The sequence below is a fragment of the Polyergus mexicanus genome, unplaced genomic scaffold, assembly GCF_030449975.1.
Source record: "Polyergus mexicanus isolate NDT 795.1 unplaced genomic scaffold, iyPolMexi1.0 SCAF_5, whole genome shotgun sequence".
NCBI lineage: Eukaryota > Metazoa > Arthropoda > Insecta > Hymenoptera > Formicidae > Polyergus > Polyergus mexicanus.
This window is the reverse complement of record NW_027223325.1, coordinates 6,480,847-6,539,781: the sequence shown is the minus strand read 5'-3', so window position 1 is coordinate 6,539,781 and position 58,935 is coordinate 6,480,847. Positions and strand designations below refer to the sequence as shown.

General features: G+C 39.2%; 3 protein-coding genes across 3 annotated transcripts; 1 reads left to right on the top strand and 2 right to left on the bottom strand.

The window, feature by feature from the left end:
• Positions 1-35,127: 35,127 nt before the first annotated feature.
• Positions 35,128-35,829, bottom strand: LOC138933577 (stromelysin-1-like). The gene has a single exon (XM_070296397.1). The coding sequence runs from the start codon at positions 35,827-35,829 to the stop codon at positions 35,128-35,130; it is 702 nt and encodes a 233-aa protein (XP_070152498.1).
• A 5,108-nt stretch (positions 35,830-40,937) lies between these two features.
• Positions 40,938-45,145, bottom strand: LOC138933576 (uncharacterized). Its single transcript, XM_070296396.1, has 3 exons — positions 45,084-45,145; positions 44,725-44,856; positions 40,938-42,048 (listed from the first exon to the last, which is right to left on the bottom strand). Exons 1-3 carry the CDS (start codon positions 45,143-45,145, stop codon positions 40,938-40,940), a joined length of 1,305 nt encoding a protein of 434 aa, XP_070152497.1.
• A 250-nt stretch (positions 45,146-45,395) lies between these two features.
• Positions 45,396-47,794, top strand: LOC138933575 (uncharacterized). Its single transcript, XM_070296395.1, has 2 exons — positions 45,396-46,354; positions 47,113-47,794. The coding sequence occupies exons 1-2, from the start codon at positions 45,396-45,398 to the stop codon at positions 47,792-47,794; spliced, it is 1,641 nt and encodes a 546-aa protein (XP_070152496.1).
• The last annotated feature ends 11,141 nt before the right edge of the window (positions 47,795-58,935 follow it).

Below are 58,935 nucleotides of genomic sequence, written 5' to 3'. Positions count from 1 at the left end.
GTGTAACTGATTCCATATTTTAAATTATTTGCTTTAACAAAATTACAATGTGATTTAATGATTTGACATGTGGAACATTTCCTCTCCATTTATTATATAAAATTTTTTATTAATTCATCACTCTATTTTGTATACACTAAAAAAAAGAAAAGGAAATAAAGTTTATGTTAAATGGTTAGGCTTTGATAATACACATAACCAATGGATAAATAAGAAGGATCTAATCACTTCGTAAGCATCCTTCGGACTAAACATCCTACGTACTAAGTCTTTCAGACGCTAGTCTTTTAGACACCTTTCAGGCACCTTTTGATGCTTTTCAAGTGCTTGAGCTGAATTAATAAAATGATGAATTATGTTCAGAACTTTCACAGATTTAAGAATGTTAAGAATGTTAACTCTAAAAATTATGTTGATAAAAATTTTCACTAATAAATGGAGCCATCAATTAGTAACGAATTTCCTTTTCATGAAAATATTTTTTCTCAACCAAGAAAAAGGAAAGATGGGATTATAAATAAATCAAAAGACTTTAAAGAATTACCAAATAATTATTGCAATGAAGAAGAAGAAGAAGTAAAAATTGTTAGAGCTAAAGGCGTGTGGAATAACATGCTTGTTGATTATTCATTCTACTCGGATATAAATAGTTGTGATTTAAGTATATTTCTTAGAAGAACCAAACCATACGTAGAAGATAAAATACGAACTGGATTTAGAAAACATACAGCTGTAACAGTAAAATTAGTTGCAAAGGTGCAATATCATGTATTAGATTTATGTGGTAATGTAATTGACAAACACACACATTATTTTCATAGTAACGTTGAGCATATTTTATCTGAGGATATCATATATATCAGATATAATCAATTTTATGCATAATATCATTTTAAATAAATTTGCTAGCTTTAATGCAAAAAACACCAAGTTTACATTCGATAGAGTTATTCAACTTGATTTACAATCCGATAAATACACCCCTCTTCGAGGTGGAACTTATGTTAAATTACCCAATTATATTATAGCAAAAAAATGCTGCATTAATGTTAACAATACTAAAACTAATAAATTTAAATGCGAGAAGCAAGAAAATCTTAGATGTTTTGAGTATGCATTAGAGAGTATACTTAATCCTGCTGATGATCATGTAGACAGACCTTACGAATATGATATATCGAGGTATGAAGTGTTAAATATGAATTATCCTGTACAAATTATAAAAGAAAATACGAAAAAATACGAAGATTTTTTAAATATAGCTATAAATGTTTTTAGAGTAGATGAGAATAATGATTCGTCGAATGCAAAGAATTCAAGAACCGAAGGTTTGTCGTTTACTATTGGTCAAGCTATTGTAAGTGATAATTATAAAGATAGAAAATGTACAAATCTTTTAATATACAAAGAGAGCATGTAGTTGGAATTAAAAATATGAGTGCTTTATTAAGAGGACAAATAACAAAACAACACAGGAAGCGATACTTGTGCGAAAAATGCAACGATTCGTTTGAGAAAGAAGAAAAGTATAATGATCATGTTGCTTTGTGTATATATGAAAAACAAAAAATAAAAATGCCCACTAAATTAAATAGACAATATTTTTCCATAGATGCGGAGCAATATCACCCATATACAGTTAGTTCAGATTTTGAAGCAACATTACAAAAGTCAATTATGAAGAATGTTATTCACGAGCATAAGCCGAATAGTTTCTGCTTTGATACAATAGACGAAACACAATTAATAAATAATAGAAGTGTTGAACAGTTAATGAATGAATTTAACAACCTTATCGTTAAATATGCAAGAAGATATTATGAACTTAGAAAAGTAAATAAACCAATAGCAATGACAAAAGAAGATATTGACAATTTCAGAAAAGCTAAAAAATGTCATATTTGTAATGGTGAATTTTCTGACGAGGAAAGGCACCCGAAGGGCTTAGTCCAAAGGACGCTAAGTAAAGTAAAAGATCACGATCACTATACAGGACGTTATCGCGGGGCAGCCCATACCAACTGCAATTTAAAACTAAAATTACCAAATTTTGTACCAATATTATTTCATAATTTGAAATACGATTCTAAATTATTTCTAAGATGGATTTTGAAACTAGGAGCTAAATACACACGGAAAAATAAAAAAGCCCTAAATATAATGCCAAACACAAAAGAAAATTATGTTACAATTTCCATAAATAACGTAGTTGTTGATCAATATGAACAACAGTATGACGTATCAAAATGTAAAGAATGCAATAAAAAATATAAGAATGAAATTATTGAAACCTGTAAAGAATGCAATTCGAAAACCATCATTAAAAAGAAAGGAGATATTAATAATATACATATGGAGGTGAGATTCATTGATACATTTAAATTTATGGACAAAAGTTTAGATTCATTAATTAAAAACTTACTCGATGTAAACGACTGTTTTTGTTCACATGGCAAATCTGTCCAAGAAATAACAAATATGAAGTTACTTCCTATAAACGAACATGATGTACTTAAAATGATTGGGAGATGTAAAAAGTGTAATGGAAATGTATTTAAACCAGTTGATTATTCCAAATTTAAAACTATGTTAAAGAGATTTAAAAAAGAAGACTTACATTTAGTTCTACAAAAGGGAATTTATATGTATGAATGGATGGACTCTTATGCTAAAATGTATGAGTTATATTTGCCTAGCAAAAGTAAAGAATGGTATTCAACTTTAAATGATGAAAATGTGAGTCCTTCTAAACTTAAATTTGCACATAAAGTATACAGACATTTTAAATGTAAAACTGTAAAAGAATATCATAATTTATACTTGAAATTAGATACTGTTTTATTACATGACGTTTTTGACAATTTCAGAGAAAAATGCTATAAAGAATATGGTCTTGACCCTGTATATTATATATCTGCTCCACATTTTGCTAATGATGCTTCATTAAAATACACTGAACAAACATTAGAATTTTTATCAGATAGAGAAATGTATGAAACATATGAAACTGGAATAAGGGGTGGAATATCTATGATTCCACATAGATATGCACTAGCTAATAATTGTTACTTTTATGATAATAAAATTGGAAAGACTGTTAAACTATCCAAAGAAAAAGCGATAGAAAAAGGTATATATAACAGTAAAAAGCATGTTAGCTATATTTTATACTTGGATGCTAATAATCTATATGGATATGCGCTTAGTCAACCTCTTCCTATAGGAGAATTTAAATATGAAGATGTAAATAATTTCACTCTTGAAACAATTAAGAGCTTACCCTATGACGGAGAATATGGTTATTCGTTTCTCGTTGATTTAGATATCCCATTGGAATTACATGATAAATTTAAAAATTATCCAATGTTACCCGAACATTATGTACCTAGTTATGATGAATTATCCGAATATCAAAAAGAAATGATATCTAAGGGAATTGGTAAAATACCAACTGGCACTAAACTTATGTGCACGTTAAAATCAAAGAATAATTATTTAATTGATTATAGAATGTTACAAGAATGTCTTAATCAAGGAATAATCTTAAAAGACATAAAAAAAGTAATATCATTTAGGCAAAAAGCTTGGTTGAAACCTTACATTGACTTAAACACAAAACTTAGACACCTTAGAAAAAAGAAAGAAATAACATTAAATAAACCCATATATGGTGGGTTTGTTGTTTTAGAGTTATCAAAGTTATTAATGTATAAGTTTTATTATAATTTTTTGAAGAAAAAGTATAATGATAAAGCTAAATTGTTAGGAACTGATACTGATTCATTTATTATTTATGTGGAAACAGATGATCTTTACTTGGATATAAAAAACAACATACATTATTTCGATACGAGTGATTATAAAATTGATTGGATGCCACAAGTAAATAAAAAAGTAATCGGTTTATTCAAAGATGAATATCTTGGGATAACATTAAGAGAATGGGTTGGATTAAGATCAAAAATGTATGCTTTTAGATATGACGAAACTGAAACAAAGTTTTGCAAAAATACTAAAAAGTTTATAACAAAAATAAAAGAGAAAAAAGTATGTAAAGGAATAAAAAGATCAAATATAAAAAAAATTAAATTTGATATGTACAAAAACTGTTTGTTTGAGGGTAAAAACACAACTGAAACTGTATACAATATTACATCAAAAGAGTTGAAACTTTACACTGTTAAAACAAATAAAATAGCATTATCAGCATACGACGATAAAGTATATTTAAATAATAATATAGAAACGTCTCCTTTTGGTTATGAGAATACCAGATAAAACCTGAAAGAACGTCTGAAAGAACGTCTGAAAGAACGTCTGAAAGAACGTCTGAAAGACTAAGTCCAAGGGACGCTAAGTCCAAGGGACGCTTAGTCCGTAGGATGCACTTCATGTAAGTCAATCATTACGCTCACATTTTTTAAGGACTTGAAGGACTTGACCTGAATTAAGTTCAGACCCTCTCCTTCGAAAGTAAGTTTTAATTTATCAAATAGACCTATGTTATCTCCAAAACGAAAATACATTACATTAGCAGGTTTAATATAAGCAGGTAATTTATTTACAACAAATCTAAATATTGGTCTTTCCACAAAATTTGAATATACACACATATCAATGGTGTCCTTTGGACTTAGTCTTTCAGACGCCTTTTCGGCGCCTTTCAGGTGTCTTTCAGATGCTTGACCTGAACTAAGAATGACTCCCTTCTGGTTTTCACCTTTGAATACAATTTCTTTACCCGACTCTATAACAGCATATTGTGGAATATCAAGGGCTTGACCTGAAATAAATATTTTACCAGAATGGGCTATTATTAATTTTACAGGACTATATACCCTTGTTTCATTATTATTCTTCTCAAATTTAAATTTGTTTATATCAAAAGCTAACGGTACTTCTTCTATGAGATTTATTCTGTCTTCTTCTATAAGATTTTTTAAGTTTTGAATAGTAAATACACCCTGGATTAGTAAACCTAGATTAATTTTACCAGGTTTTTTTTTAATAAGAGAAAGTCCTTCATTTTCAGAGTTTAACACCCTTAATTCTATTGCGTCAAATATTTTGTTCACTAATTTATCATTTTTATCAAATTCAATGCTAATAGAACTCACTTCTAAATCAATTTTATATTTTGGTGCCCAGTTCTTTTTTTCTGTTTCTAGAATATTTTTAACTTTATATATGACATTCTTTTGAATATCTTCAGCTGAATTAAGACCTTGACCTAAATTAATAATTATTGTATACTTTGTTAGTATCCTTCGGGCATAGCCTTCCTGGCACCTTTCATACGCATCTTTTAAATTTAATTCTTCCGGCACAAATAAAAATGTAATTTCAGATGATAAAGCGTCCTTCGGACTTAGCGTCCTTGGACTTAGTCTTTCAGACGTTCTTTCAAACGCATCCTTCGGACTAAGCGTCCCCTGTACTAAGCATTCTTCGGACTTAGCGTCCTTCGGACTTAGTCTTTCAGACGCATCCTTCAGATTTAGTCTTTCAAATACCTTTTCGGCGTCTTTAAGGTGCCCTTCAGACACCCCTTTAACGCTTAGACTTTCTGACGTGTTATCATATCCAGGAATATATATATCTACCAACCCTATTTCACCAAACTTTATGTGTTTAAGTTTATCAAAACTAAAAGATACACCATCTTTTAAATTTCCTTTCAGTTTGTACAGCATTTATTAGCAATTATAAATTATAAATTTATGTATATCTAAAGATTTTAATTTAATTAATTAAAAATATTGAACTATCATTCTACTCATAACCATATCATAAGCTATAGTCTTTTGGTTTACAAATACTACATAACAATTTAATCCCTTGAAAGATTTGGAAGAATCAGCAATTAAAATTTTTGGTAATTTCTCCACAGTGCAAATACTCTTTGGTTTATTCCTCAAATCAATATTAAAAAAGCAATTATATTTTATAAAATTGTCAACCGTGTGAAACTGAGAAATCATTCTATCAAGACCATATAATGCTTCATCGTATTCTGAACTTGAACGATATAACTCATAATAATCTCCTTTTTCAATTTCATAATTTTGAGCTTTGGAAGGATGTCTTTCTTCTCCATACAATATTTGAATATTTTTAATATTAGCATGGTCCCAATTTGTTGGATTCTCATTTTGGTCGTACAGAAATTTATCTTTTATAAAGAAAACAAATGCCCAGTTTGGTTCCTGAGTAAAAACAAAATCATTTAAGGGCATACGTAAAGTATTTAAATCTGGTAATCCTCGATATTCTACACACTGAAAGCATTTATATGTAAACCTATATTTACCAGCTAAACTAAAATGTTTCAATTCGTTGTAACGGTTCACCTTTCCCGTACGCCGCGGATCAAGGCTCGCCGGTGCCAGGGTTCGGGAGAAGGGGGAAACTCCAACTTACTTTACCTCCGGGTAATCGGTTTAAACGAGTCTGTTTATTCATGCGGTTATTACATAAGATATTTAACACTTAAAGCTAAGCGCGAAGCAACATGCGGGGACGGTGCGTGTATACAGTTGTGCACGTGGAGCTCGGGAAGTGAGCGTGGCTCAAACGGCCGTGTTCCGCAGTCGCGGGGTTCGCATGCAGTTAAACTACGATTATTATTATTGATACAGTACAGATCTTAAACACTACGGGGTGTCGCGGGGCCCTCAATGTAATTCCAACTGCCTGACTGCCTTATCCTTAAAAGGACGGGGCGTCGGCGTTCTCGGCGTTCTATCCTTAAAAGGACTGAAGCTCCCGTAGTAGTTTGAGGGCCGGGGGTGAAGATAGATACGGCGCGACACTGGCGGGAATCCTAAGGTCTATTTAATTCTCTAGTTAAAAGTCGCGGTATGTACAATGCGGTCTTATAATACGAACAGGTCGCGGTATATTTACAAAGCGATACTAGACGCTACTAGAACGCGGAGACCAAAGCGGTCTTACGATACAAACGGGTCACGGTATATATGCAAACGGTCTTACGGTATAACGCGGTGCGAACTTATCGACTAGTAGGGTGCGCCGTCCCAGCAACCGGGAAGCCCGGCATAACCACGGGTAGCCCGTGACCTGGTGTAACGCTAGGTATCGGGGTGCGCCGTCCCAGCAACCGGGTAACCCGGCGTAACTACGGGTAGCCCGTAGCCTGGTGTAACGCGGTATAGGTTTCGGATCTGGAGTTGTACGAGGTAGGACTCGGGATCGGGAACTGGTAACGCTACGCTCGCCGGAGCGCCTTATATACCGGCGGCCGGCCTCCCACTCACGCGAGTTGGCGCGTGGTGGGAGCGCGTGATGGGGCGGCCCCACGGTGGGGCCGCAACACGGGTGTGGGAGTTTAGGGGCGCCATAGGCGCCGAGCCTCAAAATTGCGGGCGGCTGGTCGGCCCGCGAGGCTGGTAACGGTATCGTTACACCGTCTATCAAGTTTGTCGTTGTAATTTCATCATATTCAATATACCAAACTTTTAAACGATAACTTTCTAAATTAATTTTTCCGCGTGGGGCTATTTCGGCGTCACTAAATGTAAACAATGAGTCACTCAAATCATCTTTTAAAGTCATTACAATGTGTATGTCTACACCAAATATAGGCCCACTTATATCATCAAAGAAACCAGGAAGTAAATCTCCCATATCAATTGTAGGATAAAACAAACCATCACCCTTAATCAAACCATATTTTTTCTCAGCGATAAAACCACTTGCTTGACCACTTCCTTCACCTTCGTTTGAAATATTAGCGCGCTTTTTCAATGTACTAACATGACCAACGTTATAATTATTATCCAACTCAGTATTGAACATTGAAACTTTAATCAAACTCCACATGTACGCAAAATAATTGTTAACTAAAAAGCTAGTTGTACCTTCAGGATAAGCACTTCCATCTTCCTTTGTAACTCGTATTTTTGGTAAATTTCTTGTTTTGTTTGGCATAAAACCATGTTTATCATTAAATTTTATATGAAAATCATATTCCTTGCCATGCCTTTTAATTTCAGGATAAATATACTTGTATTGTAATTTCACAATTTTATCTTGATATTTTTCAAACAAAAGGTCTTGAAGTGAACTATGTTTTGATGCCATTTATAAGATTTATTTTTTGAGAGCTTTTATATACTATGATTTCTTTGAATCACATTTGTAACAATTTGCTATTAAAATATATGTTATATTTTTTTTTTATGTATGTAATCTTCATTTTTATTTTCTTTATGCTCACGCATTGATTTTGTTTTTGTCTTACACTTTAGGTAATATATCAATGTCATTTACTTTTAAAAAGGCTTAGTCCAAGGGATGCTTAGTCCAAGGGGTGCTTAGTCCAAGGGACGCTTATAGTATAAAACATCCTTAATATCACCTATTCCAATTGTTTTTATTATATCTTTCCATTTTATTTTTTTAACTCCCAACAAATAAAGAACTATTATACATAAATAACCACAAATAGCTGGATCACTTTTCTTTTGTACTTTCTTTGTATTTATAATGAGTCTATTTCCTCTGAAATAATTTTTCAATTCTATAGGTGCATCTCCCCCTACAGAATCAAAATAATATATATGATTTTTATTTTTGAAATAGCAAACCCAATGAAAAAAAAGATTAACAATACCACACTCATTTTTTCTAATTTTCTTAGGTAATTCATTTAAATTTAAATAGACGTTTCTAAAATTAGGTATTTTAAGTTTTTTTACATATTGTTTTTTATCATCATCTGATAAAGCTTTTAATATTAAATTTTTAACTTCTTTTTTAGATAGGTTGAGTTCTGCACCTTTAGTATTTTCCATTTGTCTAAATACTTTATTTGCATTTCTAATAGATAATGATGGAAATAGTCCATAATAATCAGTATTTGTTTTTTTAACATGTTTGGAATTCAATTTAATTTTTTCACCTGTATCATAAAACCAAGCTTTCTTCAATTTTTGTTTTTGATAAAATGATAGGTTTAATTCCATTTAATAACGATATTTAAAGAGTGATGGTTGATATTTTGGTGTGTTGAAAGTTTCTTCACGTGGGATATCGAAATTATAATGTACAAAGGGCTTGACCTGAATTAATGGCATCATTTTATCTGCCTGAGTTTTATCTACATGGGTTAATCCTTCTTCGCGTCCTTCGGATACCTTATTATTTCTAATCTGTTCTTTTAATGTTTCATCCAGAAATTTGTTCTCTTTAACTGTTCTATATATATCCATACCCGAACTCATAAGATAATATAAACCAGCGAAAATCATTGGGAGAGCTGCTAACCAAGGAAAACCCCCTAAGTTCTTAATAGTTTTGCCGAATGCGTCCTTTTCACATTCAAGAACCGAAGGTTTGCTTGACATCAATCCAGTTGTTTTATATGGATGATTTTGATCTTCATAATATTTTAAAATGTTCTTAGCTAATTGTGGATTCTTTTTATATATTTCCAATGCCCTCTTTAATAATGATAACAAATCTTTTTCACTCATGTATCCCATTCCTAATTTTGTTTTTAATTTCATGGCATTTGTAACAACCCACGCCCAAAATCTTTCCGACTTACTAGCATCTGGTGACAATACTCTCATCCACGCTGCTTCTTGTAAAGTTTTATCTGCTTTCTTTATTTCACTATAATCTATATTTGGGTTTGTATAATAAAAAAGATCATGTTATTTGCAATGTCCATCTAAAGGATTTATTCCTTTCCACCCCTTTTTTAATCTCTCCTCAACATTCGTAAAAGGCCCACAAGCATTATATCCCAGTAAATGCATTTCTGGAACCTTTCCGGTTAGTTTATTTGAAAGTTTATTAATAAAACCACCTCCTTTTTTACTTCCATCCCTTGGACATAGCGTCCCTTGGACTAAGCCTTTCGGGCACCTTTCAGGTGCTTTTCTAATTTTTGACTCACTCATTTCTTCCCATAAATATCTCAAAATATATTCCCATTTTGTATATTTATTTGAAGCTGGTCCTTTACTAGGATCATTATCTTTATAAATTGCATTAGTTTTATAAACTATATTCTTATATTTTTTTATAGCATCTTCACCATAAATATCTTTGAATTTATATGGTACTTTTTTTTTGTTAATAATTTTATTAAAGGATTAGTAAGTTGAGTTACTATTTTTATATTATTATCATCATAAAAAACAAGATTATCATTTTGTGTTACTCTTACAGTTTTATTCCCTATCATTAACCTATCATCATTGTCTCTGTCACGCCAGAATCCAAACGTTTCATCATAAAGATGGTTTTTATATTTATTCCATAAGGGGCCCCCTTCTTCTTTAATTCTTGGTGACATTGAAAAAGCTGATTTTTTATGTGAATGGCTCGAGCTAACAGATTGTACCTCGTCCAAAGGGTGCGTCTGAAAGACTAAGTCCGAAAGACGCTCGAAGGTCTCTTCAAATACTTCATCACTATCGTCAGTCTCTGTATAACCTTTAAGGAGTTTTATTATTTCTTCAAGTTTAGTATCTTGATAAGGTTGTACATCTGTGGCGTCCTTCGGACTTAGCGTCTCTTGGACACCTTTCAGGTGCCTTTCAGGTGCAGATTTTAAACTTGAGTCCAGTTTATCAATCAATATGTTAATTTCTTTATTCGTTTCACCCAGTCTAGAAGTTATTGGTTTATTTTTTTCCTCTAAATCTATACTTTTTTTAGTATTTAAATTTCTTGCATTTTGAAATGTTTTTCTTAATTCATTTTGCTTCTTTTCTATTTCAGCCAGTTCTTGTGAAGTTGTACCCATCATTTCATATGTACTTTTAAATGATTTATTTCCAAAATTAAACCCCCCTTTTCATGTTAAAAACTGGAGATTTGCATTCAAGAACCGGAGGTTTGTTAAGTGGCTTTAACATCTTATGTGTACATTCTGTATTTAACGGTTTTGTATTTAACGGTTTTGTATTTGTGACGAGAGAGACGATGGTGAAGCACCTGAAAGGTTTAGTCCGTAGGACGCATCTGAAAGACTTAGTCCGAAGGACGCATTCGACAATTCTGAATCAGTATTTAACAGTTGTCTTTTGTCTGACACATTACGTAAATTTCTTCCCATTTATAATAATAATATTAATTCATTATTTTTTTGAAAGAAATATTTATCATTTTTTGTTTTATCAATTCCCAAAAATCCATGTGGTTCTGACCAAGCTTTTTTACGGAACTTACAAAACTCTTCATATGTTAATTCAGAAGCCAATTCTTCATGTATTTTTTTGAGATTATCTCCAAACTCATTAAAAATAAACCACAGATTTGAATTTTTTCTAATTATATGGTTTATTTTAGTGTATTTATGATATAATCCGAGAATACTAATATTTTTATGCCTTCCTTCACAATAATATCTTATTATTTTACTTTGATTTTTTAACATTCCATCATCAAAAATTACTAAACTATTTGATGCACATTCTCCTACTGGTAAAATTTTTTCCCAATTACCCTCAAATAAATAATCAATATCATATTTATCTCTTTTTCCAACTCTTTCTCTAATCCTACATAAGTAGGTTGGTCTATAGATGGACTATAAACATATTGTTGAGAATAAATAGTTCTCGCGCGTCGTGCGCATGCGCCAGCATGAGCTAATGTTAAGGCGAGAGGCGCTCTACGTTTTTTTTTTTTTTTTGGGGCGATCTCGCCAGTTGAAGATAATACCTCATCAAATAAAGACGTATTATCGTGTACGAATACTTTTCTTTGTCACCGTTCCGATCTCCCTTTCAACAAAAATAAAACCTAACAGGTTATGGGCCCAGGCAAGCAGCCTGCGGAAAATCAGTTTGTTGAAGCGAGAGAACGGTTGGAAGAAAGTGTGTATCTCGATCAATTCTTTTCGCGTTGGTCAAAACGTGGTCGCCAGTGTAGTGTCGTGGCGCACGTACTGGTATCCGCGCAGCGAAAAGTGGTCGAACGAAAATGACGGAACCAACTCTGTTTAAGAACATCAAAAAGTTTGATGGCTCGAATTTTCAAGCGTGGAAATTTCGAATGAACTCGATGCTTATCGCGAACACGATTCAAGATGTCGTAACGGGCGCGCGAGCGATGCCGGCAGAGGCTGACTCGGCGGACGGCAGAAAGTGGGCGAAAGACAACGCGACGGCCATGTGCATAATCTCATCCTCGATCGAAGATTCCCAACTCGACTGTTTGCTCGAGTGCGTCACAGCGAAGGAAATGTGGGACAAATTGGTGAGAATTCACGAACAGAAGTCTGCGTCGAATAAGATGCTCTTGCTGCAAAAATTCCACGGACATCGCATGGATACAAATGAGTCGGTTGTGCATCACGTATCCCGAGTACAAAACATGGCGTCTCAGCTGAAGGATCTGGGAGAAGCAGTTTCGGACACAGCCATTATGGCAAAGATCCTTGGAAGTCTACCGTCGAAATACAATGCTTTCCAGACAGCGTGGGACAGTGTACCGGAAGCTAGACAATCGCTAGAAAATCTTTTAGAACGGTTACTAAAAGAAGAGAAACGACTCGAAGGTGACGATGACGTCACTCGAGCGTTAGCCGCTGTGACTCTTGGCGGGAACAAGAAGAAAAAGTTCGTCACAAGCGAAAATAAAGACAGCGGAAAAAACTCTGAAAGTAAAAGGACAAGTGTCGAGTGCTTTTACTGTAAAAGAAAAGGCCATTATGCTCGTGAGTGCCGGAAAAAGAAAAGTGAGAAAAAGGACAAGGACAATACCGATGATAGTTCTCATGAGTGCGCTTTTATCGTGACGTCAGATGCGCGGGAAAAGCAACAAGCGAAATCAGAGATAGTCATCCAGTGAGGTCGTTGAACAAATTATGGCAGTCGACACAAGTGATGTATGGATTACCGACAGTGGTGCCTCGAGACGAGTGGCCTTCACTTGGACACAGTACAATTGGACACGGTGCAAATGGACACGTTACAAATGGACACGAGATTTTGCACACGGTTCAATTGGACACAGTGCATTTGGACACAGTAATTTTGGATACAGTAGCTTTTGGACACATAAGAAAATACGCATCGTTTACTTGGACACCGCTCAATTGGACACTGTTCATTTGGACACCGTTCGTTTGGACACAGAAAGATGCGCACCGTTCATTTGGACACCGTTCGTTTGGACACCGTTATTTGCCCACCGTTCGTTTGGACACCGTTCATTTGCCCACCGTTCGTTTGGACACCGTTCATTTGCCCACTGTTCGTTTGGACACCGTTCATTTGCCCACCGTTCGTTTGGACACCGTTCATTTGCCCACCGTTCGTTTGGACACCGTTCATTTGTACACAGAAACATGCGCACTGTTTGTTTGAATATGTAACAGATGGAGAGAAATAAAAATCATTTTGGGAAAATATAATCAGTATTCTTATAACACTTTATACTGGTAAATCTATGTAAAATATGAAATCGTGAAAAGGAGATACATTTGAAGGTTATAATATCTGTCAAAATAAAATATATTCATACTTATATATCTCTGATACTGATGTCATTAATTTTACATTGCTTTTAGCACTTTGTTTAGCCTTTCGCATATTTGGATGTCATGCATGGATACAGTGGGTTTCGCCCCCCCCCCTGCGGGGGGGCTCCACTTCCGGAAGATATAACCTAACCCAAACCTATTTCTTATTTAAAACAAAAATTTGGTGTGGATTACGTCGTATAATTTAAATCAAATTTTGGTGTCCAAACGAACGGTGTCCAAACGAACGGTGGGCAAATGAACGGTGTCCAAACGAACGGTGGGCAAATGAACGGTGTCCAAACGAACAGTGGGCAAATGAATGGTGTCCAAACGAACGGTGGGCAAATGAACGGTGTCCAAACGAACGGTGGGCAAATAACGGTGTCCAAACGAACGGTGTCCAAATGAACGGTGCGCATCTTTCTGTGTCCAAACGAACGGTGTCCAAATGAACAGTGTCCAATTGAGCGGTGTCCAAGTAAACGATGCGTATTTTCTTATGTGTCCAAAAGCTACTGTATCCAAAATTACTGTGTCCAAATGCACTGTGTCCAATTGAACCGTGTGCAAAATCTCGTGTCCATTTGTAACGTGTCCATTTGCACCGTGTCCAATTATACTGTGTCCAAGTGCACCACTCCCCCTCGAGACACATCACTTACCGACGGGACTGGTACAGCGAGTTTTACCCCAGGAGTGGCGAGACGATATCGCTCGGGGATAACGGCGTGTGTGAAGTTACAAGACTGGCACTGTGCTCATAGACAGATTTGTGAACGGCAAATGGTGTGAAGCGCGAATAGGAAACGTGCTTTACGTACCCAAACTTCGAAAAAACTTGTTTTCAGTCGGCGTATGTACGTCGAAGGGGTTCGAGGTTGTGTTCAAAAGAAAACAAGTGCCAGTAAATCGCGACGGAGAAACTTTCGGTGTCGGTGTACAACAAGACAATAAAATTTACCGAATGCTGTTCAGAGCAAGAAACTCGAGTGCCACAAGCGAAGCAAACGTGTCAACAGTGAACTTGCGTGTCTGGCACGAGCGCATGGGACATGTGAACAATAAAGTGCTAAGAGAGATGACGCAAAAGGGACTAATTCGCGGTGTGAAATTAGTTAACGTTGACAATTTCTTCTGCGAATCGTGTGCTCTCGGAAAAGCTCATAGGCTTCCGTTCAAGAAGAACGAGACAAAAGGAAACACAAAGCCCGGAGAATACATACACTCAGATGTATGCGGACCATTCTCTGTGGAGTCAATAGGCGGTGCGAAATACTGCGTAACCTTCAAGGACGACGCGTCAGGATTTCGGTATGTCTACTTTATGAAACATAAATCTGATGTTTTTGATATTTTCAAGAAATACGAGAGGTTAATCGACAACAAGTTCGGGAAACCGATGAAGGTGTTACGCACGGACAACGGACGAGAGTATCGCAATCGAGAGATGAAGCAATATCTGGAGGCTCGAGGGATCCAGCTGGTAAATACGGCACCTCACACTCCCCAGCAGAACGGGAGAGCTGAGCGCGACAACAGGACGATTGTCGAGAGCGCACGCACGATGATAACAGCGAAGAAACTTCCTCTGTCGCTGTGGGCTGAAGCAATTGGTACGGCAGTTACCATACTCAATCGAGTACTAGCTACCGGCAATAAGAAAACGCCATACGAGATCTGGTTTGGAAAAACACCAGATGTGTCTCATTTCCGAGTGTTCGGATCAGATGCGTTCATGCATATCGACAAACAGTTTCGCAAGAAACTAGATCCGAAAGCTGCAAAGTTGATCTTGGTCGGGTACCAGAACGATTCAATGAATTATCGTTTGTATAATCCTCAGACCAAACGAATAGCAGTGTCAAGAGATGTCACGTTCAATGAAGGATCGCAGCTTGGGGTAACAAAAAAGGAAGAGCTCGAATACATCTTTCCGGTTGCTCAAAATGAAGATGCGGTGGAAGTTCTCGAGGAAGACGGCGAGGAAGAGTTCGAGGAAGCTCAAGGAGAATCTGACAGAAACGTGCAACGAGAAGATCTCGGACATCCAAATCAGGCCAGACAATTGCGAGACCGACGGAATATCCGGTTGCCAGCAAGGTATGTGGTCGATTTCGCAGAATATAATCCATCTAACTCGTTCAAGGAGGCGATGGACAGTGCTGAGGCAGAAAATTGGACCGAAGCTATACAGGAGGAATTCGACGCACATAAACAGAACGAGACTTGGTCAATTGTACCGAGGAAAAAGGATCGGAAACCCATAGATTCCAAGTGGGTGTTCAAGGTCATACGAGACACGTCAGGTGATGTGTACCGGTACAAAGCGCGACTCTGTGCTCGTGGATTTCAACAAAAAGTGGGGCTCGATTATACTGAGACTTTTTCGCCAGTCGTGAGATACGACTCGTTAAGAGTCCTATTGGCCCTGGTGGCTGAACGGGACTTGGAACTCACACAATTCGATGTGAGAACGGCCTTCCTTCATGGAGAATTGAAGGAAGAAATCTACATGGAAATACCGGAGGGACTCAACGTGAAGAAAGAAGAGAAACGCGACTTCGTGTGCAAACTGAATAAGTCGCTGTACGGTCTGAAGCAGGCACCCAGGTGCTGGAACGAAAAGTTTCGGAAGCTCTTGGAAAAGTACAGTTTTCACGAAACGGAAGCTGATAAGTGTATCTTTCGGGGTCGCGTCGACGGTATAGATGTGTTTTTAGCGCTTTTTGTAGATGACGGACTCATCGCAGCAAACACGAGTAAAGCCCTCGAGACGGTAGTAAAATCGTTGAAAAATGCGTTTGAAATCACACTCGGGGATGGGAAAATATTTGTCGGGGTACAAATAGATAGAAATCGAAAAGAGAAAACGATTTTCTTGCATCAGGAGGCCTACGTAAAGAAAATCCTCAATAAGTTTAAGATGGTCGATGCAAAAGCGGCAAGTATTCCTGCCGATCCGCACGCCAGGTTAGTTCCGAATGATCGCGATGATGCAGAGACAAATACAGTACCGTTCCGGGAAGCGGTAGGATCGTTGATGTTCCTTGCAGTTGTGTCGAGGCCGGATATTGCATATTCCGTGAACTCAGTTAGCAAATATTTGAGTAACCACAACGAGAGTCACTGGCAAGCGGTTAAAAGAATTTACCGGTACTTGATCGGAACAACTAAAGTTGGTATTATGTACACAAGCGGCGGGAGTAATTCGGAGTTACAGGGTTTTTCAGATTCGGATTTTGCAAGCGACGTGGAGACACGAAGGTTTACCACGGGATACGCGTTTTGCTTATCGAACGGGATCGTGACATGGTCGTCCCAAAGACAAAAGCTAGTCACACTTAGCACAACGGAGGCTGAGTATGTTGCGGCAGCAGCGGCTGCAAAAGAAGCCGTTTGGCTCAGAAAATTGTTAAACGATCTCGGGTGTCCACTGAACGCCGCGACAGTGTTGCGAGTAGACAATCAAAGTGCAATTCGACTAATCAAAAATCTGGAATTCCACAAGCGAACGAAGCATATAGATATTAAGTATCACTATGTCCGGGAAACTGTAGAAAGTGGGGAAATCTCGGTGGTATATGTTCCTACGGATCAACAGTTGGCTGATGTATTCACTAAAGCGCTTCCAAAGAGTCAGTTTCAGTTCCTCTGTAACGGTTTAGGCATAAGATTCGCGACGCACTCAAACGGCGGGAGTGTTGAGAATAAATAGTTCTCGCGCGTCGTGCGCATGCGCCAGCATGAGCTAATGTTAAGGCGAGAGGCGCTCTACGTTTTTTTTTTTTTTTTGGGCGATCTCGCCAGTTGAAGATAATACCTCATCAAATAAAGACGTATTATCGTGTACGAATACTTTTCTTTGTCACCGTTCCGATCTCCCTTTCAACAAAAATAAAACCTAACACATATAATTGCCTATATGGTAGCCATTTGTTTGCGACAAAGTTAGTAGATAAAAATGTTTTTCCACTACCCGATTCACCTAGAATTATACCGCGTACTACATCTGGAAAGAATCCACCACCTCTTTTATATTTATCTATAAAATTAAAATGTTTCATTTTTAGGTGATGTTTAGACATTTATTAATAATAATAAATGGAAGAGTATTTTAAAAAACGAATGTATGTTTATCGAAAAAGTTATAAGTATTTTTTAAAATGTAAAATCGGTATATCACTTAGTAAAGCAATATTTGCGGCATCAAGTTTATCAGGTATTGCTGTTACACCATTATTTGCAATAAGTGCCATATCTGTTATAATTGAAATATTAGATAATGAATTCAAAACATCATTAAAATTAATGGATAGGCTTGATGAATATAAATTATCATTTAATTTTTATTGTGAGTTATTACATTTATTTGAGGCTCAACAAATATCTGAAGAAGAAATTCATTTACGTGAAAAAGATTTTATTAAAAATTTGAAATACTTTCCACGTGAAAAGTACTTAAAACAAATGAAGATAAATGGTTATTCTTCAATGAAATAAATGACCGTTAGTAAAAACGATATTATTGATGAATTACACAAACCAGCAAGGAGAAATTATCCAAGAAGATCTACTATTACATTAGGAATTGATGATCTTTGGCAGGCTGATCTTGTTGAAATGGATTCGGGTAACTTAAAGGGAATATCCAAAATTAATAAGGGATATAAATATTTATTAACAATTATTGATACTTTTTCCAAATTTGCTTGGGCAATTCCTGTTAAAAATAAAACTGGAGAAAGCGTATCAAAGGCAATGAGTATTTGTTTTAAAAACCTATTGAAAAACCTTTCAGGTGCTTCACATTCAAGAACCTAAGGTTTGTCTCAAGGGGTTGACCCGAACTCACAGCATAAACCACCCAAAAATCTACAAACTGATAATGGAAAAAAATTTTATAATAAAGATTTAAAAAAACTCATGGAACAAAATAAAATTAATCATTATTCGACATATAGTGATAAAAAAGCTGCAATCGTTGAAAGATTTAATAGATCACTCAAAGAATTAATGTGGAAACAATTCAGTATACAGGGTAATTACAAGTGGGTTGATATATTACCAAATTTGTTGAATATTTATAACAATAGAAAGCATAGAACTATAGGAATGACACCATGTGAAGCGTCCTATGGACTAAAACCGAAGGATGCGTCAAGCCGTCTTGACAATAGTCCAAAGGATGCGTCTGAAAGACACCTGAAGATGACGTCTGAAAGACTAAGTCCAAGGGACGCTAAGTCCGAAGGACGCTTATTTCAAGGGACGCGATTCAAAGTTGGTGATTATGTAAGGATTAATAAATTAAAGCATATGTTTGAAAAAGGATATACACCTAATTGGTCAACTGAAATATTTGTTATAGATAAAGTTTTTAAAAACATACCTCCATATTATCATATTAAAGATATGAAAGGTGAAGAGATTAAAGGAACCTTTTATGAACAAGAACTACAAAAAACTAAAATTCCAACTAACATCTATTTAGTTGAAAAAATATTAAAAAGAAAAGGAAATAAAGTTTATGTTAAATGGCTAGGCTTTGATAATACACATAACCAATGGATAAATAAAAAGGATCTAATCACTTCGTAAGCGTCCTTCGTTGTTTTTTTTTTAATTTTATTGCTTTTATGAATGATTTTATATATGATTTTGATGTTTTTAGTTGATTTTGGTGGTGGAAAAAAATCCCGTCCAGAATGTATGCTTTTGTATACTACTTTGTTTTATCTGTTTCTCAGTATAGTCTCCTTTCAGCTCGATATATTTAGTCCAGCTATATTCCAACTTTTTTAAGCCATCCAAAAAATATGATTTGTCGAACTCTGCAAAATAGCTTTCTGTTTAGGCGACAATGGTTCCGGCAATATTTGATGGTAGTCATCGAAGGTGCATGGTCCTTATAAGCGATATCAACTTCACTTTATTTCCTCACACGCCTTCCCATCCAAAAAAAGGAATTAAATCATGGATTGATATTGCTCTTTTTCCATGGTTGTGGTACGCTATTTCGATGCATGGGTTTGCACCCTCACCTCTGCCATCTATTGTTTATATTTATATGGTAGTCTTTTCCATAGCGCGTAATATGAAATAGTTACCGTAAATTATTTGCACATAAATTACATTTCTTGACATTTGGTATTGATGGAATTTCGTTCTATAGAATAATGCTTAATCAATAGAAATTTCAATGAAGCATATGAAGTTATCGCTTTTATTACCCATTTGATTTTGTTGCAACGCATATACAAGAGATCACATAAGAGTGGTCTGTCAGGCGAGCACACAATCTCAAGTCAGCATTTATTTTCCATAGAAATGCGTAATCGCCCTTTCTAATTTATTACTTTTTAGATTCTGTGGCAGTTTCATTGGGAAATTTATTAAATTTTTGTTTAATTTTGAAATTCGCCCATCCGCGATAGATCTTAAGATCTGAGTGTCTATTGATCTATCTATTTGTCTTAAATTACGCAACATCTTTATTTCTAATAATCACTAGTTCCATGACTGCTATTTATGAATTCCTTCCTTTAGTTACACTTTTTATCTTGAAGAGTTCATCGGTCGATATTACTTATTGTTAATTTATTTGTGAAAATTTATAGAAGTTTTGAAATATTGAGATTGTAGAAATACAATCGTATAATAGAAACGATTGTTAAATGAAGAGTCATTCTGACGGATTGTATGCGCAATCCATATAATTATAATTCTCTTTTGTTTTGGTAACTTTCTTTTTACTGAGTGTAAACACTTACTTGCAGTCTAACTTTTTCTATTATTATCGTTTCTTTTGTTCTAATTATTATTGCTACTGTTGTGCTTCTCTGATATTTTTATTACTCTATATAAAGAAAGACTTAATAAAGTATATAGTTCTACAGGTTATAGGCCTAGGTGAAAAATATTCGTGAAGCAAACACTAGTAAAACGTATACAGGGTGTCCCAGACCACAAATACACTCCTCTTAAAATGAAAATAAATGGCTTTTATCAAAAATCGTGAATAGTTTTTAAGTAAATCAGGTATGCTCTATCGAATAGTGACCTTGAACTTGATTTTGAATTTGACCTTGAGGGTCAATTGAAGGTCAACTTTGATTTTTTTAATGGAAATTATTCTGTACATAAAAGTATTACGGTAAGATTATCGAAAACTAAATATTTTACGAGATATTTTATTTTTTACATCAAAATATGTCAGATTAAGATATAAAATAACTCAAAAAGCACTTAATGAAAAAATACTTTATTATAGTGTTTTGAAAAGTTCTCGAGATAAGCTACAAGAATATGCAATAAAAAAGGGGATTTCTATTTAAAAATCAAAATTGACCTTTAATTGACCCTCGAGGTCAAGTTCAAGGTCACCATTCAATAAAGCAATCAGCTGATTGTAGCATCCGACGACCGGCGATCCAGAACAACTTTCGATAAAGTGACGTTATTTGATGTATTTCTAAGACATTTTCTTCTTTATCAAAACTTTATTTAAAGCATAATTTTATATTATAAAATAAAATAGTTATCGACTCATGCGGTGGTAATCACACGTTGGACGACCAGCTGCGGCGCGCCGCACCGCTCCTGCCTGCCTTCTGTACTCGACGCGTAATTTGTTAACTATTTTTGCTTATAATTCAAAAATTACGCTTCAATTCAAATTTTGGTAAAGGAAAAATCGTCTTAGAATTGTATGAGAGATACGTCATTTTACGGACGGCAGGTTGTTCTGAAACACCCTGTATAATAACTTTTATTGACGATTTTTCAAAGTACACAATTATTTACCTGTTGAATCAAAAATCCGAAGTTGAGAACAAACTGAAAGAGTACATCGCACTAATGACAAATAAATTCGGTCGCAAACCACGATTTATTTGTTCAGACAGAGGAGGCGAGTATGGTACAAGCAAAAGTATCAAAAACTGCTTGGTATCAGAAGGAATTTGTTTTCAATATACGGCACCGTTCACGCCGGAACAGAACGGCACAGCGGAAAGGAAAAATCGTACGATAATAGAAATGGCACAATCTTTACTTACTGATGCAGAATTAACATATGAATTTTGGGGAAAAGCTGTAAGTACGACCAACTATATACAAAATCCACTCTAACACAATGAACGCAACGCCATTCGAATTGTGGAACGGATACAAACCGAGCATTGATCATTCTCAGATCTTTGGCAGCAGATGCTATGTGCATATACCACAGGAAAAATGTCTTAAACTACAAAACATAGGTATACAGACGATTTTTGTTGGATATGATGAAAATTCAAAATCATATCGATGTTACAATCCGGTAAACAGTAAATTAATTATCAGTCGAAATGTGCGTTTTATAATGAAGGAATTGTATTTTGGGGAAGTTGAATTAGATCATTCAAAAAAAATAGCGAGGAACAAATAATTGAAGAAAAGAATAAAGAAACTCCCGATACAAATACATGGAATCGTAACGAAGATCAAGCTGAACATGAAAATAGCATGCTAAATTACAAGAAACGTTAGAGAATGATGTCAGTCTGAACTCATCACGAAAAAAATGATACAATGGTTATTCAAAATACTACGGGACGACAATCTCAGCGGACAAATAAAGGTGTACCACCAAATCGATTTGGCGAATGGGCAAATGTCATTATCGAACCAAAATCATTATTGGAAGCATTGGTAGATAAAAATAAAGAAGAGTAGATCAACGCGATGAAAGATGAAATGGCTTCACTTGAAAGGTATCAAACGTGGGAACTATCCAAGTTACCAAAAGGACGTGAAGCTATCAGTTGCAAATGGAGATATATAAATTAAAGACAGATGAGAAGGGAAACATCACAAGATATAAGACAAAATTGGTGGCTCATGGCTTCTGTCAGAAATATGGTGTGGACTATGATGAGGTCTTCGCGCCGATGGCGAAGCAAACTACATTTCGAATTTTGTTATCAATTACATCAAAAGAAAAAATGATTGTGCAACACTTGGATGCTAAAACAATGTTTTTTAACGGCAAATTAGAGTAATCAATCTACATAATACAACTACTTGGATTTGACTCTAATAATTAGAAAAATTTGGTATGCAAATTGAAAAAAGAATTTACGGCCTCAAACAGGCGGCAAAGTTGTGGAACAATGAAATTCGCAAAGCACTTATCAATATCGGATTTCAGCGGAGCAAAAGTGACAGCTGCTTGTACAACCAGAGGGAAATGGCTGATGTTATCTATTAGTTTACGTTGATGATATAATAGTAGCAGCAAAATCAAGTCAAATTATTATGGAGATTAAGAATCGAACGGTGTTTACTATCTCTGTTAATCAAACTACATTAAAAGAGTAATTGACGAATTTGGTATGACAGATGCAAAAATATTAAATATTCCAATGGAAACAGTTTACATTCGAATAAGACGAAATACAGATTATGAGCTCTTACTGACCAATAACAGTACAGAAAATTAATTGGATGTTTGCTTTATATTTCAATAAGTATACGACCTGATATTACAATCAGCGTATCGATATTATCCTAAAGAGTAAGTAAACCAAGTCAAGCTGATTGGAACGAAGAGAGTTCCAGAGAAGTTGAAGAGAGTGCTACGTTACTTGAAAGGAACAATGATGAAGAAACTAGCACTCAGTAAAGCAAATAACAATGACAATTTTCTGCATGGTTATGCAGATACTAATAATTCCGAATGTAAAACATATCGCAAATCTAATAGCGGATACGTTTTCTTTGTCAATGGTGATGAGTTGGTCTTGTAAAAAGCAACCGGTAGTAGCACAATCATCAACTGAACCAGAACTCATCGCACTTAACGAAGCGTGCAATGAAGTCTTGTGGCTACGAAAGATCTTAGTTGACATGCATCAGTCTGTAGAAAAGGCAACAATTATTCAGGAGGACAATATAGGCTGTATAAGGCTGACAGAAAGAGGATATTGTTTGAATGAAACTAAGCACTTAGATATTATCTATTTTGTTGTGAGCGATCATATAAAAAAAGAATGAATTTAGTGCAAACAATGTCCAACTGAGAAGACTGCTGGCTGATCTATTAACAAAACCGTTAGGTACTATAAGATTCCAGAAATTACAAGATGCATTGGGATCACACGATTGAGGAAGGGTGTAGAAATACAATCGTATAAAGAAACGAGCCTTAAGTGAAGAGTCACTCTGATGGACTGCATCCGCAATCTGTTTAGTTATAATTGTCTTTTGTTTTGGTAATTTTTTTCTTTATTGAACACTTACTTGCAGTCTAACTTTTTCTATTATTATCGTTTCTTTTGTTCTAGTTATTATTGCTACTGTTGTGCTTCTCTGATATTTTTATTACTCTGTATAAAGAAAGACTTAATAAAGTATATTTTACAGAGATTTAGTTTTTTTTCACAAAAGAAAAGGAGCATAGAATCTACCGGACGTTTCTAACAACGGAATCTGTTTTTCTCAATTCTATTCTCTATTTACAATATGCAGAATATGAAACTGTTTGCTTGGAACTGCAGATAAATAAAAAATTGTCTTTATTGTCTACTTTAAATGCAAAATAGAAATTTAATATAAATACAAATATATAAATTAAGTTCTTGAATTTTATATATTTAAGGTGCCGATTATTTGTACTACATGAGATTTCACAATTATATTTACGTTATATTATATATTATATTTATGAGAATGAGAAATTATAATTAATAGATAACTTATAAGTAACACTTATATAATTTTATTTATTATATATCTTTATAATATTAATGTAATAACTATGTTTATTGGTCAACAATTATTAAATTATTAAAGTTTCCTCCGAGTGTAATTTTTAAAAAATATATAATTTAATTAAATTCAGAACATAAATTTTAATTTCACAGGCTATATATGTATAGTAAGAGTCAGGAGCGGATGATAAGTTTCAAGAAGAATTACTTTCTCTTTGAAACTAAATAGTTATGCATAGAACACAAATTTTTCTTGGTGCAATATCGAGTAATTAAATAAAAATCTCAATTCTAGATCTTATTTTAATAAACCCCTTTGATCTTCATAAAGAAAACATAGGCTAGAAAAATATTAACGCAAAATTGCTGAATCGGGAATCAAACTCGGGTCTTTGGCTTGCCGGGCAATTCTTACCAATGAGCTATTTAGACCTCATACTTTGACATTTCTTATTTTGTTATATATATATATATATATATATGTTATGTATATATATATATATATATATTTTAGTAATAACGCCATTTAACTGGTATGAATTAACAACTACGAAATTAATAAGGCTCTCATGTGAAACACGAATTTAAATTTCCCGGACTAGTAAGAGCCAGACGCGAATGATAGTACGTAAATTTCAAGAAAAATTAATTTTTGATGGTGTTATTACTACATACATGTATGTAGGCAAAATGAAAAGTATTAAGGTATTGGGTTTGAACAGCTCAGTGATAAAAACAGCCCGGTAAGCGAGAGACTCAGGTTCAGTTCTTAAATCAGTGTCTTCGCCTCTATATTTTTCTAGCTTATGTTTTTTTTAAATATGGAATATTTATTAAAATAAATTCTTGAATTAAGTTTTTAATATTATTGTTAGTATTGCATCAAGAAAAGTTTGTGCCAAGAAAAATCTGTGCACAATTATACAGTTTCAAAAAAAAATTGATGTTTCTTTAAATATGCATTATTATCCACGTCTAGCTGTTACTAGCGCAAGGAATTAAAATTTGTGTTTTACACCAGAACCTATAATTTGTTAAAATGTTATGATAAAATGTAAATGTGTTTATAATACCATTTATCATTCATTGATAAAATTATTTGCGGGGAATTAATGCATATGACATATAATATTTTTGTTATGCAGGAACGTATACTACTACATCAACTACTACAACGAAGCTACATCGTAAAATGGAGATCCAGGCCTTAGACAAATCAGGATCTGATAATAATAATGGTAAGAGAAAAATGTTTCTTTATATTATATATTTTTTAATATATTGTAACAAGTGAAAGATAGCAAATATGTCTGAACATTCATGGATTTGGGAATATTATATGCAACCAGAAGATAGTAATGCGGAGTCTATTAAATATCAGAAAAAATGAACTATAATAAATGCATTACAAATCTTATTAAACATAAAAAAGTGCGTATTATTTCCTAAAAAAACTGAAAATGATAATATTATTGTACATTCAACAACAGGAATGCTTTAAGTAGGAAAGTAAGGCCGGTTTCAGCCCACTTTTTTAATGAGTGCGAGAGACAAGTACCATTGGAGAGAAAAAGACAGAGATATGTGTCAGAACACCTTGTAGGTAGCTGTGGGGAGAAGTTTGGGCAGGGGGAGGAACAGGGGGGTATGTAGGGCGAGAGGGGAAGCGTGGCCGGGGGGAAAGCGGGTACGAGTCACCGAGAGTGCTCGAGAGATGGCGCTCGGTTTGATCGGGGGCCACGCTTACTTCCTCGCCCTACATACCCCCTCTGTTCTTTCCCTCTGCCTGAACTTCCCCCCGCGGCTACCTACAATGTGTTCTGACACATATCTCTGTCTCTTTCTCTCCAATGGTACTTCTCTCTCGTACTCATTGGAAAGTGGGCTGAAACCAACCTTACTAGGTATTCAACTAGACTCTAGTTTCCACCGAAGTCGTCAATCCGATTCTGTTTCGGTGCGCATCGAATTTAATGTACTGTTTCCACTGAAAGTAGAATAGAAGCGAGAAAAATTGATATTTCAATAGAGCCAACTTAACTTTTGCTTGTGAATGTAAATAAACTAATCCTTGACAATCTTTTTGTTAATTTTTCGTTTTGATGATTAATACGAACAAACGATAACTGTTATGAACATCGATATATAAATTATATATCGATTATATATTGATGGTTATAAAATAATGAAAAATAAAAGTTGGCACCATTTACCACCGATTAAATTTCGTGTCAATTCGCTGCCACTCCGACAAAGCTTGTAGATCGAAATGGAAGTGAAATGAACGCAGTCAGTCGTGTTTCCATCGACTTAAATTTGGTTCTACGCCGCACTAGATGCGAATTAATATTTCGGTGGAAACTAGACCACTGTTCCCCGGTGCGACTCGACCTTGGCGCGACTCGTTCTTTAGGAAGGGGTGACGGCAACCTCGCTTCTATCGCGCGATCCGCTATCGCGATTCTTTAAGCGGATCCTAAAATGACGGCCAAACTCCGACGGGATAAAGCCCTCATCTAAGCGTAACTAAAATTATCGATAATACCGACCGAAATTATCGATAATATCAATAATTTTAGTTCCGCTGTTACCGATAATATTTCTGCAATATTTGAAAGAGAATTGTGTTCAATATGATGAAATCGGACAACATCGTGTATTTCTACTGCTCTATTGCCTCGCACGCATATCTAAGCGTATCTAAGCGTATAGATAACAGTATAACATAGACACATGTCTGCCTTTATTGCATATTTGAACACAATTGCACACATTACTTATATGGACTTATATATATATATATATATATATATATATATATATATGTGGGTACGAGTATGGGATAGGAGATCTATCGCTTTAGGATTCTCGGTAGGATATTACCCAACTTATCCTACTGGTAGGTAGACGAATGGATGAGTCGGCTTTCAAACATAAGATGTATTTATTTCTCCTTATACATCAGTAGCGCAAGTTACGATTGTACGCATAATAGTTATTGTTATTGCACATGGGCTTCTGTCTGCCCCCGCGTCTCTTCGTTTGGGTCGACGCGTCGGCCGTCCTCTTAAGGCCTGGACACGGAATTGGGCTAGTCTGTATCCCACACGTTCTCTGCTTTGAATACTTCTTCAGAGGCGAGACTTTGATAGGCGAAATCAGCGGCGGTATTTTCCACGTCTTTGCTGGGGACGCCAAGATTCGCTCTAGTCGCGGCAAAGAGATCGGACGGTCCCTCTTGGTTTCCGGGCCGGAATGCCCGGCAATCAGCTTTGGCGGGCTAGCGCCGAATAGAGCCTGAAGCCGGTCCTTCCTTCGCTGTTTCCTCTCTGCGTGGGTGTCGCTGGTTGACTGGGCGCCGGAGCGTATGTTCTCCTTGGCGTGGCCACTGAATGGTGGCCAGCGGCCGGAGACCACCGGTGAATCAGCCCCAATAGGCGACAGTGATCCGTCACTGATTGTGACTGGGGAGCAGCCACCGGCAATCGTCGGGGAGCAGGTCCCAGTGGGAGACGGCGACCGTGCGCCTGATGTCGTACGGGCGCTGGGTGACACTGGCGGCTGGGCGCCGACTGATGGTGGACGAGCGCTGGGTGATGCTGGCGACTTGGCGCCGATTGATGGCGGACGAGCGCCGGAGGCGGATGGCGATCGATCGCCTAATGCCGATGGCGGCCGGGCGCCGGAGGTGGTTGGCGATCTGACGCCTGGTAGTCGGGAGCTGCTTGTATTTAGCGAGCTTTCTTTTCCACTTTCCTCCTCTTGACCACCTTGTGGAGTGGCGTTGAGCGCCTCCTTCGCCGGATAGCGAAATCGGCTACCGTGGGTAGCGGAATGGTATTCCTTCCCCGTGGCGTCGTGGATGGTGGTGCGGTGACTGGCGCCGTGTTATTTGCCAACGTTTAAAGCGCCTTGCGCTGCAAGGTAGGCGACTAGCGCCAAGAATCTTCTTCGTCCGTTGAGAGTTAGCGACTTGCGCTTGAAAGTAGGCGACTGGCGCCTATAACTTTCTTCGTCCGTTGAGAGTTAGCGACTTGCGCTTGAAAGTAGGCGACTGGCGCCTATAACTTTCTTCGTGACTTCTCCGCAGGGGGTCTGACCTATATTTCGGCCGGACGGCTTTTCACTTGCAGGTTGGCCCGGGCGCCTTGTGCCGCCTAGCGGTGCTGCCCGCAACTACGCGCGGACGCGCTATATGCCCGCCGGACTGCTTTTCACTCTCTTGTTGGCCCGAGCGTTTTGCGCCGTCTAGCAGTGTCTCCCGCACTACGCGCGGACGGGCGAGCGCTTGCGAGAAACGATAATTATTTCGCAAATATCGCGCTACCGTTATTTTGTGGTTGCTGTAGGCCGCCACATATATATATATATATATATATATATATATATGTGCGTGTGTGTGTGTGTGCCTTTCCATATATCTTTCCAAGAGGAATAATATTTGGCCATGTGTGTGTGTGTGCATGTATTGTTATATATATATATATATGTGTGCCTTTTATGTATATACATACATACATACATACATACATACATACATACATACATACATACATACATACATACATACAATGGCACAATACACATATATATGTATTATAATATATATATATATATATATATAATAACGGTTATATTGCTAATCTTACATAACTATTAAATCGCATCCGGTTCAAAATATTGTAAAGCAACCAGCACACGTAAATCGCCTCTGGAATACTTTCTACAATAACCAGCACACGTAAATTGCCTCTGGAATACTTTTTACAATAACCAGCAAACGTAAATTGCCTCTGGAATACTTTCTACAATAACCAGCACACGTAAATTGCCTTTGGGATATTTTTTACAATAACCAGTACACGTAAATCGCCTCTGGAATATTTTTTACAATAACCAGCACACGCAAATCGCCTTTGGGATATTTTTTACAATAATAAGCACACGTAAATCACTTCTGGAATATTTTTTACAATAACCAGCACACGTAAATCGCCTCTGGGATATTTTTTACAGTAACCAGCACACGTAAATCGCCTCTGGGATACTTTTTACAATAACCATCACACGTAAATCGCCTCTGAAATATTTTTTACAGTAACCAGCACACGTAAATCGCCTCTGGGATACTTTTTACAATAACCATCACACGTAAATCGCCTCTGAAATATTTTTTACAATAACCAGCACACGTAAATCGCCTCTGTAATATTTTTTGCAATAACCAGCACACGTAAATCGCCTCTGGGATATTTTTTACAATAACCAGCACACGTAAATCGCCTCTGGGATATTTTTTACAATAACCAGCACACGTAAATCGCCTCTGGGATATTTTTTACAATAACCAGCACATGTAAATTGCCTCTGGAATACTTTTTACAATAACCAGCACATGTAAATCGCCTCTTGAATATTTTTATACTAACCAGCACACGTAAATCGCCTGTGGGATATTTTTTACAATAACCAGCACACGTAAATCGCCTCTGGGATATTTTTTACAATAACCAGCACACGTAAATTGCCTCTGGAATACTTTTTACAATAACCAGCACATGTAAATCGCCTCTGGAATATTTTTATACTAACCAGCACACGTAAATCGCCTGTGGGATATTTTTTACAATAACCAGCACACGTAAATCGCCTCTAGGATATTTTTTACAATAACCAGCACACGTAAATCGCCTCTGGGATACTTTTTACAATAACCAGCACACGTAAATCGCCTCTGGGATACTTTTTACAATAACCAGCACACGTAAATCGCCTCTGGAATACTTTTTACAATAACCAGCACACGTAAATCGCCTCTGGAATACTTTTTACAATAACCAGCACACGTAAATCGCCTCTGGGATATTTTTTACAATAACCAGCACACGTAAATCGCTTCTGGGATATATTTTTAACCAGAACGCACATGCAAACCGCATCTGGTATGAAATATTTACAACCAGTTCACAAAAAAATCGCTTCTGGGATCAAATATTTCGGCAATATTTAGAGCGTACATGCAAACCGCATCTAGTATGAAATATTTACAACCAGTTCACGAAAAGATCGCTTCTGGGATCAAATATTTCGGAAATATTTAGAGCGCACATGCAAACCGCATCTGGTATAAAATATGTATTGTAGTAATTCTAAATTCTATTTAAAGATTAATTTTGTTACAATTTTTTTATACAAATGTCTTTATGTTTTCTATTTAGGAATTGCTTTAAAGATATAATCAAAAAATAAAAAAAGAAACTTGAAATATTACATTTTTATATAATATTACATTTTCATACTTATATTTTTGTGTAAACTGCACGGAAAAAAAATTCAATTATATCTAGCGACATATTAGTATATAGTATACATTAAAACAATTCCTTCTAGAATTATGGTATATAAAAATACTAACCTTTTGACCCTTATTCTTTTTAAAGAAAGTCTGCGGGCAAAGCGAGGCAAGCGTTTCTCATTACATTTTCGCCCCATTATATAAACACACTATAATTACACAAACACAATACTCGTTTTTTAAATTCGACGCGTTATAACGCGTTATAACGGTTGAGCACACTTTTGCGGTTATCTCTCGTTTCGCGTATGTACACAACACGCGCGACTGAGACTGAGACTGAGTACTGCCGCGCACTGATATTATCGCATGTGCCTGGCTGTGTGCGTGTGAATAGTACAGTCGCCTTATTCCCCAATACGTACATACATACTTAGATACATGCATGCTACAAATATCGCGTAATAATAAAAACAAATGCGCATCTTTATAAACGAATATTTTGTAACCGAATAAAAAGTTATTTTCATATTGATTAAAATTAATTCGATACATAAAAACATTATTTATTAATATTTTAAGTGTCATTTTAATCACAATAATGTAATTAATGCATTTAAATTATTTTCGGATATATAAAATGCGAAATACAGACATTTGATTTTCTATAGTAATATGACATATATATACAGGGTGTCCGGCGTCAACCGCATCACCGGTGCATGTAGAGCAGATGAAATCGAGAAGAAAAGTCCTTTACCTTTTTTTTCTATAACACTTAATAAAAGAGTTATTATTGAGTAAAGTCTGGCCAATCAGCGTCGACCTTTAGCCGGGCGCACGTCAGTGAGCCGCGCGTTGTGAAGTGTTCAGCGGCGCACGCTATCAGGCGCGCGGTTCACCGACGTGCGCCCGGCTAAAGATCGGCGCTGATTGGCCAGACTTTACTCAATAATAACTCTTTTATTAAGTGTTATAGAAAAAAAGGTAAAAGACTTTTCTTCTCAATTTTATCTGCTCTACCTGCACACGACCGGTGATGCGATTTACGCCGGACACCCTGTATATATATACAAATTTTATAATAATTTATATGTATTAATCTAACGTGAAAGATTATAGATAAAGGGAGCCTTACGAGCGAGACTTCGGAACTCTTCGATATTTGTCGTCTCGCTTGTTCCTTCATTCTTTCTCGCTTTCGCTTTTGTCGACTCTCCAGCATCGCGTGGGGATCTTTCCTTATCTACTATATATAAACATCTTATAAAATAAAAACTAAAATTTTTTCGTATTGTATTTTATTAGTATAAAAATAATTATAATGGATTAATGAGATTCTTGCAATTAAAATAACACCAAATATGACATAAATCGAATAATTTTAAATGAAATAAGTAATCATTATTTTAATAACATAATTGTTTAAAAATTATCCGATTTATGTCATGTTTAGTATTATTTTAATCGCAAGAATCTCATTAATCTATTAGAATTATTTTGATATCCATAAAATACGAAAAACAGAAATTTTACGAATGATATGTAACCCGAGATATTATAGATAAAAAGAGCCTTACGAGCGAGACTTCGGAACTCTTTGATGTTTGTCATCTCGCTTGCTCCTTCATTCTTTTTCGTTTTCGCTTTTGTCGACTCTCCAGCATCGCGCGGGGATCTTTCCTTATCTACTATATATAAACATCTTATAAAATAAAAACTGAAACTTTAATATTGTATTTTATTAGTATAAAAATAATTATAATGGATTAATGAGATTCTTGCGATTAAAATAACACCAAATATGACATAAATCGGATAATTTTAAATGAAATAAGTAATCATTATTTTAATAACATAATTGATTAAAAATTATTCGATTTATGTCATGTTTAGTATTATTTTAATCGCTAGAATCTCTTTAATCTATTAGAATTATTTTGATATCCATAAAATACGAAAAACAGAAATTTTACGAACGATATGTAACCCGAGATATTATAGATAAAGAGAGCCTCGCGAGCGAGATTTCGGAACTCTTTGATGTTTGTCATTTCGCTTGCTCCTCGTTCTTTATTATATTCGTTCATCCCCATTATTATATTCTTTTATTTCTTCGACTTTTATTCTTTCTATTCTCGTCTTCCTACATAATAATATATTAACTTATTCGTCTTTATTTTATACAACATAAATGAGATATTGTGTATGTCATAAATAGAAAAAGTATTTAATTATGTGTATTTTTGTATGTACATGTGTTGTATTTAACTATAGTTAAATAGAAAAAAAAATAACTTGTGTATCTCATTTATGATGTATCAAATAAACATAAATAAATAAATTTATTTATTTTCATGTAGGGAGACGAGAATAGAAAGAATAAAAGGTGAGCAAATAAAAGAATATAATAATGGGAATAAAAGAATACAATAATGAACGAGCAGAAAGAAAGAAAAAGAGAGAGAGAGAGAGAGAAGCGCGAGTGAACGCGTAAGTGAATATGCGAGGAGCATGAAGCTAAGCGATACGTAGTACATAGCGAGCGAGCGATTAGAAAGAGACAGAGCGTATGATCGAGAAAAAAAAGATACTGCAATAATGTTAGTGCGTACATGTATATTACTCTCACACGCATGAAAGAGACAAAGATAGTACGATTATGTCTGTCCTTGTCATGTAAGATTGCAGCTCCGTCTATCGCGACATCACGCAACTAATCTACTGCTCTGTTTTACTCTTTTGCCTCAATCTCGCACGCACACATGTGCATGAAAGCATTTCGAGTGAAAATCTTTTTTACTAGACTAATAAACTTATTTCTAAGAGTTCACTAATATTCCTTCATGTTATTCCGAGGCGGGGAGCTATATCTTGTGCACGAACAAACTGCAGAACTTTTACATTAAATAAATATTGTTACGACTTGACGCAAGAAGTCGATAACAAAACTGTAATTGTTTAACTTTTCTTTGATTTGTTATATGAAATCTAGCTCCCCGCCTTTGTTATTATCAATACTTTAACTGTGGAAAAGGATTTATCAATCTGTGTAGCCAAAAAAAAGATTTTCACTTGAAACGACTTTCGCGTTTTTTCAGTAAATTTTGATCCCCTTAAGGACGCGCGCCGTTTCTAGCACGCGATCCGCGAGCGGATGCCGGGTATCCGGCGTCGAGGGAGACGGAGGATCGTCGGAGGGCGATCGAACGGAGAGAGGAACGGTTTAGCGGCGATACGAGCGCGCTTATCGCTCGAACTAGATAGCGAATTATTAAAAGGTTGTGGAATAAAGAGAGATCGCTATTTTCACGCGAAAGGAGAAGTGTTTTTATTGATTTCTTTTACAACATTTGTATTATATATAATATTCGTATAATATATTAATAATACAATATGTGATATATAATAATACAATATGTGATATATAATAATACAAATACGTCGATAAGCGTATCACGATTTTCCGAAGAGCAGAGCCTGCAGTTCGCAATCTATCAGATCGTTGCGGTCGAAGTTCTCGCTGTCGTGTATCATTGTGGGAATAAGCGTCGAATCGTGAGCATTTACCGCGATATCGAGGAAACGAGTTAGCTTATTATCCACATGTGCGGTTAAACCGTTTAAAGATGCAACGATGCGGTTAACGCAAAGCTCCAGATTTAATATATTTATGACGGTACTCTTCGATACAGCCAGACGAACTTTGGGCGTTTCGAGACGGAGTATTTGAAGATTGTTGAGTTTGCCGAATCGCAACGTTAACTGATCGATGTATATCGGTGCCGGAGGGCGCGTCTCGTCGGAGCGAAAGTATGACATAATGGTGGATTGTAGATTGAGCAGGTCCTTCCACATATCCGGCGTTAGCGAAATCTCTTTGCCGTGGCAATTTCCAATGACGATTTCCACAAAAGAAGGTCAACTAACATTAACGCTGATCTCGAGATGCTTATACGCGGTTTTGGTCAATGGATAGCGTCTTCCTAAGATTCTAAGCGGTTGCACAATTGAGACGTCTGCGTCGCATCTCGGCGTTCGGTCGCGATTTTGTCTGAAAATAAATGCGAGTTATGAGAGATACTAGTAGATTATGAATTATTAGTTCGAATAAACGTTTAATAGTCTTACCTATCATCTTGTTTAGCTTTTTTAGCGTATCCCGCGCTATCTTCGCGGTCTCGTTCGGTTAGCCTCGATCGATCGTCGAACGAGTGCTGCTGCGATAGCCTCCCCATTGTCGCGTACATTATCGCTCGTTTTTTTTCTTGTTTGTAAGCTTCGACGTTCTCCGTCAACAATGAAGCGCTTAATAAATGGATGGTCTTTATATACTCGCGTAGAAATCGCTTCTTTTTTTTTCGCGCGTGTTCTCTCTTATATTCTATTTTTTTTTTTAATGATGGCGGGGTCGCTCCTCCTCGTCGATCCTCTCTTTCTCGGTCGCGTCGCTGAGACGATAGAGGCGACTAAGGACATCGCGCAATTGTCTTAGCAACCCGTCCGTAGGACACTCGATACCGAGCGCGTGTAAATTGAAAGGACCCGCCGAGGTCACGATATTCGTGAATTCGTTAAAGGCGTAGAACTGATGTTTGGCGAAAAAAATATAGATTGCCATCGATGTATCGAAAGGCCGACGTTATCGCGGATGGTATTCTAGGAAATATATCCTTTAACGGAGCGTGTCTAATGACTATCATACGACACTCGTCGATTTCTGCTACTTTGTCGTCGTCGTAGATCGCATAGGTTCGTCCCGTGTGCGTGTTTATTGCGGCGTTAATCTTAACGTTTCGAGGAAATCTGATATCAGAGAGATATCTCGGCCAACCCGATTTTAGCTTAAGGCTGGGATATTCCGCGAGATAAATCGAATTGTCCACGAATAGCGCGAGATCGCCCGAAGATCTTCGATACGCGGCGGATAGGCGCGTGAAATTCGCTGGGAGAAACGTCGCGTAATCCGTGAGCGTCAGAGGTCTACCGTAGCGTCTCTCGATTACGTCGACCGACCACACATTGCGACAATTAGCTATATACAATCGGTGATACATTATCAACGTGGCATCCACGCGCCTCAAAGCGCAAAGATCCGCGCACGCAGAGTCTGTCGGCGCGACGCTCGTCGTCATGGGCGCCGCGGTAATCTCGGGATTCACCGTCGGATAATTTCCATCATTATGAGACCCGTACAGATTCTGTATAGCGAGAATGTCTTCTATGCTCAGTTTAACCGAAAATTGATTCTCAATGTCGGGTATATATGGAAACATTATTGAGCCGTTGCGTATGCTGTGTTGTAGACCCAATGCGTGGCCGATCTCATGCGTTAGTTTGCAGTAGATGAAGTGTATCGGGAGGATTCTTGTTTAGATACACATGCCACGGTTCTGAATTGTCGATGTGCACCTCCGACGCGAAATCGGCTATTCCTGAGGGAAAGAACGCGTGAGCTAGAGTTCCCCCGGGACCGTCGAAGGTCGACGGACAAATGCCAACGTTTCGACGATTCGCGTAAGTGTGAGCGCCCGTTCCATATGATATCAATATATCAATATATCAATATATCAATATATCAATATATCGGGTCGCGCGCAAAGGTTAGTGATGAATTCGTAGCCCATAACGCGAACGCCGCTTCAGCCGTTTGCGAGAGTTCCTCGCTAGCCACCTGAAAATTCCACGTGAGATGTGTTTTCGGCCATTTTCGCGCGATCGGACTATACGCGCGATTGGGAATGTCCGCGAGACCGCATCGCGATTTGCGCATAAAGCTAAGCGTAATAGCGTCTAACGTGCTGTTTCCTGATAATTGATAATATTCCTGAAATAGCGACAACGTGCGACGCAGAGATGTCGCGTTATCGGACGATAACGATTCTCCATCGTCCTTTAGAAAAGCGTACACGCGCAGGAAGCGGAGCGCCTCGGCCTTCTCCGAGTCGACGGACGTGGCGGCCGTCGCGGCGACGAGCGTCGTCGCTAGAACGAGAAGAGCCGTCCTCGCATTAGTCATCGCGCGGAACGGGGAAAGACGTGGGAAATTATTGAGAGACGCCGAGCGCGATTGATTCGCGCGTTCGGCGAGACGCCTATTTTTATCGTCGGCGAGTGCGATATGAATGAGAGGAGAGGGGAAAATGCGTCGACGATTCGTTCGAGGGAGAGTCGCGGTTCGCCTCGATTAAAGGAATGCGCCCTTTTCGACGACGAGCGAACATCGGTCGAGCATCCGGGATGCGCGTTATCTAGCGGACGTTTGAGTTCCTTTTATGGTTTTACTTTTTTATTATTTCTATTTTTATTATTTGTTTGTCCCCTAGAAAGGACACTCGATGAGCGATTAAGGAAGCGTACTCCTTTCGACGACAATAAACGTTCGCCGAGTATCCGGAATACGCGGATCTAGCGGGCGCTCGAGTCCTTTTATCGCATTATTTTTTATTATTTTCCTCTATAATTTATTTAATCTATTTTTATCATTTATTCGTCTTCGCTCGAATCGAATGATTAGAGGAACAGTCGCGGAAGGAAAACGCGGTAACACTGATAAATCGCGACATCCGCGGTATTCACGACATCCGCGCTTCGATTTTTATAAGCGCGAGATCGTTTCGAGAAGCGCTAAAGTATTCTCGCTCGCGAGATAGCGAAGTGACGAGATGACGAAGCGCGAAACGGTGAGACGCAAAGTGGCGAAGCGTGAAGTATCGAGAGTTAAAATCGGTCGCGAACTGTTCGATATGGAACGAATCGAGCAGATAATTAACGCGGCCGATTACATTAATGTAAACGGAGATTTAATCGCGGTAAAAGCCTATGTTTTGGAAAATCTCGCCTCGGATTTACGCGAGGAAGGGCGAGGCGTTATCGAGAACAGTCCGGATTCGTTTAAACTCACCTTCCAGTTAAACGGAGACGTCGATATCACGCGTGTAATGTAAGTATTCGATCGGGATTTTTTATATTTTTTATAATATTTTTTATAATAAATTATAAATTTTTTATAATTCTTTTATTTTTTTATTTTAGACAACAGATAGAAGATTGTATAAGAACGGCGCGAGAATCGCTTTACGATCTAGTAACGAAGACGAGGACTATGCCCGCGCAGTCGCGAAGCGTTCACGGCGCGTTGCGCGACGCTCGTCAACGCGACGTCGCGCAAGCCCCCGAGCAATTCGAGTTTCGGGAGCGCGACTACGCTGTTCCTGAGTCGATCGATCGATTTCGCGAGCGCGACGCTGAAGCGAGGCGAGTCGTCGCGTCGCCGATCAATGAGGAGCCAGAATCGCAGTCGATCAACGAGGAGCCAGAATCGCAGCCGATGGAGGACAAGGCCGAACCGTTGACGGTCGACGTGGGTGAAACGCCAGCGAGTGTACGATTGGAGGGTTACGAGCCCGAATCGCAGCCGTTCTTCGAGAAATAATTTTACGCGCTAATAAAATATGATTTTTATTCATACTTATATATCTCATGTATCACACGCGCGTATTTGTAAAATAAATGCTATATGTTAAACGAAGCGCCGATTCTTTTCGCTTCTCTTTCCCTCTTTGACATTCTCTCGCTCTCGCGCTATCCTTCTTTTGCATCTCTCGTAATAAGCGTCGGCGCTCTCTTATCGCGGCAGGATACACATTTGCGATAAAAATAGTATTCGTTTAATGTATAAAGAAAAATTTATTTAAAAAAATACATGTTTGATATAAAATAAATATAAAATAAATGTAAAATACGTTCGATCTGAAACAAAAATACAAATTTTATTGATATAATAATTTAATTTTTAATATTTATTTTTTAATATATTACGAATCTTAAAAAGATACTCACAATCAACCCTTCGACCTCTTGCTCGGAGGCTTGTCCCAAATTTCCTCGACGATCTCCTCGTAGGGTTCTAGCCCAAAAAGACGTCTCAACTCTAAATGGAGGCCGTCGGGGCCGTTGTCCTCCCAGACGTCCTCGTGGAACTCGCGCTCGTGTCGCCGCAGCGCTTGTAAAAATCGCCGGTGTTCGATATTTACGAACCCGGAAATCTGGATATCGCTCGTATAGTCGTACTATAAATTAAATCGAATTATAATATATATTATAAGTAGGAAAGTTAATACAACGTTGTAACGATACCGTTACCAGCCTCGCAGGCCGACCAGCCGCCCGCAATTCCGAGGCTCGGCGCCTATGGCGCCCCTAAACTTCCACACCCGTGTATCGGCCCCACCGTGGGGTCGTCCCACCACGCGCCGATTCGCGTGAGTGGGAGGCCGGCCGCCGGTATATAAGGCGCTCCGGCAAGCGTAGCGTTACCAGTTCCCGATCCCGAGTCCTACCTCGTACAACTCCAGATCCGAAACCTATACCGCGTTACACCAGGCTACGGGCTACCCGTAGTTACGCCGGGTTACCTGGTTGCTGGGACGGCGCACCCTGATACCTAGCGTTACACCAGGTCACGGGCTACCCGTGGTTATGCCGGGCTTCCCGGTTGCTGGGACGGCGCACTCTTGGTTCATAAAACCGTACCGCGCACCGTTCAATCTCGACGGCCGTTTGCCTACCGCGTAACCGTTTCTACCGGAAGACCGCGTTGGTCTCCGCGCTTTATTAGATTCTAGTACCGCCTTGTATATACCACGATCTGTTTATACCGTACTCCCGCACTGTATATACCGCGCATTATAATCGCAGCACCGACGCGACCTGTACGCACGGCCTTCAACATACACAAGCACGCCAGCCCTTCTAAGGGTAAGCCGCAGAAAGTGCCGACGCCCCGTCCTTCTAAGGATAAGGTAGTCAGGCCGTTGGAATTCCGAACGAAGGCTACGCGACACCCGTAACATTTAAGATTTGTTCTGTTCCACGTAGAATAACCGTAGTCGCTTGCATGCGAGCCTCGCGATCACAGGCCATGCCCGTATGAGCCGCGCTCGCTTCCCGAACCCCACGTGCATCAATCACGCGCGAAACTCTGTACGCACCGCCCCTGCATGTCGCATCGTGAGCAGCGCCCGCGCACGCGCGTTAACTCTGTACGCATCGCTCCCGCCTGCTGCATTATACATAGCTTTCAGTGTTAAGTATCTTTAATAATAACCGCTTGAATAAACCTAACTGTTTAAACCACTTATACCGAGGTAAAGTAAGTTGGAGTTTCCCCCCTTCTCCCGAATCCTGGCACCGGCGAGCCTTGATCCGCGGCACACGGGAAAGGAGAACCGTTACAACGTAAAATATGTGGAAATATTACTTACTCTTTGAAAAACTACCAAATTTAAGAGAACTCTCAATAGTCCTATCGCCAAATCATGCGCCTACCACGACACGTTATAAGGTCCTCGATTTAAAACTAATTCAATTAACGATGGCATTTTTTATACGCTTTTATTAACAATGCTTCGTGAATAGTCTAACACTTTCTGACGAACATCAGTATAAACGTTATAAAATAGGAAATGCGCGAGCGATTATCGCGAGGAAGGATACACGACCGCGATAAAGGAAAAACACGGTTCGTTCGTATAGCGTGTATTTTGCGATAGTGTGACAAATACATTTATTAAATTTATATAATTGACTCGATACATTATATAAAGTTTAAAATATATAAATAAGATTTAAAATATATAATTATATATAAATTTATAATTATATAATTAAATTTATAGATTATATAATTAAATCAATACATTATATAAAGTGTAAAATATAATTAAATTTATAGATTATAATTAAATTTATAGATTATATAATATAGAATAAATCGTACATATCGCGCAAATGGTCGCGTCGCTCAAACCACCAATCGTGCAGTTTCCAAGTGTTCTCCAACGCGCAATTTTTCGCGTGATATCCGCAGCGAAAAGCTCGCGAAGCGTTTAGAGTCCCTAGACATTCGATGTCCTCGTAATCGGTGTTGATGGTCTCGACGGAGACGGTTATGTCGCGATCGTCGGCGACGCTTCCTGAAATTTCGAGCAGCCATTTCTTCTTCTCGTGATCTTTAACGTAGATCCGCACTGTTGAGTCGGGACTAGAATTTCGACACACGGCGTCTCGAACGAGTCTTTTCATCGACCCGTAATTCACGTGTCCATCGTTCCACTTTAATTGATGATGATTAGACATCAATCAACATGCTCGTGATTTTTCAGCTTTCGTTAGCAGATCCCAAGACATCGGTGGGCAAAAAATGTGATGCGTCAATTCCACACCATTTTTTAATACAGCTACTTCTTTCGCGACGAATCTCTCGTTAACTACGAAACCTTGAAGATCGATGAAGATCGGCGCGTCCATCGTCATCGTTAGCGATACTCGAAGTGTTCGCTTCTAGATTATTCTCTCTATATTTTTTCGAATATTATCGCGCCTATACGATTCTGTGCACAACGTTGGTGAGGGGATTATACTCTACAACTCGATCGTGAATGATAAGACAGTAGGCTGTGATATTAGAGAGGACGTTCTCCTTGCAGTCGAACTCTACGCAAACGTCCACAGTGGCGCTTTTGATCGACTCGTTCTGTCGAGAACAGTCGATGACTACGAGCGGGCCGTGGATTAAAAATTTATTCAGATTTAAAAGCGCTTCATCATTGTCGCATCCGTAGTACGTTCTTCGAAATTTCGAGTACATGTAGTATAACACGGCGACTTTATGCTTATCGAAATCCAGATTCATGTCGTCGTAAGGATAAAAATCGGAATTAAGATACAGCTTGACATTAGCCAGTTTGCAATCGTCGAATAGAGAAGGCTCCTCGAACAGAACGTTCTTCTTTCTGGACTGTAGCGCGAAGATAATGTATCGCGGTTTCTCGAGTTGCGTCACCGCTTTAACAGCCCACGAGTGTTTGGTCGTGCTTTGTAGAAGCGGAAACTCGTAAAAATCCCATGAGCGAAAAGCGACGTTCAGGTATCGTCTTCTATCAAACGTGCGCAATAATCTTAATTTATTAATATCATTTAACACTATATGAGGCATTCGCCATTGTATTTTTAACAAAACAATTTTAGGCTCTTGCGTTTCAACCGATATAATACAATTGTTATCGTTGCGTGCTCGTATTAAAATAGGTTCATGTCGCGCGTTAATCACAACGCGCTTGTAATCTTCACAAAAACCTAATAGCACGTTGAGAGGTACGCAAAAGTTAAAATCACCGATCGACGAGTGAGTTACCGCCGATAAGTCCCAGCCGGCATTCTTTAATATCTTGCCTCTCTCGACCGTTAGCGACGCGTAATTCTTGATTGTGCTCGTTATCCCCACATTTCTGCTTCGATCGATCTCTACACCGTTGAGCTCGTAGCGAATCTCCTCGAACATAAACGCTGCGCAATTATTCACCAGCCTCGTTACCGGCGCAACTTGCGTGTTCGACGACTCCTTCGATTCGAGTCTACCCTCGATATAGAGAAAACTGTCGCATGGTAACGTGTACAGATCCTGCTGTTGTATAGGAATTCGTATCTCGTCGCTATTCCCAAACGTAGTATTGGCGTAAGGATTGTACGTGTGTCTCAATCTTAACAATGCGATCGTCGAAGATCAGCTCCCCGCCGATGCTTAAAATGTCACACATTTCGTTTTACGGAAAAGCTGTCCTTGGCACGACAAAACCCAAAAAGCGCAGAAAAGCAGCGTTAGCGACAGTCAATCTTCTTTCCTGCTTCCTTTTCTTTTTCGCGTCTAGGGACGACGCGACGATGGGCGCATTTCTCGCGTTCGATCCGTTCACTACGAGCATCGCGCGCCTCTCTATCGTTTTCGCCGCACGTGCAGACGAATCGTGATTTCCTCGCCGCGAAAATCGATCAATTTTCCGTTTTGATCCACAATACGCACGTTTATATCGGTAATGGTTCGTGCGATGATCGGGAGGTAAATGATCTGCGCAGGTATCTCCGACATTTTATATCCGGGTGGAACGTTAGGCGCAAATTCGTGTATAGTATGCGCGGATTTGTCGTTGTGATACGCTCCTGTCGTAATATTGCACTCTACTCGAATGAGATTAATAGCTATAATATTTATCGGTTTATCGGACGCGTACCATTTATGCGGATGTAACACGCGAGATGAGAAACCCAGTAGCGAACCGATGTTATCGGGTTTTGTGAAATTCACTCGATACGCGCACTTAATCTCGTGTCACATAGTATTATCGTTACCGTGAAGCGTTCTGGAACTTTCGTCCTTATCACCATTCTTCGTCTTCGAAATAGTCGTTGCGGTCGTCGCCAACGTTATATATATAATCGTCATCGTTCGTTTCCAATACTTCATTTTCGCGCTCTCGTTTCTCCTCTCTCACTCGTCGTTTATGACGAATCGCCGCTCTTAGATATGCGCTTATAGCGCTTAATTCGTAAGATCCCAGCGGAATCGTGATAACCTCATCGTTATCGTCGAAATAAAATTTATTATTCGAGGAATTTACATTCGGTATCGTGTTATAAGTTTCGAAATTGGTTAAGCCTAACTCGTAATCATCGTCGTTTAAATCCAGAGGCGGAAAATATAACTCGCCGCGAGAATACTGCTTCGTCCGGAAAGAGTGAGAGTCAGCGACATGGTCGGCGAGAGCGATCGAACTGCGCTCGATCGACGAATGATGGCCAACATTATAGTCGGCGATTCCTCCAATCGAGCTTTCTGAGAAATCGAAGACTCAATTGCCCGCAGATATTTTGATCGCGCGTCTGCTCGGAGCAATGATTGTACCGGATATTCGCATCGCGCTCGAGATGACGCGCGAGTTCGCGCGGAGGACGAAGATTGCCGAAAGCATCGTAATAGGTCGCGTCGTCCCATTTTTTCGCATACGCTATCCAATGAGTACCTGGTCCGGACGCATTATCTAAATTTACGATGTCGTTTTCATTGCGGCGTGCCCGCGACGGAAGCGCGTCGCACATAAATATGCCTTTAAAGTGAGGCACGCGCGAGAGTATCGCTGCGCGATTTAACTGTTCGTTCGTCGTTACTCCGACGGATGGGAGAATCTCTAGCATCGGTTTACGTGAAGTTTTTTTTTAGCGTTTTTTCTTCTTCTCGTCGCGGACACGCCATTTCCACGCTTGTATGGTGCGAGATATAAACTATGACCCTCCATTGCGCGATTGTGACGTTGCAGTTCCTCCAACTGTCGTCGCGCCGCTTTGCCATTGTTCACAGCTTTCGCGATTCCCGCTGCTACTCCAGTCAAAGAACCGAGAACTCCCAATAACGGCAATAGGGGAAAAAGCCGCCGCGTATCGCCATCGGAAGCGTTCTTTTCCTCGTAGCGGTCATTCTCCTTTTACTCTTCTTTCTCTTGATTCTCGCCATACCCATTCCAAGTTTTGTTTTCGATTTCATAGCCATCCAGACGGCTGTCGAGGCGGCTTTCTCGCCGAGAGTCGAGTCTGTCGCTGTGACGCGCTCGCGCGCTTTTTCGGCGAGCGCGCGGTCGACGACGTGTCGATCGGCTAGCTCGCCTCTTTGCGAGTACGCGATGTCATGCTCGCGGCAGGCCGCGTCTAGAGGATTGAACCCTCGATCGCCTTGCGCGAGTCGTTTCGCGAGACGAGTACCCGGCCCACAAAATTGCTATCCGAGTATGTGTAATTCGAAGGGGAGCGCGTTTATCGCTCTGTTCAATAAGCCAGCTCCGCTAATATCACCGATTACACCATATCCTTGCTTCGCGAATTGCATTCGCCGCAATCTTTAACGAACGGCGCTGGACCGTCAATGTGCGTTCGTTGCCAAGGGCGATTATAATGCTCTAGGCATCGACGGTAGCGCCGCACCTCCGGATCCACTCTTATATGTTCGGGCAGTTCTTCCCACAATCATTCTACATAGCGACCGAAGTGCTTTAGCAAGAGTACCTTCGGGATAAACCGTAACTGATCGGTGGTGAAATCAAGAATATCATCACTATACAATAAACATCTCGATTCACCGCGCGCGATTCACTACTGTGCGATCGATAGCGATCTATTCGTATATAAATAAAAAGCTCTCGCCCTGCCTCGCGCGAGTGTACCGCGCACGCGCGCGGCGAGACGGATGCACTGTGTGCAACAGCAGATCGCGATAAAGGTAACAAACCTCGACGATAGGGCGTGACCGTCAGAAGAAGCGCGCAGACACGGTCGTTTATTACCGAGCGCTATTCGCTGCGTCATTTGCGGCCCCTCTAATTGCGGTAAAACGAATACGCTGATAAATTTGTTGGAGAGCCCACATGGCGTACGTTTCGAGAACGTTTACGTTTATTCGAAGTCTTTGAAGCAGCCTAAATATCAATATTTAAAAAATGTATTAACACCGATGGAAGATATAGGTTATTACACATTTTCCAATAACTCTGACGTTATCCCACCCAGCGAAGCGCTCCAAATTCGATATTCGTGTTCGACGACGTAGTGTGCGACAAACAGGATGCTATCAGAGAGTACTTTGCTATGGGTCGACACTCGAACATTGATTGTTTCTATCTGTGTCAAACGTACGTTAAAATACCATAGCATTTGATTCGAGATAACGCGAATCTCTTGATTCTCTTTAAACAGGATGATACTCATTTGCGCCACGTATACAACGATCACGTGAACACGGATATGCCGTATGAGAATTTTCGCGCTCTGTGTTGCGCGTGTTGGCGGTATAAATATGGTTTCTTAGTAATCGACAAAGATAGAGCGCTTCGCGCCGGCAGATATGGAAGGGGGTTTAATGACTTCGCCATACCGTAGAACGATTAGTCGTCGCGGATACGTCGAACGCATCGATCGCTCTTCTTCGCGACCGAAAAGAATCAATCCGTTAATCGCGATGGCTGCGACTGATATTAGCGAACGAAAAAAGACAGCGAAAGAGATCGCTAAGACTCGCGCGTCGATTCGTAAAAAACATAGAGCGTTAAAGACCGGCAAAATAGAGACCGCAATGGAAAGCCGTTTCAAACCGATCGTCGAACCGCTGCAACGCATCGCCGAACACGTCGAGCGAGACGAGATTAAACGCGAAATGATAAAGCGAGACGCGATGGACACCTCGTCCGCGACAACGAGCATTGAGAAAAAATGGAAAGAGGAAGCTCGGACTCCCGCTTGGAAAAAACCCAAGGTGAAACAAATACGAGCGCGACGACGATTGGACGCTGTCTCTACTCCATTAAGCAAGTATTCCACCGAGAGAGATTCATTCGCGCGGGATGAAACCGAAGAGGAAGCGTTCAAAACCGAGAATCTCGAATCGGCCTCGAAATTCGAAATGCCTGTTAGGCGAACTTCGCAAATTACTCATGGTCGTGAAATGTCACGCGATCGACTAGGATCGTTGGGGCCAAAATACATGGGAGCTCTCCTCGGCGGGGAAGCGCCAAATGAGTTGGATCACGTTTACGGAGCGTACATCGGCGCAAAAGGCACGATGCTCGGTAATAAACGATTCGACATAGATCCGGATCACTCTATATTCATAGATAAAATTAAATACATCGGTACCCCTGGTTTGTACGAATTGATCTTTGTGAAAAATCCCGATAATCTCATGTACACGGAAAAGGATAAATTAACATATAAGAATATATTGTTAATGACGAATGCTCATAGACGCGACCATGATGCTAGAAAATCTTTCTTAGGAAATAAGGGATACAAATACAAATCCATTATCGCTCCGCTTATTCACGGCAGCGGTGCGAAAAAGACGGGCGCGGGTCGCGTACCGTCAACCATGCGAGTCACGGATGATAAAATCGATTACATTTATTGGGTTGATTCGAACAAGTTAGTGGATCTGTTGTTCCTCTAGCCGCTAAGGAAGAGGTCTTTCGGGATTTGTACGCTCAAAGGATTAGGATCCACGCTCGAAATAAGACACTCCCGGACGTTAGGTATAATTTAGTATATTTTGCAAGATTTAATACACTTTCACTTATTCGCGATTATAATAGTCTGGCGCGATACGTACGGTACATCGATATTACTGAGCGAGCGTCGGTGCATCTCGCGCTTATTATATATTTTAATTAATTAGGTCGTTGATTAGGGAGGAGTGTGGTGTCCCTGACCGGAGCATGTCTCGTGCTCCGCTTGTCAGTCTGTTTCATCAGCTGCTTATTCAACTTCCGAGAACTTGACCGTGACTTCCTTCTCTTTAGTCACATATCTTACTTTTATTTTATTAATATTTTTTTATTAATATTACTATACTCTTTCTTAATTATCTTTCCTTGATCTCTTTTCTAATTTTAATGCTTTGCTTTACTCAGCTCTTTCTTACTCTTTTCTGTTTCACTTTATTGTTTTATCTTTTAATATATTATGAAATTGATCGGGTTACGACAGATCGTCTGCGATTACTGGATGCTTCGCGTTGAGCCGGCAACAACGCTCACGAAAACGAGATTCTATCGATAATCGAGGAGCTTTGCGAAACGGGAGCGATCGTACAAATTGCACTGTTGCATCTACGACCGTTGCAGTCGTAAGCGGGATTCGAGATGTCCGTGAGCAAATCCGGCACACCTCTAAAAAAACCGCAGCTACGACGCGAAAACCGGAAGACTACGTCCGGCTATCGAGTCTCTGCGAAATTACGTACGCGATAACGCGTTGTGTCTGAGCTCTTCCACCGAGTATGACGCGAGAGAGCGCGAAATAAAATGTCTGTCTCAGCCGGAGGAGGACGCTGACGCAACGAGTAAAAGCTACGTCGAGGGAATAACATCGCAATTGAGAAAAGATGCAAACGAGGCGGAACAAGGCGTGATTCTACTATTCGCGAGACTCGCCCAGCTCGATAACGCATTGGGTAAACGAATAGATGCCGCGGAGAGTTATGTTTCTAAAATAGAAACGCGCAACGATGTTCTGAGTAAACGGATAGACGCCGAGGAAAATTCCGTTTCGAGAACAGAAGCGAGTACTGACGCTCTAGGTAAACGGATCGATGCTTTGGATAAACGAATCAACTCTTTAAGCGAACAGCTCGATGCCGCGAAAAAAACGATATCGCTCAACGCGGCCGAATCTTTAACGAGAAGCGAGAGCGATCGTAAAATACAGTTTAATCAGGCTAAAATAATACAGGAACTGACCAAAAAATCGCGCGTCGCGGAGAAAATACTGGAATTAGAAAATTCAACATCGCAATTAAAGAGAAACACGGATGTGCTATCAGAAAAAGTGACGGAACTGATGAATAGAAAGAAAAGAGAATTATGAGCGCCGAAAAACAAAAATTAGTCGAGGAGTTGCACGCTCCAGCAAGAAGAAACTTTCCGCGTCGTCGCGTCGCGGTGCGCGGGTACGACGACCTGTGGCAGGCGGATGTGGTCGAGATGCGTCCTTACGCAAGATTCAACAAAGGTCACAATTATATACTTACTGTTATCGATGCATTAAGCAAATACGCGTGGGCCGTACCGCTTAAAAGCAAGAGCACGAACGAGGTTACTCGAGGTTATCCAAGATAGTGCGAGATTCTAAACGGTGTCCGAAAAATTTGCAGACCGCGATAAAGGAAAAAAATTCTACAACGTCGAAGTGCGAAAGTTCACGGAAAAGCACGGAGTGAATCATTACTCGACGTACTCAGTGATGAAAGCGTCGATCGTCGAACGATTCAATCGCTCAAAAATTCTATGTGGAAATATTTCACGCTGAGCGGAACGTACAAGTGGATCGACGAGTTATCTCGACTTGTTGAGGAATACAATACGCGAAAACATCGCACTATAGGTATGAGACCCATCGACGTGACTCCAACGATCGCTAATAAACTTTTAGTTACGGTGTACAGTAATATAAAAATCGCGGCTCCGGCGAGATTCAAAGTAGCCGATCCAGTACGCGTTAGCAAGTTTAAAACGATCTTCGAGAAACGTTTCGCACCCAACTGGACCACCGAGATTTTTCGAATAACCAAAATACAACGGACTAATCCTGTAACGTATCTGCTGAAAGATTCGCGCGGCGAACCGAACGCCGGAGGATTCTACGAGCACGAGTAACTGCGCGTCGGCGATCCCGATGTGTATCTCGTAGAGAAGGTGTTGCGTCGAAAGGGTAACGAGGTTTACGTGAAATGGTTAGGAATGGACGAGTCGCACAATTCTTGGATAAATAAAACGGCTGTATTATGATAAAAATGTATTATGATAAAAAAAAGTATTATAATAAAAATGTATTCTTATTAAATAAAACTACATATATCAAATAAAAATTATCGCGGACTCTTCGCGCTATCCTTCTTGCGTTTCATACGGATTCTCTCTCGCGCTCTATGCGAGTTCATTGATTGATTGATTGATCTTTATTAGCTTTCTCAGCTATTTGTAATACAAATCTAGTTTATATTAATTACAATATACTCCTTTAACATTCGCTTAAACGGCACAATTCTTTCATTCTGCTTTATTTCAGCTGGCAAGGCGTTATACATTTTCACTCCTTCGTAAAACATACTCTTTGCGCACTCCTTCTTCTGCGATATTTTATTGCAATATCCCCAGCTTGTCGTGTTTGCCTTTCACTCTCATTTCCCACAATTTCTAACCTTGTAACGATGCATCCCTCCACCGTTACCCGGCCGTCGATCCGCCGGAAGTCCGCCGCCCGACAAACACCGGTCGGGCATAATGCGGAGGCGCCGAGCGTCCATTTTTAAAGATTTATCAAACGTTCCGATTTGTAAACCGCCGTTACAACGCGTGTTTACCCGGAACCGTCGCCGCGCTCGGGTAACCGTACCGACCGTTCCCGAAACCACCCGAGTCGCGCGCGGCGGTTCACCGTTAAATAATATGCCTTAAAACAATCAGGCATATTACGCACGCGCACCCGCCGGAAAAGCGGTATAAATAGGGCACGTTTTACATCTCAGGACCAGAACTTCCGCAACCGCCAGAGTCAGTACGACGCCTGGAATCCAGAACGATCCTGAAAACACGCTCAAAGAGAGAGAAAACGGGGTTGGGAGTACCCAGCCTCCGCCGAGAGTTTGCGGCATCTCTAAGAGCGATCCTTTGAAATCTCTGCGACCGAGGAACACGAGGTTGGGCGTACTCATCCTCCGTCGGGAGTTCTCGACACCTCGCACACATCCGTCCACCTAAGTGCAACGGCGATCATCCAGTGGTAGGGAGTTCCCTGCCATTGACGGGTGTTCCCGTCGGCCGTTGCACTCCTGCATTCTACGGGAAAACCATCTCCGACGAAACAATACCGCGATATCCGCGAACTCGCAGTAATTCCGCGACCACCATTACCGCGATCGGACTCGCCATTAATACGGCGCGCTAAGTCCCGCTCAAGGGGGAGGATTTAACCCGGCCGCGACATCGATCGACGCAATCGGATCGATACCGACACGTCTAAGGACCGCCCACCGACCCGACCGAAATTACCGCCCGGTAGTTAGCGGCCTCTGCCGAAATCCAGATCCGCGCACGTAATCGATAATTGTATCGAATCGCTGAAAGCGCGCTCCGACACACACACACCCCGTGCATTGTAATTCGTATGCATCGCGACCGGCACGACCACACCGCTAGACAAGTCCAACATTCACGCATACACGAGTGCGTTTTGTCACCTGCACGTCATCCTTCGCCTCGCCCATATATTTTCAACACATTGTAAATATTTCGCGTTCGCACACGCACTCGCTCGCTTATCATTTCACTCACATACAAGCGCACACACACCGACACACACAACAGTTATACACACACTCACTCTGTATACACACATACTTACACGCAATAAATTATATTTTACCTAACGCATCTATCGTTCGTCTCTCGATACCCTTTCACGAGCCCCGGATCCCGACCGAGTTATCCACGACCGCCTCGCGAAAGCGGTTTATTACAACCTATTTCTTAATTTCTCCGGTAACATGTTCCTTAAAATCTTAAAAATAAACATACACACATTATAATATAGCCTCTGTTTTATGGACATAAACTGCAGCGCTTGCAGCATACGCTCCACTTTGGTATGTCTATCACATTGCAATATGATCCTCATGGCCCGGTTTTGTGCTTTTTGCAATTTACTCAGCTGTGTTTCTCCCATATCAATTAACAGCGTCGCACAATACACAAAGAAAGGTGCTATAATTGTCTTATATACAATACATCTAGTGTATGCCGATATATAATTACCTATTCTATTAAAAAAAACTCGTTTTTTTCCCTATTTTCTTTAGCATATAATCACAATGGTCCTTAAATCGTAGTCTATCGTCAATAATTATGCCTAGGTATTTCATTATTTCCACACGCTCAATCTCAGTTCCATCCAAACATTTCAATGTTATATTACCTCGCAGTTCTTTTCTTATACTTCTAACAATCATATATTTCGTTTTTCCTGCATTCATTTTTAACTTATTTATATTCATCCACTCTTCTACTATAGTAAATGCCATATTCATTTTGCCCTCTAATTCCGCGCTGCTTTCTCCAGTTACATATATTAACGTATCATCTGCAAACATTTTTATACTACATCCTTCTGGACAGATTTTTATTATATCATTTATATATACTATAAATAATAAAGGTCCTAATACAGATCCTTGCGGTACTCCATATTCTGTGGTCATTAATTTAGACCATTTATTATTAAATTGAACCTGCTGTGTTCTATCCTTTAAATATGATCTTAACCATTCTATAACCATTCCCCTAATTCCATATTGATATAATTTCTCTAATAATCTTTCTCTATCTATTGTTTCAAAGGCTCGCTTAAGATCCATGAAAATTACCCCTACCATTTTTGCCTCACTAACTATCAATTTCCATTCATCAATGACTGTTTGAATTGCTGTTTCACACGAATACTGTTTTCTCAAGCCCAACTGATGTTCTGTTATAATACAGTTATTTTCCAAATACATTTCAATTTGCTTTTTAACTACTAATTCTAACACTTTTTCAAATATTGGTAACATATTTATAGGCCTAAATTCACTTGCTTTTCTAGCTTTCTCTATTTTTGGAATCGGTATTATTGTAGACGTTTTCCAACCTTTTGGACAGCAACCTTCCTTCAAAGAATTATTTATTATATCAACAAATTCCTCTTTTATTACGCAAAATGCTGCCTTTAATATATCGCTAGTTATTCCCTCCTCTGTACCTTTCTTTTTCGGTAGTCCCATAACAATTTCCTGTAAATGCTCTATACTAATCATTTCAAAATTTTCCATAATTCCCTCGTTTTCAGTAACATAAATAATTCTTTTACATGCATTCCCAGTTTTACTCCCATTTATAGATTTTACTATACTATTAATACTTTGTATATAATATAAATTAAATTTATCTGCTATATTGCATCCTTCAGTGCTGTCTAATATTTCAAAATCTATATTCTCTACTTCCCTCTTACCTTCTGGTTCGCCTCTAATTATTTCTTTTAGTGTTTTCCACATAGATGTAGGATTTTCTTTATTAAGATCTATCATATTTTCATAATATTCTTTCTTCTTTGTCTTAATTAATTTAACTACTGTATTTCTTTCAATTTTAAATTGCAACCAATTTTGTTCCGTGTCAGCATACAATGCCTTCCTATATGCCTCATCCCTTTTGGCCGCTGCTTCTCTTATTTCATCCGAAAACCACTTTTTCCCTTCCCATATTCTCGGAATTCTAAAATTTTTTCTAGGTGCTGTAGCGTCCAACGCATTTACTATACTATCAACAAATTTCTTCACTCTCACACTGATATTCATATCTTGGTTTTTCTCTAATTTATTTTCCACTAATTTAATAAATTCATCTATATTAAACTCTCTATAATTTCTAACACTAAGTGCTCTGTATTTATTATCAAATTTATTCGCATTCAGTTCAACTTTTAGCCACGCATGGTCCGTTATTTTAGGTTCATGCATTACCTGCACTTCTATTTTATTATTAGCAAAAATTCAATCTATAATTGTTTTATTATCTTTCGTAATACTCGTCGATTTATTTACATATTGTTTCATACCTAAGCTCAATATTGTCGTTTGTAACTTCCTTGTATAAAACGAATCTAACATAATATCTATATTAAAGTCTCCTATTACCATACATTCTTTCCGTATTATTAACTCTTCTATTATATCCTTCAGAAATCTCACGAAATCACCATGCGATGCACTCGGTGAATGATATATTACCATTATTATTCCTCTATACAATTTTTCTTTCACCTCAATCGCAGCATACCAACAATTCGATTCTAATTTTTTTCCTAATACTATTTTATGTTTAACATCATCCCTTATATATAAAACAACCCCTCCTGTATTTCTATTTTCAGCATCGCATCTAATTATACTATAACCTGGTACGTTCACTTCACTGTCTTCAATTTCAGCAGTCAATCTTGTCTCTGATAACGCTATGAATGCCGGATTTACTTTCTTCATAATCTGATGTTGTACCTCATCTTTATGCGCCATCAAACTTTGCGCGTTTGTATACAATCTTTCTCGCGCCGCTACGCGGCCGCCGTATCCTGCGTTCTCCCTTTCGCGTTTTATACGGACTCTTTTAACGCCTTATATAAATTCTTTGTTGTGCTGCTACGCGAACATTGTATCTCGCATTAACCTTTTTTCACGTTGCTCCATATACAATGTTTCCGAGAGCATAATAAAAAGATCGTGAAAGCTCCGATCTATTCTGATCGAGAAGACTTTTGATTCGGATCTGGCAACCTGCTTCAGTTCACGATTTGCGAATAAATCTTGAGCTAGAATGGAAAGTTATTATAACAAAAAACATATAACTTTCCATCTTGCTCACGATTTATTCCCAACTCTTGAGCTAGAGTGCTTGTCGGATCCGCATCAAGAGTCGTCTCGATCAGGACAGATTGGAGTTTTCCACGATTTTTTTCTACAATGCAAAAATATTCGCACGTTTTTTCGCGATAATTCGTAGAATGTTAACCGATATTTTCTCAACCAGATATTTCAAATCGAAATATATAATTTTTTCTCCGATTTGAAAACATCTGGTTTTGAAAATGTGGGTTTTCTTCGATCTAGAAACTTCTAGGTTCGAAAATTCGGGCTAAAAACGAGCGTTTTATCGCAGACTTTTCGCATCATCCTTCTCGCGTTCCATACGAGTTCTCTCTCGCGCGCTCTATACGAGTTCTTTCTCGCACCGCTATGCGGCCGTCGTATCCTGCGATCTCTCTTGCGCGCTTTATATGGATTCTTTTTCACGCTATATATGAATGTTTCGTCGCACCGCTACGCGAACGTCGTATCTCGCGTTAACCTTTTTTCACGTATTTCGATATAAAATGCTTCCAAGAGCATAATAAAGAAATTGTGGAAATTTCCAGTCAGTTCTATTTGCAATAGATCTCGAACGAGAGTGGAAAATTATTCAAGGTTACGATTGAAATCTGTTGCAAATAAGACTGACTGGAAATTTCCACCATTTTTATAATTTTATAATTTTTGACTTTTGCGTATCCCGCTTTTGCACTTTTATCACGTTTTCAGAATAGTTTATTAAAATAAACTGTATTAAATGCGAATAATATTTATTATATTCTCGATATACAATATTTTCCTCGCTCTTTACAGCGGTATTTTATAATGCTCCCACGGTAAAGTATCCGTAGTTCTGGATATCATGTATCGCTTGTCATCGTGCGGACTGAGCGCGACCTACGACTCCGATATCATATACACTTTGTGTAACTTAGATCTTACGCAGGACTGTTCGCACCTCATCGCGAGCCTTCGTCGAAGACAGCGTGCGTAATCGTCGAATGTTATTGTTTTTGCGACAACACCGCTCTTAACACCCTTGATTCTCTTCGTATCATCTCTATCGTTGACTCGCAGCGCGTACATTTTCGCTCTGAATCCGACAAATTTCGTCATAATCGTGCCAGCGTTCTCGTCCTTCATCACGCCAGGTATTTTTTTATTAGCGAGAAGCATACCGTACGTGTTGTCGATCGGATAATCGCTCGTGTCAAATCTGTCAATGTCGCGCTTCATATCCTCGTATATATCTTCGCACTCGACGCGATAAATAAGACTATCCGTATCGGTATACATTATCCTACACTTATCTCGATACAATGGTAACATATATTTGTAGTGAAATTCATACAAGCGAATTTTAGACACGTCGAGAATGCACATACCAACGTAAATTGGTTTATTAAACTTAATCTCGAGCTTTCGCAATTCCACGGCTACAAGATCCTCTGCGAATATGCTTCTGCTGTGAAAGTTCGGCTTCGCGATCATTGCCTCTATGCCGTATCGCCCGTCACATCGAGTCGCGAGTCGGACGTCCGAGTGATTGCGCACGTTCTCCATAGTCTTGCCGAACACGGAGTTATTCATCAATTTGTACAGATTTTTCTAGTACTCGTTTTTCGCATTAATTCATAATCGCGTATTCAGTTCGATATATCCACACAGCCATGGAGATTGCGCGAATTGCATTATTCTATGTATTCTCGTAACGCGTAATCCATGTCGAACACATTGCTGCAAATTGCGATAATATATCACGTAACGGCTCTTATCGTACAGCGTGGCGAGAAATTTATCCTCTCGTTTTCCGGGCGGCTTATCACGCGTTGGGCAAAACGGCAAGTCAGCGTGAGAGGCATGAAGGTCGAACGGATACGCAAGGTCGACTTCTAGAATATAACCGATAGGCGAGTTTGGTGTCACGGACATTAAGTCAATGCTCGTAACGGGAGTGGTGCACTTGGACACAGTATAATTGGACACGGTGCAAATGGACACGTTACAAATGGACACGAGATTTTGCACACGGTTCAATTGGACACAGTGCATTTGGACACAGTAATTTTGGATACAGTAGCTTTTGGACACTTAAGAAAATACGCATCGTTTACTTGGACACCGCTCACTTGGACACTGTTCATTTGGACACCGTTCGTTTGGACACAGAAAGATGCGCACCGTTCATTTGGACACCGTTCGTTTGGACACCGTTATTTGCCCACCGTTCGTTTGGACACCGTTCATTTGCCCACCGTTTGTTTAGACACCGTTCGTTTGGACACCAAAATTTGATTTAAGTTATACGACGTAATCCACACCAAATTTTTGTTTTAAATAAGAAATAGGTTTGGGTTAGGTTATATCTTCTGGAAGTGGAGCCCCCCCGCAGGGGGGGGGCGGAACCCGCTGTATCCATGCATGACATCTAAATATGCGAAAGGCTAAACAAAGTGCTAAAAGCAATGTAAAATTAATGACATCAGTATCAGAGATATATAAGTATGAATATATTTTATTTTGACAGATATTATAACCTTCAAATGTATCTCCTTTTCACGATTTCATATTTTACATAGATTTACCAGTATAAAGTGTTATAAGAATACTGATTATATTTTCCCAAAATGATTTTTATTTCTCTCCATCTGTTACATATTCAAACAAACAGTGCGCATGTTTCTGTGTACAAATGAACGGTGTCCAAACAAACGGTGGGCAAATGAACGGTGTTCAAACGAACGGTGGGCAAATGAACGGTGTCCAAGTAAACGATGCGTATTTTCTTACGTGTCCAGCAGCTACTGTATCCAAAATTACTGTGTCCAAATGCACTGTGTTCAATTGAACCGTGTGCACAATCTCGTGTCCATTTGTAACGTGTCCATTTGCACCGTGTCCAATTGTACTGTGTCCAAGTGAAGGCCACTCGATCGTAACATCATTGACCCATTGAAAATTTTCATAAGGCAACGATTGACACATCGCCCATCCGTACAAATTATTTATATCGAAATACATAAGATAAGACGGGTTCCGAGGGATCGTACGACTGTAAATACTTGTTATTAGCGCGCGCGTATCTATTGGAACATTGACTTAGCCCGCCGCGTATTCCGCGTTCTACGAACATCACCATATCAATATCGATTAATAACTCGAATCGAATACCTGTATATTTTAACATAGCGTCCCACGTGTATCAAGGTAACGTATAATAGTACGCAGGATCTAAAATAACTTTTCATACACGCGTCGCGAAAATTTTCGAAGACATCGTCCAATAGAAGAACATCGGTTTTTAAATATAAATCGCTATAGTCGCCCAGCGTTTCCACTCCCGCGAAACCGCTCCCAGACTCTTATCGCGGTCAGCGAACTGTGGAAAGCCTCGCGCGGCGGTAGACGAGTCTCCAACAATTTATCAACGTCGTCAATGTACTTGTACGGAAACACGCCCTTTCGCGCGAGAAGCTCGAAATCGACGTCGTTGAGATCGATAAATTCCGAACGCGCGATCCTTAGTTCGCTCTTATCTAGATACGACGCCAATTTTTCGAGACTCATGCTTAGAAACTTGAAAGAATCCACAAAGCGCAATTTTATACGTTTTCCAAACCATCTCTCGTTCGACGCATCCTCGATGTTCTTCGTGAAAGAGATATACGTTTCTTTAATTAACGGCAACAGTTCAACGTTACCGAGAAAAGCTTTAGCCACATCTCTAATGATAAAATGCGCGTCATAGCCCGATAAATTGTGATAGAATACAGGAATTACATAAGTCTCCTTATAATTTAAATTACAATTCGAATGCGCCGGACCTCTGTATCGTCCGGTCAGATGACAGTGATTGCGCACGCGAGCGTCTTCCAGTTCGAACGGTCTTTCGCACACGTGACAGTGCGTCGCGCTCATGAATCTCTCCCACTCGTCCGATGTAAAATTCGTTATAGGCACATCGATATCGAGAATAGTTCTCATGCGAAGCGCTGTATCGTACAATTCTTTAACGAACCATGATACGCAATCTTCACCGCGATAAGCTTTATAAATCGAGCTAGCATCGTCGAATGCGCATCGCGCGTAATATCCAGCGCTATAAACTTTGTGATGCTGAACGATAGACGTGTTCGACGTTCTCTTCTGCTCTTTTTTCTCCAGCACGCATTCCAGATCGGCGTACACCCCGTATGGAAGTCTCTCTTTTCTACCGTAGTTGTGAAATTCTAACCATTTATCGTCGTTAGTAGGAAGAATTATAGCGCACTCGGTCATCCTTCCGCAGTCCGCGCTGTGAGCCGATAATTTATCGCTCGTTCCAAAATAATGCATGCATCTGTGACATAACATATATTTTTAAATCGTGTACATTATTCACATTACGCTATAAAATTTTTTTAATTCGTACTCACCGATCGGATATATGCGTTTTATGTTTTCTACTGCTCAGTTGCGAACCGTGTCGTGACAGATTCTTAATCCACGCAAAATGCGCCGTATTATCTCGTTGCGTCGTATCGCTCAGATAAAGTAGATTAACATGTCTGTCCTTATCATCTCAGAAGCAGAGGAACGATACGACAGCTACCTTTCCCTTTCTTCTAATCTCGAACGGTATACACATTGATGGATATATCGTTAATACGTTCGAATCTAGTAATTCCGTTTAAACTCATGGGAAACTCGACGCCCTCCAGATTCAACACCGTCGAGTAATGAGGATACCGCGAGCTTCTCTCCGTATGTTTCTCGACCGGATATAGAGCGGCGACTACCGCTCACGCGAAACACGCGTTATCCGTACATCGCACATTAACCACCGCTTTCTTCAACATAATCGACGCGGCATCCGGCGCGCATAGGATTGTATCTGTTCACGTTCACCATTAAATTTAATATTCGTGACAATGCCCATCCGCTATCGCGCTCCTGAAACTCCTCCAACAAAGCTAGAATAGCGTCGACTACACGTTTCTCATACCACTCTCTCAAATTAGAAAGAGATAAAAGCGGATAATTTTACGTGACAATACTCTTAACATCGATCTTGTTACCTGAGACGAACTCGCCAATAAACACAGTATTGACTTTAACACTATTGTATTCCCCCATAACATCGCGTATTCGATCGAGCACGGTATCTCTAGCGTTTTCGAGAAATCGTAAAGGTTCGATATAATCGAAATTGATAACCGCGCCAGTTAAAATGCGTCTACAGAAAGCCGTCTCGATCTCGGACCACGAGAATTCCTCGCGCCTCTCTACACCGCCTCCTATATGTTCGAAACGTCTGCGCAAATCGTCTCTCGTACCTGTTAATCGAACGGTTCGAATGATCAGAGAATTGATCGCTCCTGTGGATCTCCCTTGGCGCCCACTTCGACACTCCTCCCGCAGCAATTCGAGATACTCGTCGCACCGTCTCGCCCACGCGCGATATGCGTCCACCGTCGCGACATCTCGCGCGCTATCGAGATCATTTATCATTTCTCGATTCATCACTCGTCGTTTAACGAACGCAAAGAGCTTTTACAGATAAACCACGTCTCTTTCTCGTCGTATTTCT

Excerpts from the sequence above, each read along its gene's own strand:
- LOC138933577 (XM_070296397.1), bottom strand. The coding sequence starts at position 35,829 with ATGTTTCCATATATACCCGACATTGAGAATCAATTTTCGGTTAAACTG.
- LOC138933576 (XM_070296396.1), bottom strand. The coding sequence starts at position 45,145 with ATGAGTATCATCCTGTTTAAAGAGAATCAAGAGATTCGCGTTATCTCG. Across the intron at positions 44,857-45,083 it reads ATCTCGAATCAAATGCTATG|GCTGCTTCAAAGACTTCGAA; the intron begins GTATTTTAACGT and ends ATTGATATTTAG. Across the intron at positions 42,049-44,724 it reads GACGCAGCGAATAGCGCTCG|CGACGAGATACGAATTCCTA; the intron begins GTAATAAACGAC and ends GTTTGGGAATAG.
- LOC138933575 (XM_070296395.1), top strand. The coding sequence starts at position 45,396 with ATGGCTGCGACTGATATTAGCGAACGAAAAAAGACAGCGAAAGAGATC. Across the intron at positions 46,355-47,112 it reads TATTGGGTTGATTCGAACAA|CTACGACGCGAAAACCGGAA; the intron begins GTTAGTGGATCT and ends AAAAAACCGCAG.